Here is a 69,309-nt window from a genome sequence, read left to right on the forward strand (position 1 = left end):
ATCTTTTTTTAGTTAAGAAACCAAAGCGATACCAATTAAATAGTTAAGGGATCAAAAGAGCATTTAAGCCATATATTTTTTATCGTTACAAAATGAGGATTGTCTAAGTTTAATCTTCATTTGATTTTTATTACTTTTTTAGTCTCTACAAAAAAAAAATTGTACGTAATTTTGGTATATATGTTAAGACACAATTTGATTAATTATCTTAAAACTTTTAAAAGAAAAATTCAAACATATTTAGAACATTATAATGTAGCATATCAAATCGATTTTTGAATTAATTTTTTGGGGAGAATTTTTTTTATAATGTAGCATGATATATACTTTTTTTTTTTTATACAATAAAAAAAACGTATTTTTAACAATATTCGAGAATAGGTATAATATTTATAGCTTGGGGAAGAAGAAAGAGAGTTTCTAGTGGTCAACCTGTTTGTCAAAAGAGAGATGAGATTTTAAATATTCGAGTATAGGAATATTTTTATACGATGCTATATCTCCTACTTTCTATGATTTCAACAAAATAGAAAGAAATATGATTTTATTATTTTTCTTACAAAAACTTGTTTTTATTTTAAAATTTTAAATTTGACATCCAATAAAAAATATTATTTACTGATCGATCGATGATAGCATCAAAGTAGTTTTTTTTTGAAAGAAGCATCTATGTTATTAAAAAAAATTAAATTCAAATAATTAATCTATTATAGTGGAAGGAGTTTGAAAAGAATATTCAGAGTTTACATTTTAACTAACTAATTAAATTATTAGTCTATTCATGACCGATTTATAAATGTTACATTCTAGAATATGTAGTATTGCATTAATCATGACAATTATTCCAAAATTGTTGCTTAATAAATAGATAAAGGAGTCCCCACCCAATCATAAATTATATTCATTCATTCTCCATTCTTTGGTCATCTACCACACTCGCATAATCGCACCTTCTTTTTGCTCATTATATATATGATGATGATTTACATTACATAAGAGCGCAAGCAATACATACATGCGTCAAATATTTAAATATTCAAACATTCTCATGAACACAATGAATTTTGATATTTCTCTTGGTCTTGGTCTTGGTCTTGGTCTTGGTCTTGGCCTCCATGAACAAAGACATAAACAAAGCAAGAAGATTAAGGAGGAAGAGGAGGAGGATCCATGTAATAAGGTAGAGCCATATTCTCTTACGTTAGGAGTTGGATCAGCTGCTGATAATATTGATGAGAGAAATATTCATCATCAAGTAGCTACTACAACAAAGACTGAATCGGATGATTTTATTTATAATTTGCATCAACGTGCCTCTAATTCTACTAGCGTGATGTCTTCATTTTCCAACTCCTCTAATAGCATCAAGAGGGAGAGAAATGAAGTCCATGAGCCAGAGAAGATTTCATTTGTTGATGTTGATGATGTAAATGATAACCCCATTAGGAAGAAACTTAGGCTTACCAAAGAACAATCTGCAGTCTTGGAGGACACCTTCAAAGATCATTCTACTCTCAATCCGGTATATATCTTCAAATTCTTCATTAAATTAACTAATTACTTGGTTAGAATTAATTAGTTATAATTAAATTGAATTAAGTTTTTATATGGACTAAATTCAAAAGGTTGTAATTAACCCTACTACATAATAGAGAAATGTTTTTGTACAACCATTTTATGACAACTTTTGAAAAATTTTATCTCTCGTACTCATATTACCTTCTTACCCTCTATCTTCTTTTTTATTTCTCTAGACTAGTAGAAAAGAGAAAAAGATATTTGTCACCAAATAGGTGGATAAAAATATTCATTACTCAGTATATAAGTCATGAATGGTTTGATTTCTCATTTTCCTTTGACATATATGATCAGAAGCAAAAGCAAGAATTGGCAAGCAAGCTGAATCTTGGGACGAGACAAGTGGAGGTGTGGTTTCAGAACAGGAGGGCAAGGTTGTAATTCTATATTTACAATCATTATTCTCTGATCTCCATGTTTATTTTATTGATCATAAGATAATAATACTTATATTATTAATATTTTTATTGTTTAAATGCATGTTACACAACGTAGGTGCATACAAATAAAATTCTTATATGTAATAATCATGTTTAATTAAGATATAATATATGCAGGACAAAGGTGAAACAAACAGAAGTGGACTGTGAGGCACTGAAGCATTGTTATGAAACTCTAACAGAAGAGAACAGGAGGCTGGAAGAGGAGTTGAAAGAGCTTAAGTCCATGAAAACCGTAAATAATTACATGCAGCTTCCGGTTGCCAGTCTTACAGCTTGCCCTTCTTGTAAAAGAATTTGCACCGGCACCGGCACCGGCACCAGCGATGAGAATGGCTCCTCTCACACCACGGCTTTGATTCTATGCCCAAAGGCCCAAATTCACTTCTATGCAAATAATAATAACTATACGTTCACCCAATCTTCTGCAACTATTGCTAGCTAGCTAGCTAGAGAGGCTAGATGAATACAGTTTCATTTTCTTATGATTTTTGCATACACTACTCATTAATTGGATAGTAATATATAATGTAATTCATGATAGCCGATTGAATATAATGATCGGATTGATCAAGTTTTCTCATCACGTACGTGCTGCTTATGTGGTGTACTTCATATGATTATGTGAATCTCAATGTTTATAAATTGTAATTAGTTACTATTGTTACCGTCTACAAATTAAAATTGATCCTTGTGCCACTCATAAAGTATGGTAACAATTATGTTCTTGCAATTATTTTCATTTCGTGGATGTATTTTAAAATTTGTTTAAATATGCATTTAGGTTTTTTGCTTTTAACTCCTAAAAAAATACTTTTTTGTTATTCGCCTTTTCAAATATACTACATTTTGCTTTTGTTCCTTGCTGTTGTGGTTTAGTCCTTGCAACATTTAATTATAATGGAGTTGATCATTTGATGCATAGAATATTTGACTTTAGTCCTTTCATATAAAAGATGTAAACCATAGTAAATATTACAACAAATTTCAGGGACCAATTCCAACACGAACAAAGTTTGCATAGAATAAAACAACACAATAATAAGGACCAAATGCAAAATCAGATATAGTCTTAATGACTAAAATAAAATATAAAATTTTTAGTGACTAGTATAAAAATTAACATGGTTTGAGTAAAAAGGTGTGGTAATAATATATAGTTTTTTTTTAATGTAAAGTTTAACTTAATTGAAAATAGCAAGATTGTTAGACTAGATAAATCTTATGCTTGTTTTCGAATTCAAAATCTTTTTTTGTGCCTGTGGATTTTTAGATGGTTTTTGCCACTCTATTGACCGACAAAAATAGGATTCGGGGTTTCTTAAACGTATAATTATAAGTCCAACGTCGTATTGCCTCGTACAAGGTCAAATAGAACCGTCATCTTTTGTATGGACTAGAGAATGAACAAGATGCATCAACACCAAGTGCTAATTGTAAAAAAAAAAAAATCAACAACAAGTGCTAATTCAAAAATTCAATTTATTTTATACGAACTAAATTGCTCTTTTTCATCCTTTTTAATCAATAAACTTTCTTTTTATTGGTTTAGAAATAAACTAATTTGGAGATTCAACTATTTCCTTTAGTAATAATTTGAAGATTCAGTTTTTTTTTTTTGGTATAATATTTGAGAAAACAAACATAAAAGAAAAAAAAGTTATAGGGCTACTCGATCTCTTGAGAAAGCAACTCCTATTGTGTTTGAAGTGGACGAGTCCCAACCTTAATTAGTGCCGGATTTACATATGATGTTCAAGAAGGACACAAAGTGCGTGACACATGCATGCTTATGAGTTATGACATAACTAATGTTTCTAAGTGCAAAATCTAGTTCTATGTATCTAGTAAAAAAATGGTTCTTTAACTATTCCATGCGTTCATCAAGCATGCTTCTAGATTAGTTAGTTATCAATTATACGAATGAATTTTTAAAGATAAAAATATGTCATTGGAGGATCATAAATTAAAATGATTGAGCAAAAGTGACTAAACGTACAAAAGACAAATTTAAAATTAGCATCAAGATTTGTCCCAATTTTTGTTTTGTTTTTCGTACGCGTGGGATTGGAGTGGAAAACTTATGATTGATTTTAACAAAATATTGTCATTGATGATTATTCAGATATACTATAATATTAGTCTTAAATTCATGATCAATTTTATTTCAGGTCTTGTTAACCAGCATCGAACATTGGTTGAAAAATCTATAAATAAAATTTTATATTTTAAAAATATAAACTATCATTTTTTATTAAATAATAATTACACTATTTTTTAATAAAAATTTGTTTCATTTGGTGCATAACCAATGGTCCGTGGACTATTAACATTCTCCATTTCATAATCATGCATTCATCTTTTCATTATCGAATTTCTGATTTGCACCAATTGTTTGTATCTGGCGGCGGCATAGAGCCAATCACAGCTCTCTGAGGAAAATACTATACTTGGCAGTGATAATAATCAATCAAATTAAGTACTTACGCGTTCTTTCCATTGAACGCACCAAACAAGTTGATGCTTTTAAAGGATTATATGCTTGGTGACAATAAGAATTAGGTAAAGTTTTACACGTTTGCACACAAGCACGCTTACGTAAATAGTGATGACAATGGATGCCTATGGATACGATACTACAGTGTCTCTCCCCATACTCGCGTTTATTAAAAAAATACAGATATTCAAGTTCGAACTTCGTGGGAAATAATTTTAGTGCTCTTTCATCTGAGTGTCCATACACACACTCATTATCCGCACTTTGATTGTGAAAAGACAAAAAAAAAAAAAAAACATAATTGAATAGCGCGAATCGTATTGTATGCGGATTGTAGAGCTAGGCAATAAGATGTCCTTATCTACGCTCATACCCATTTAAATTTATGGTCAATTACTCAGACCCATGAATGTGAGGTTTTACCCTACTCATTGTAGATATATTTTGCGGGTACCCGAATTCGTTGTGAAAACCACACCAATAAAACTTGATGCGTGGAGCAAATTAATACAAGTAATCAAATCAAGTGGGTAGCAAATAATTCAAACAAAAGTAAACAGCAAGAGATAAAAGGAAGAATGAGAACACAAGAATTTGTTTACCCAGTTCGGTCTAATAATGACCTAGTCTGGAGGAGAGAGCAGCTCTCCGTTCCACTATAATGATATGAGTTTCTTTACAAAGAGATATTGAGTTACAAGAATCAGTCTTCAAACCTAATTCTACCCAAGTCCCAGCCTCTTCCCGTGACCAAGAGACTCAATCCTAATAGTGCTTTGTTCAAGGTGAATCAAAACAATCTCAACCCTAGTGTTGTTGCCAAGAGAAATTCTCTATAAACCCTAGTTTGTATGTTGGCTTCTAAACCCTGTTTTCTACACACTTTATCATCTGATACAAGGCTTATATTTATAGTGGAAAGTAACCCTTAAAATATGGAACAAATCTTCACTGAAAATCGTGCCACGTTACGATTCCATCGTGGCACGATTTTTCCAGTGACTTGCATCAGGATCTTGTTTCAACAATCGCGGCACGTTGCTTCTCCATCGTGGCACGTTTCTCCAGATTCCTGATTTTAAGTTAACTCTCACAATTCTCCACCTTGACTTCAAATCAGCGATGATGCCAATTTAACCATCAATCACTTTGCTGCTCTCTCCAACCTTCATCTATGCTTCAATGAAGTTAATCAAGTCCAAGCAATGCTTGAACCTTGATCTTGGTAATGATTTGGTGAACATGTGTGCTGGATTTTCTTCTGATGCCACTTTCTCCACCATGATCTCTTTTGTCTCAATCATGTCTCTAATGAAGTGCAAACGAATGTCAATGTGTTTTGTTCTTTCATGATATACCTGATGATTTACCAAATAAATGACACTTTAGCTATCACAATGTATCTTCACACACCCTTGACTAATCCCCATTTCTCCAATCATACCTTTCAACCATATGGCTTCCTTGACCCCTTCAACAAGGGTTATGTACTCAGCTTGAGTTGTTGAAAGAGCTACAACTGATTGTTGATTTGCCTTCCAAGTTACTGTTGTACCGAACAATGTAAACACAAATCCTGACAAAGATTTACTAGTGTCTACATTACCTGCATAGTCCGCATCCACATATCCCTCCAAAGCATCCCTTCCTGGTTGTGACCTTGTATACTTTAGACCACCTTTCAAAGACCCATTCAAATATCTCAGCCCACTTCAGAGCTTGCAAGTGCACTTGACCCGGATTTGTCATAAGCCGACTTATCACACTTATTGCATAGGATAAGTCTGGTCTACTACAAACCATACCATACACGATGCTTCCAATTCCACTTGCATAGGGAGTACCCTCCATCTTGCTTTTCTCTTCATCGGATTAAGGACACTGCTTTATTGACAACTTTGTGTGATGACCAAGATGAGTGCCAATGACTTTAGAATCTTTCATTCTTTCATTTTGAACCGCTCCACCACTTTCCTCAAGTACCCCTTTTGAGATAAGAACAACTCACCTTTGTTTCGGTTCCTCATGATATCCATACCAAGTATCCTCTTTGCATTACCAAGATCATTCATCTCAAATTCATCATTCAATCTTTTCTTGAGCTTCTGAATCTCTTGCCTGTCAGAACTTGCCATAAGAATATCATCTACATAAAGGAGAAGGTAGAGAATGACTTTCTCATTCCTTCTCATCATGTAAACACAACTATCATAGTTGCTTCTCACAAAACCAGCCTTTACTAGGAATTCATCAATCCGACGATACCACTGCCTTGGACTTTGCTTCAACCCATACAAAGATTTCTTCAACAAACACACTTTTGTATTATCTTCTACGAAACCTTTTGGTCGTTGCATATAGATAGTTTCTTCCAACTCTCCATGTAGAAATGCGGTCTTCACATCCATCTGTTCTAACTCAAGATCATACATATTAACAATCGCCATAAGTACCCTTATAGAATAATGTTTTACCATCGGTGAAAAGATTTCATTGTAATCAATCCATTCCACCTGAGTAAAACCCATTGCTACAAGTCTTGCCTTATACCTTGGTGCTTCGACCCCTGATATACCTTCTTTCTTCTTAAACACCCACTTGCTTCCCACTACCCTCTGATTCTTAGGTAATGAAACAAGTTTCCAAGTCTGATTCTTTTCCAATGAAAGTATTTCCTCATTCATTGCCTTCAGTCAGTCATTGTTTCATTGAAAACTAATGCTTCCCTGAAGTTCTTTGGTTCCGAGTCTTGCAATTCTTCAGCTGCACTCAAAGCATAACAAATAAGGTCAGCATAACCGTATCTTTCAGGTGGATTAATTTGTCTCCTCGTCCTATCTCTTGCTAGCTGATAGTCAGGACTAATTATTTCTTGGCCTTCACTCTCATCAGGTACTGGAGTCTGATCCTCCCATTCCCTTTCATCACTGGTAGGCTCCACCACAAACTGAATTTTCTCTACCCCAGTTTCTAAGCTTGTATCCAGGTCTTTATACTTCATCTTCATGCGGGTCTCATCAAAAGTAACATCCTTGCTTATAATAAATTTTGATCCTCCAGGTTCCATCTTCCATAGTCTGTAACCTTTCACACCTTCAGGATATCCCATGAAAATACACTTCACAGCTCTAGAATCAAGTTTGTCCTGTCTGACATAAGCAAATGCTAAAGCTCCAAAAACTTTCAAATTAGAGTAGTCTGCCGGTCTCCCACTCCAAACCTTCATAGGTGTCTTGAGATCTATCCCTATTGATGGACATATGTTAATCAAATATGCTGCAGTACTAACAGCTTCTCCCTAGAAACTCTTGGACAATCCAGCTCCCAACAACATACATCTCACACGCTCCAACAAGGTCCTATTCATTCTTTCAGCAAGACAATTTTGTTGAGGTGTGTATGCCACGATTCTATGCCTCTTTATACCTCTTTTCGTACAAAACTCATTAAACTGCTCTGAAACAAACTACAGGCCATTGTCGGTTCTCAACACTTTCAGTTTAGTTTCAATCTAATTTTCTACAAGTGTATGCCATTCTTTAAATTTTTCAAAAGCGTCACTTTTATTCTTCAGAATGTAAACCTATACTCTTCTAGAATAATCATCAATAATAGACATGAAATATGAACCTCCCCCATGAGTTTTAACTGATGCTGGACCCCAAAGATCCGAATTAACATACTCAAAAGGCCTACTAGATTTATGCATACCCACCACAAACTTCACCTTGTGTTGTTTGCCTAATGTGCAATTATCACAGAAATCTAGTTTGTTCAATTTTTCATGCCCTAGCAAACCTTGTTTGGCTAGCTCAACCAAACCCCTCTCACTGACATGACCTAACCTCAAATGCCACAGTTTATTTATGTCCAGAGTGTCTACACTAGCAACCGATGCATGAGCTATTACAGTGGAACCTTCTAAAATATATAAACCATGTATTTTAGACCCTTTAGTTATAACCAATGCACCATGAGAAATTCTCATCATACCACGTTCAATTCTAGTACAATATCCTAGACCATCAAACATGCTTATAGATATTAAATTTCTTTTAAGTTCAGGAATATACCTCGCATCCTTCAAAAGCAAATCAAGGTCATCAAACATTTTGAGACGGATAGTGCCCATACCTTGAATTTTACAAGTCTTATTATTGCCAAGGCGAACTACTCCACCTTCTTTTAGCTCTAATGTTTCAAAGTACTCCTTTCTCGGACAGATGTGATAAGAGCACCCAGAGTCCAAGACCCAACCCTTTTCAGGTTTCCAACTTGTCATAGTTAGTGCTCCAACACTCTCATAACCTTCCTCTTCACTTGCAAGCTGAACGGATGGATTACCACTTTCATTGCCTTTTCTCTCCGGACAATCCTTCTTGAAGTGACCTGGATTGTGACAAATAAAACATTTGTACTGTGTTTTATTACCACCACCCTTCGACCTAGACTTTGACCTGGAATTCTTGCCTTTCTCATTTCCTCTGTTTTGACTTCTTCCCCTTGAGACATTCAAGCCTTCTCCACTATCATCAACCTTCAACTCTTTGAACTTGGTCAACTCTTTGGTTCTCAAAGTTGCTTGAACTTCCTCCAAAGTGATAGTGCCCTCTTTGCCATAAAGCATAGTATCCTTGAAATTCTCAAAGGACCTGGGTAAAGCCCACAGTAGGTGTAAGGCTTTATCATCGTCTTCCAGATTAACATCTATGTTCTCCAAATCATCAATAATCTTATTGAACTCCGTCTGTTGCTCCATTATAGGTTTTGACTCCACCATTCGGTAAAAGTAGAGTTGTTGTTTCAGACATTGTCTATGTGCTAAGGACTTGGTCATGTACAATGAATCAAGTTTATTTCACATAGACACAACAGTAGTCTCCCTTGCTACCTCTCTCAACACCTTATCCCCAAGACACAAAATGATAGCACTGACCGCTTTATCATTCATCTTCGTCTTCTCAGCAGGTGTCAGATGCGCAGGCATCTGTGCTTCTCCCTTCAATGCTTCAACACACTTTTGTTGAATTAGAATTGCCCTCATCTTTACCTTCCACAACCCGAAGTCGTTACTACCGGTAAACTTTTCAATATCCCACTTCGAACCCATGATACCTGGTTATTGATTTGACCTTTGCCCCACGGTGGGCGCCAATTGTTGTGAATTCATTGTGAAAACCACACCAATAAAACTTGATGCGTGGAGCAAATTAATACCAATTAATCAAATCAAGTGGGTAGTAAATAATTCAAACAAAAGTAAACAGCAAGAGATAAAAGAAAGAAGGGAACACAAGAATTTGTTTACCCAGTTCGATCTAATGATGACTTAGTCTAGGGGAGAGAGCAGCTTTATGTTCCACTATAATGATATGAGTTTCTTTACAAAGAGATTTTGAGTTACAAGAATCAGTCTTCAAACCTAATTCTACCCAAGTCCCAGCCTCTTCCCGTGACCAAGAGACTCAATCCTAATAGTGTTTTGTTCAAGGTGAATCAAAACAATCCCAACCATAGTGTTGTTGCCAAGAGAAATTATCTATAAACCCTAGTTTGTATGTTGGCTTCTAAATCCTGTTTTCTACACACTTTATCATCTGATACAAGGCTTATATTTATAGTGGAAAGTAACCCTTAAAATATGGAACAAATCTTCACTGAAAATACGTTTATGTTATTTTCTTCAACGTACCATCGTGCCACGTTACAATTCCATTGTGGCACGAATTTTCCAGTGACTTGCATCAGGATCTTGTTTCAACAATCGTGACACGTTGCTTCTCCATCGTGGCACGTTTCTCCAAATTCCTGATTTTAAGTTAACTCTCACATCAATTTTAAGTCCAATTACCATCCCTATTCGTAAAGCATTTATCACCAGCGAAGGTTTTAGAATAATTTCATTCCAATTTTTAACTAGTTTTATATGAAAATACTAACAAATACCATACACAAATTAAGAAAATCAATATAATATTATTCTCTTAAAACAAATTATTCAACTTTTTTCAATGTTTAAAATTGTTGTTTTTAAAATAAAATAAAAAGTTTTTTTTGTCAGGAAAAAAGTTTTAACTTTTATATTTTCTTAGAAAGTGTTTTTAAGATACTTCTTAACATATAACCATTCATACAAAATGAGAGTAAAACCTCTTTGTATATGTTTAAATTTCAAGTTTCACACTTGGTTTGATCCGAGTGCTAAGAGAGTTAGACATTCTAAGTGGTCAATGGTTCAATCATCAACTTCAACTGAACAACACCACATGCACCCTCCTCTTCAGATCCATCGCAAGCTATTGATTTCATTTCCTCACTTTCTTACGTTTTTTATTTCTCCCTTCAGAGAAGATGCGTTACTATGGGGGTTTTAATTCTCTCATGACATGGATTTTGTAACCAAATTCCAGACATTTGTTTTGAAAAATAAATAACAGCAACAATGGGAGAAATAAGAGGAAGGGGAAGAGATAGGAGTTGTGATTGATGGTGGTGGACGGAAGTTGATGGTGGCGGCGGCGTTGAGAGAAAGTGGGCAAAGTGGTCGTGCGTACAGAGGAAGAGGGAACAAGAGGACATAATTTCTTTATTTATTAAATCTCAACCCTTAAATATTTTTTAGACCCTAAATGGAGTAAATGGAAAATAGGGTAAATGGAGCATATCCGGACTAATTTATACCACCTTTCATACCTTAAAATAAAAAAATTAGGTCACCTTTCATTTTTTTGAGATTCTACCTTTTAATATAGGCCGCTTATAAATATTTTAATTTGCAAGTACAAATACAAGACTGACTTAATTTGTTGACGTTGTGCCTATGGCTATTTGATATCAACGTCACCTTAACTCTTTCTTTTTTAATCAACCAAGTTCAAGGCATAGCTAATCCATTGCTAAAACTCGCCATGTACGTATGAAAAAATGGTCAAAACCAACAGCTTCTAAATGCTATGACAATAAGTAATACAAGTTAAATAAAAGTTGACCCAAAATAAGACATTAAAAGTTTTCTTGACGATAAAGAAAACATTTAAGGTAAAACATTTTTTTTTAGAGAATTTAAGGTAAAACATAAAAAGGTAATGATAGCATAATGACCAGCAAGTGAGCAACTGATTTATAAGTTATAACAAACCAACAAATATTATTTTATTTCTTTTCCAATAGGACAAAGTCCAGCAATCTTTTCATTACATTACGAAACTTAGTATTTTCATTAAGAAGAAAAAAAAAATTGAACATAAGCACAAATGCATGTCATTTCAACCATGTAATACAAGTTTCTGAGGCTTACAAATCGATTGATATCACCAATGAAGAGTTACCCTTATCAACAACGAATGTCTGACAAATTACCTTTTCAAAGGTAACAATTTCCACATTGTACAAACCACTGAATCCCCTGAAGTTGAATTCCCCTTGCTCATCAAGATGACCATGAGTGTGAGATAACCACTCTTCTTTAAGATCAATGAATCTTCTCCCAGCTTCATTGATTTCACCTTCTGCATTCACCAAATGTGCATTGTCGCGGCTCATAAACAACTCCCAAAATCCCCATAGCATTACACCATCAACAGCAGGGTGTGCCATAGCTTCGCGCAACATCACTTCCAAATCATCACCTCGAACATATTCATTAGTGGAAGACACATCAAGCTCGGTAAACCAAATTGGCTGACCAAGAGTAGCCAACTTATCGAGTGCAGCACAAACAATAGGCCCCACAGGACTATCAATGTGACCTTGAATTCCTATTCCCCCAACCGGTGCACCTTGATCTTGCAAATCAAGAATCTGTTGTGTGTATTTTTCTGGTGATGAATTCATGTCGTCTCCATCTTCAACATGATAATCATTCACAAATAGGGTTGCAGATGGATCTACCTGGTGTGCAATCTTGAACATGTTTGCCCTTATATCCTTACCTAGTCTGTCTTGATAAAATGAACCATGCAACATTTCATTGTTAACATCATAGTGCTTGAACTTGCCTTTGTAGCGAGACAATAAGCCAGTTAAGCGATTTTGGACAGCCGTCAGTAAATCATTTTTATTCAGTGATTTGACCCATTGTTGAACATTGCTGTCGACTTCCCAGAAGATACAATGTCCACGAATGTCTATCTTGTACTTCTGACACAAGTCCAACATATCATCAGCATCCTTATAGTTGAAATTCCCTTTCTGTGGCTCTGTCCAAAACCACTTCAACTCATTACCAAATACAGCCCAGTTAAAATGTTGCACAAAGAAGTCAACAAAATCTTCATTGTCAATATTTGTTCTATTGATGCACGATCCAATTGGAAAATCGTTCTGTATTTGTTTAACTTTCACAAAGGTATACTCGCTTGTGTCCACCCCAGAAAATTTTAAAGTAACATCACGCTTACGGATCTGCAGAGCATCAAGTCACAAATGTTTGAAATGAGAAACAGACAAAAAGTTACAATGTAAAATATTATGTTCATATATAAGAGATATTTAACTTGTAACCAAAAAATAAGAGATATTTAACTTTAGAACTGTGTATGATATATTTTTTCAAAAAAAGAATTGTGTATGATATATAATAAGAGAAAAGGGACAATCATAATCGATGTAAACTAGTTTACACCAACGTCCGATGAAAATTCAATAATTTGCGATTATTTTTTAATGGCAGTAGCAAAATAACGCTTATGTTGCAGTGCCATGAGTTCTCATTGAATGACGGTGTAAAACTAAATTATACTAACGGTGCATCTCCATTAATGTCATAGAATAAACATAGATTTTATCATGTTACCTTCTCTGTCTGCTCGCATAAATATCTAAACCTTGCCAGCCTATCGACAGGAAAAATTTGAAGTCCAGCAACCATTAAGTCAACACCAGAAACTGGACCTTGAATGTAAACAAAAACATTAGATGGCTGCTTTTCAATTCTAAACGAACCACTGATTTCATGCCATCTGCTGTCAGAAACTTGGGTCTGTCCTCCGTTGGCCCATTGGCCGTCAACACTAAAGGCAATACCAACATTCTGAGGGCCATGTGATCCAGAACCAATCCTGACCCAAGCAGATACTTGATATGTTAAATAGAGTTTCAATTTCTCAGTGATCGCCTGAGAAGGACCCATATATGTTTGTGTGCGATTGGTTACAAGAATGTAACGTCCGCTCAGGGGTTCATGAGGACCGAGAGAGTCTCTTGCCATTGGTGGAATAACACGGGGTGAACCTGTTCCGACGCTCAAAGTACAATTACCAAGAGGAGACCACCCGTTAGTGCCATTGTCCAGATTGCTGTTCTCGATTATATTAACACCAAAAGCAACATTCTGCAATACAATAACAATTTTCAAATGCTTGAAGCATACAGAATCGACCACACAACAAAAGGCATCATAGAAACAATTAAGTGTTTGAGTAACAATGAATGTGTAAAGAGAAATTAAAGTAATCTGCAGAAAATATGATGAAAGCCTAACCTCAAAATCCGGGGGTGTCGAAGGTGGTGATTTAGCTGCATGCTTTATAACAAAAGTATTTAGAAGAATGTCAGTGCCTCCAGGGGGGCCTTCCAAATAAACAACTACTTTTGAGGGGGAATCATTTAGAAGGAACTTTCCCTGCATTTGAGCCCAATCTTTATCTGTTGCCTGCACACTTTAGTAACGCAGACTCCATTCAGCAATTTAAAGATATGTTAAGAGAGTATTCTAATATCAATTATTTATGATTTTGAAATAACTCAATGAGAAAGTTCTGCACCAAATTTCTTTTTCTTTTATAAATATCACCAAGAAAACATCCACAAAGTCATATCATTATTCTATGTATACCTTGGTAAAGAAATAAATGAGATAGAGATACTAACTTGGCAATGCCTATATATTGCTCTCGAAGATCTGGTTTTTGAACATACAACGTAGCACGTACATCAGAAGTAGTGACATTGTTCCCAAATATCCGAACTAAAGCAGTGACCTCATAGGCAAGCTTGCGCTGCACTCGTCCAGTGATTTCTTGCTGAATTCCATTCCAGCTTTGTGTGCGTTCGGTTGCAGATGCAAAGAATTTCCCGGATTTCGGAAGGATTTTCCCATTTGCCATGGATTCATGTACTGCAATCTTGCAGCCTCTTCCAGTCCAATTATTCAAGCCATCCTCGAACTCAGGATTTAGTATGATGTTTTCGTCGTCAGTGGAAACACATTTTGTGTTTGTTGTCTTCTGAAATAAGGGGGAAATGCATCAAAAATTGTTATGTAAAAATTTTGAAGATATTTTGAAACAAAGAGAGAAATGGATATAGCAGTTGAAGAAGTGATAGCCACTACACTACACAAGTTATGATTTTGATGTTCATTAAATATATTAGACTTCAACAGGTTGTAGAATATCACCAAGCATCATTAATTGCATTATGCTCGTAATCATTTGAACCGGAGCAAGTGACTTTTACTGATTTTGTAAACCAAAAGAAGGTCCTTCCATATAAAATATAATCCGGTTAGGAATATTAGATAACAAAAATGACCCTTCCAATTTTTCCCAGCCTTTTGCACAAGAACTTCTATAGAAAACTATGTTTAATGTCTGAGGTAAGCATTTTCCTCACATCTATTGCTAGACCAGTTTAATATTTATATGCAAAGCAGACTAATTCCATCTTATATTTACAATCACTTCGGCTATTTTTTTTATTTAGATAAGAACAAGCACTTTAGCTAATAATTAAGCTCTACATGAACTATTTCCTACAATCAAATCCAATGCTTTATGTCCTACGATAGCCAAAGGGAACGGCTTAACAAAACGCAAACACGAATGGTACATAATTATTTCATTTTGGTTAATGCATGACCCTTGTTAACAAATTAAACACATAAACATATGAAAAGTAGTGTGGAATACTGAATAGTGGGTATTAGAAGTACATGCCTCAGGGAGGTTTCCAGCATTGATCATCTCCGAGCTTTCCATAGTTTCTCAAACACACTTCCAAAGCAAATACTACAATCAGCCAGAAGACCTTCAATTAGTATGATGAAAAAATCAGTTCATAATAAAACAATGATGACAAACAGAACATGCATTGTGAAGAGACTTTTCTTACAGTGCAAGAAATAAGCCAAACAATGTACGAGGTAGAGAATGTTTATGCTTCCGCTCAAAGTGAAAGTTGTAAACTCTGCTTGTTTGAAGGAAGGCCTAGAAACTCTTCAACATATATAGGCATTGGCTCAGCAAATTTGTGAAGTGAAGGCTAAGAAAAAATGTGGGGCCAAGGAGCCTAACCAATCAACAAGAGCACCATTGCTGAAAAGCCATTAGCTTTTCGTCCCAAAAGTTGTCTTTTGTCAGGATAAACTATCCAAAACATGATCAAATCAATTTCATACATTATAATTAAGACCCTTTTAAGTAATCTCAATAAAAAAGGGAAAAAAATAAAAATGAAATTGGTTCCTTCGTGTATTAGTTTATTTCCCATATTGCTTTGTATTGCAGAAAAGATAAGCAATGCTTGAATTGGAATGGAAGCCTAAGGCCTAAGGTTCACAAATTGAGGAAGAATGCTATTAAACCTTAATTTAACACTACCATACTTAGTTATTTCTATGAAGCTTGGATAACAAGTTTCACTAGAGTTAGGTGTATTAATTTCGGATGCATTTGGTAAATTGGCAAGATTACTATAAATTCAAATTTTCTTAGTACACACGAAATCAAATTAAAACCACCCAAATGCAGAACCAATGCCACTAGTATCATATGATTATGCGGTTTGCAAAACTCTTACGTAACTCGTAAATGTTACCACATTATCGTTATGTTTTTGACAGTTATACAAATAATCCATTTGAGGTAAATAAAAAAAGAATTACAAAGAGTTTCTTACAACCCCTCAAAAAAAGAATTTCTTACAAGTTAAGTTAACAAAATATTTCTTATCCAACACAAAACCAAACACTATGGTATAATGAGAGACATCAAAATAGGGAGAACAAAGAATATGGGGTTCCATGGTTTTCAACGGATTGTGGTTAAGAGGGAAGAAACCGAAACGTTTTTGTGTATTAAATTTTCTTGTACGATTCAGTGGCGGAGCCAGAATTATTGTAAAGTACGGGCAAAAAAATATTGCAAACGTTTATAGGGTTTACATTAGAAATTGTCAAGTAAATAATAAAAAAATTTAAAGAAATTGCCCAATTTATAGGAATTTATATAAGAAATTCATAGGAAAAAAAAATAAAAAAATTGGACGAGTATCCGGGGTCACCAGGCCATAGAACCGTCCATGCTCACATTGCTCTTTATTCTAATTTCTTCGTTTCATGTCGATGTTCTTGACATTCACTTGTTCTTCTTTGTCCTTTTCTTCTATATTTTTGGTTGAAACATTTGTTGCTTTTCTGTTTTAGAGGGAATGGATAGAACATGAGCAAGTCTTCCATACTCACAAAACTATGAGCACAAGTCTTAAACACTCAAATATAAAAGAAAAATATGAAATTAATTTTATATTATTTTTTAAATAGTTAAAAGAATAAAAAGTGTCATGTAAACACATTTCAGTTGTTAACGGCAAAGGCAATATTATACGGAAGTCGGTGTTTAAACTTCACAGTCTCCACTTCTCTATTGAACATGTAAGAACAACCCATGGGCTAATAAGCACAAACCGGTGATTGCTTAATTGTGCCCTTTATTTGTTAATTTATCGGGTCGCAATTTCCAATAGATTTTTTTTTTTTTTTTGCTTAAAAATGCATCGGGAGATAACACTCCCTATGATTATTTTTCAGGGGTCGTGAGCAATTGATGGGACTCAAGAGCAAATCACCAGATTCTGATATATAGAACAAGTTTGAGCTGTTTGTTGGCCCAAACTAAATGTGCATTTTAGGATATTGATATCCAACTACCTCTCCCCTTTTTACCTTCTCACCCTCATCCCAATTCTTTCTTAAACAATAATACTAACAATTGATAGATCATTTCACTTATAAACTTATATTCATACCATATATCATATAATGTGAGGTTTTTAGGGACCGTTTAATTACTATTCAAAAATATTTCTTGTTATTATTTTCTATTGTCATTTTCTAGAAACATTGAAAATATGATCTCTAAAAAAAATTATTATTTTTATGTCATTGTTTTTTATTTTATTTCTTATTTCCATTTCACAAATATCTTTAGCTCAAGCATTTTTATAAAAAAAATTGATGAATTTCTTTTATAGTTTAATAAAAATATGATTAGATTCGAGTGGCTAATGAATTCAAGTTAAATCTAATCCATCAAAGTATCTTTTTTTTTTTTTTTGAATCAGTCCATCAAAGTAGCTCAGTTTGATTTTGACTAAAACAATTTTTAATAAGATTTTATTTATCTATTGTTTGAACTCTCTAGATTATCATAATCAATTTCCTTTTGGAACAAAATGAGAATCCGTTATTATCACATTTCAACCAACTTTAATAAGTGGATCTTAAAATTAAGGTTAAATTATATTAGGGGTCTTTAATTTGAGGTTTGTAACAGATTGATCTTTTAAATTATTTTGGTCACACCTAAGTCATTTAAGTTTGAGGTTTGTACCAGATTGATCCTTTAAGTTATTTTGGTCGCATATTAGTCTTTTAAGTTTGTAAATGTTTTCGATTTAGTCATTTTGTCACATCATCGTTTTTGTAACGTTTGGTTAACATAAGGACTAAATTGAAAACGTTTACAAACTTAAAAGACTTATGTGTGACCAAAATAACTTAAAGGACCAATATGTTGCAAACCTCAAACTCAAAGGACTTATGTGTGATCAAAATAACTTAAAGGATCAATTTGTTACAAATTTCAAACTTAAAGGACCCTTGATGTAATTTAACCTAAAATTAATGATATGAAATGCCATAATAATAAAATGGCTAAATTATGTATTTGGTCCCTTAACAATTTAATTAGTATCGCTTTGGTCCCTTAATTAAAATTTGATTTATTTTGGTATCTTAACTTCTATTCGTTACACATTTTGGTCCTTTTTGTTAGTTTTAATTCAAAAACGTTAGGTTTTCTTCATTTTCTTATGGAAATTTTCTCGAATTTTTGTTGTTGAAGGTTGATGGAGATGATATGAAGATGAAGAAGAGGAGAAGAAGATGAAGAAAACCTAACGTTTTTGAATTAAAACTAACGGAAAGGACCAAAATGTGTAAGGAGAGAAAGTTAAGATGCCAAAATAAATTAAATTTTAATTAAGGGACCAAAGCAATACTAATTAAATAGTTAAAGGAACAAAAATGGAATTTAACCTAATAAATTTTATTGAATGTAAGTGTAATATTGATTTACACATATAACACATGCTCATTGATTTCAATATTTTAGTTTTAAAGAGTTGAGTTGTGAAATTTCATCACACACGAAATGTAGAGAACTGAGAAATTGTAGGTTCAAACCTATACCCCAACATATCAAATATCTTTACATTATTTTACCATATGATTCATATTTATTAAAATCTTTAATTTCAGTATTTGTAGAAGATAAAGACATATTTAATTTTTAATTAATTTTCAATCAGATAAGAAGCATAGTAAATAAAAAAAATAGTGAACAATCTATACATAAGACACGTTAAGAATCGTCCAAGAGATGTTTAATTTACCGGTAACAACTTGAATTTGTAACATCAAAAAACATGGTTCAAACTTTGCATAGGACAATTGTAAAATGACAATTAGTTTCCTTGTTTTTTTTTTTAAGGAACATGGTTCAACTTGAATTAGTTTCCTTGTTATTAATAATAATTTCCTTTTCCTCATTCATCTAAGGGAAACTATGGGCCTTATTGATAATAACAATAGTATAGTTTGAAAGATTTCAATCATCTTTAAATATTAGTCTACACGAGATTCCTTAATTTAAAGGAAATATATTACTCTTAAACTATAATTATTTCGTGTCCAAGATCTAGTTAACTTAGTGATGATGAAGAACTAATAGAATAACTTATCTCCAACACAAATTGCTTGTATTAATAATAACGCACAAGGGTTTATCCAAAACCAGATTAAACATATGACACGGATGGCGAAGCTGACAAGGCCGACCTTATCCTCAATATTTTGTTCCACTAAGAATCTTACTATATTTAATTATTCATTTGCTGCAACTTGTAGCTGGTAGTAGGCCCGTTTCTTTAATATATCATATTCACACAATAAAATAAATAATGTGGATAATATCCACTTATGTGAAAATCTTAAGAGATGGAAAATGACATGATGTGGTCAAGGGGCGGGGTACCCTTCGTAAAATTTGGTTGTTTGAAATTGAAGTAATGAGCAACAAAGATGGCTAAGAGGGGGGCATGGCTATATAATAGATGAACCGTAGACGACAAATTAGCATTAATTGCTAGAAAAGTACTATTTCCGTCTTATATTTTAGTATAATTTAGATTATCTAATCTACATTTTTTTAATAAAATTATTAAATGGATTAAGATAGTATCATATCAAGGTATTAGTAAAAAAAATGTGATTAAATTTTTTTAGTATTTTAAAATAACAAATAATTACATGAGATAATTATCTGTTTGAGGAAAAGCATACAGTACTACTTAAGATGAGAGAGATAGATTTAAATTAAACTTATATCGAATTGAAATGAAGACAAAATGGAGGGTGGTTTATCAATTCCATCAAAACAAAGTCGACAAATTGGATATTTAGGAGAAGTTTACAAGATTTGCATATATATTGATAAGTTTGGCATTTGCATTTTTAGCGAAATTCTCTAAAATATGTGATATGGCCTAGCACGTGTCTTAAGGTAGAAGCCAATAATTACCATTATAAAGCAAGCCAAGTAGACTTACTCAAACCACAGTTAAATTTTTCAAACCACATACATAGGCACATGATATTATTCATTTCTTTCTATATATAGCTAGCTACACGAGTCACACTGCAATCAATTACTCCTCTCAGTCACTCATACACCATTCCTTAATCCATCCGAAACCATGATCAAAATTCCAAACCTTAAAATCCCTGAGTGGAACACAACACAATACGAGGAAGTAACATTCTCCAACCATTTCATTTCAAACGACATAGACATACACACTTCATGCATGACTGAAGATTTCGACTTACCAATCCATGTTTTCTCAACTGACCAATTCCGAATGTTCGAATTCAAGGTTCGAAAATGCCAACGTGGTAGGTCCCATGACTGGACGGACTGTCCATACTCTCATCCCGGTGAAAAAGCTCGCCGGAGAGACCCTCAAAAATACAATTATTCCGGCAATCCTTGCCCGGAGTTTCGCAAATTAGGAAACTGCACCAAAGGTGATTCTTGCCACTTCGCTCATGGTGTTTTTGAATGCTGGCTTCATCCTTCTCGTTACAGAACTCAGCTTTGTAACGACGGAACCCTTTGCCGGAGACGAGTTTGTTTCTTTGCTCATACCATTGATCAACTCCGTGTCTCAAATAACGCTTCACCGGAATCATTTGTTTCATCTCCTACCTCAGTTCTTGATTCTTCTCCAAGAAAATCTCGATACGGTGTCCCACCGGTGAACGTGAGGGAATTAGTTGGCTTCATGAGGAGTGTTAGGGTTGATGAATGGAGTCCGGTGTCTAAGATGGGTTCTGTGTTTGGTTCTCCACGACCACGAGGTGGTTTTTTGAGTCTTCCATCAAACTATGAAGGGGTTGGTATGGAGAGGGTGGAATCAGGAAGAGATCTTAGAGCCAAAATCTATGAGAAATTTGGTAGGTTGAACTCAAACGATGGTGTTGTTTCGGTCCCTGTCCCTGATATTGGATGGGTTGCGGAACTTGTTAACTGAATCTGGATGGAAGAGTATGATTTTACTTTGTATAGTTGAATGATGCAAAAAGAAATAAAACAGCTCTCTGTGCATTGTTGAGGAGTATGGCATTTTGGTGTCTCTATATCTGTTTTCTTAATTCCTTTTGACATTTAGGTTTCTTCTTGTATTAAGGATTTGTTGAAGATTGGGTGGCATTTGATTTTGTTCATCAGTTCATTGTTTTGTTTTCTTCCATTAACTTTGTATTCTTGTCTCCATTTTCTGTTTTTTTTTTTTTTTTTTTTTTTTTTATGTCTATGGGTCACCGGAAGAACTTGAAGAATGATGTATAATGTATTTATGCGTTCTTTTTCTTTCAGAAATGAATATAATGCACATGGAAGCTGACAACTAGGGTACCCATGGAAGAATGGTGGATGATTTACCTCAACTAATATACATTAGTCACATAAGCACATTTTTAAGTGGTATCCATGAACTATCTTGACCCCACCAACAAATTGTTCATTTTCATTAGTTGGTAGGTAAATTATCCACCATTCTTTAAAGGTAATCTAAAAAAAACCATGAATATAATGCATTTTTTTAGTAGAACTAGAGGACCATTGTTCCTTTTCTAGGTCATAATGGAGAAGTAAACTAATACAAACTGGGATGGCATCCAAAACATATAAAGAGAAATCCACGTCCTCTCAGTAACGTTGAATTCAATGCATTTTTATATAAAATACTCTTTCCGTTTTAAATTGTATGTCGTTTTACAATATCAATGAATAATTAATGTTACTTTTTCTATTATATCCTTAACTATTTATTACTTCCTCCGTTTTAAAATGAGTGTCGCTTTAGCCAATTGCACACATATTAAGGAATGAAATAAAGTAGTCATATGTCATAGCAATTTTACCAAATTATCCTAATCAACTATTTGTTTGCTTTTCATTAAAGAAAAAATAATACTTTGGAAATAGTGTAACATAGTATTAATTGAAGGGTATAATTGAAAAGAAAAAGTTATTATTGCATTGGAAATTGAAAGTGACATTCATTTTGAAACAATTTTTTTTTTTTTGTTAAAATGACACTCATTTTGAAACAGAATGAGTACTTTCTCTCCTTCCAATTCATTCATTTATCTTTCTCATATCGTTTATTAATAAGGACAATTTTGTAAAGCAACTCATAATATATTTTCCTCATACAAAATTAATTACATTTCTTAATATGTGTGAAATGCACAAAACGTCATACAATTTGGGAGTATAATCAATCCCTTAATAATATATTATAGGATAAGGACTAAATGGATGCGTCCAATCGGGCAAAGAGCTATAAGTTGCGACCTAAGCACCCGAATGAATAGTAGTCTCATAAATGAGCAAAGTCTTGCATAAACACAACCCTAAATAAAATTTATTTGAACACACACATGATTGATAAAATTTAAAAGAGAAATGATATTAAGTGATGCGATTAAAAACCTATCGGCCCTAGTTTTCTAGTGAGAGAAACTCCAACTTCTCTCTAAACTTTCTTTCTCCTTCGTTCATCGAGGAGGGGTGGTTATAGATCATTTTTTGACCTAGAATCACCCCTCTACATCTTTTTTCTCTTTTTCTTTCAATCTAAATAAGTGGTTTTCACATATATCAAGTTTTTTCTTTTGTGTTTTTTGTGATTTCGTCGTCAAAGTGTGGCGTTGTGTTGTTCGTTGTCTTGTGCGGCGTTTGATTTCACGTCTTGTCGCGGTATTTGTTTAGTTCCTATTGAAAGATTTACATCAGTCAATTACAAATTCAACCAATGATTTGGGCGTAAATGTTGCATATCCGGAAGCATGAATATTTCGATAACTTAGGTTTTATCTTATTATTTGTAGCATTTTGTCGTTGTATGCTATTAACTTGAGTGTTGTGAGTTTGTTCGTAGATTCTCCCTTTAAGTTTTTAGGGATGTTTGTATTTAATGTACTCTATCAATTTGAATCAATGAATATCGTTTTGTTTTTGTCAAAAAAAGGATGCGATTAAATTATTTCTCTTTTAAATTTTATCATTCATTGGTGTGCCTTAATACTTTTTATTTAGAGTTGTGTCTAGCTAAGTATTTCTCCTCATAAATTCACCTGAGTTGGGTCGTTGGCATGAAACCTTAAAGCGTGCGCCTCTCAATATTTCAAATTCGATTTTTCTATTATCAATTTCGATAAGTTAGTTTGTCTTTTTCAAAAAAAATGAATATTAGCCTCGTAGTTGATCTCTATAATAGATAGAAGTTTGTAATAACACTTGGTAGAACACTCGATCACGTGCCAAATACACTTGGTAGAAAGAACACTCGGTCGCAACGTGCCAAATACACTGATTATGTTGGCTTCATGAAAATATTTTAGAATAAGGTAGGATGGGCCTCTCAAAAAAAAAGGTAGGGTTGGGCCCACCCATCCATTTTGTGATTAAACCACCTTGAGCTTTCTTTTAATACATATTAACTTGGAGTTGTGAGTTTCAATCATTTTGATTTTGGCTCTGTTTTGGTAAAAATAGTGGATAGCTGATAAGTTAGCTGATAGCTTTTAGTTGATAAGCTAACTGAAATGTTTGGTAAAAATAGCGGTTCAACTAGCTGATAAATGTAAAATGACATAAAGGATATTCTTAATTCATAATAAAAATTATATCATTAATTTAAGTATTTGTAATTTTGTAAACTAATTTTTCTTTAAAAAAATACTTTAAATTTATTAATTTAATATATCCTATGTATTATAAATTAAATTAAATTTTATTCACTAAAATTTTATCTTATATTTATTATCATTTAAGTGTTTCCACTTTATAAAAAAAATAACATTTACCTCAAAAACAAAAAAAAAAGGTAGCACTAATAGAGTAATACTAACAACAGAGAATAAAGAAAATAACACTTACCTCAAAAAAAAAAAAAGTAACACTAATAGAATAATAGTATTTTGTTTCGTAAAAAAAAAAAAACGAAGGTATATATTTTTTCAAAAAAAAAAAAAAAAAAAAGTCAGCTGATATATATACAAAAATTGGAATAAAGGGATAGTAGTCTTTATTACATAGTTTATTATAAAAATTATAATGGATAAAAATACAATTTAAATGAAATAATAAGGGTAAAATTGGAAGAAAAAAAAAGTGAGAAGCTATAAGCTATAAGCTCAAACGCTACTTGGAATAGCTTCTGAAAAATAGCTTATAAGCTCGTGAAATAAGCTATAAGCTCATGGTGAAAAAGTGTTACTAAACAGAGCTTTTTTTGTCAAATGAGTTTATAAGCTATAAACTAAAAGGTAAAAGCTCTTTTTTGCGGTTAACCAAACATACCCTTTATGATTTATTAGGTTGTGCCTATGGAGATTAGGAGGAAGACTTGTCTGATCACAAGTCTAAATCTAAAAAAAACATATTATTAAAAAAAATGTCTAAATCTTAATTATTTAGACACACTCATACATGTAAAAAAAAATATAGAAAGAGAACAAATAATTTTTTATTTTAATTAAAGTATTTAAATGATGTATATTTTTTATGTGTGTGCATCTAAGTGATTTAGATGTCCTCCTGAGCTTAACTCAGTTGATAAGAACAACGAATAATATATGTAAAATTTCAGATTCAAATCCTAACACCACCAAAACAAAACAAAAAAAACATCTTAAGTGATTTAGATTTATGCCTCTAACCAGGTAAGAATTATCCGGAGACTAGTGCATTGCGCACGACCTTGATCGACCAATAGGGAGCAAATTAGCAATAATAAACTCATATGTGTATATGCACTATTAAGACTTCATTATTTGCTTTAACTATAGATCATTGTCTTCCACTCATCTCTTTCAATCCTTACCTGTTCCTTCCTCACATATAAACCCACATATGGGACTGGGAAACAGGGTGTCGTGTTAATAAGGACAAACATGTAAATATATTTTTGTGAATTTTAATTGTAATATTAAGGCTTCAATTAAGATTTCTTCATGTCAACCTTCTTCCAACCTCACCAATGCCAATTTGCCACACGCCAATGAACAGTCTATTTTTTTTTTTAAAGAGAGTTGGGGCTTGAGCTTGATCCGATATTCCGATTTCAATATAGCTGAAAGTCTTCATAATTTTGCATGCATTTGCGCGTTACTTATATTTACAAACTTTAGTACTAATAAAGAGAAATAGCTAGTCCTCTCAAACAAAAATTAAAAAGAATAAGAAGAGAAATAACTAGTTCATACCTTCAGTTTGCATTCCCTGCTAATAAGAAGGAACTAATTGAAACTGTGCATTGAAGAACGAGATTGTTCTGGATCTCCAGTTACGATCTTCCGGAGCAATAAAAGAGATATAAATTATAGATAAAATATTTAAAAGAAAAAAATCAAAATTAATTCTCTACTAGTTTAAAATAGTAGAAAATGAGTTTTTAATTAAAATCAAGTAGGTGTTGGTTGCTAAATTATCCCTTTATGATTTTAGCCGGTGTAAATTAACAATTTTATATGCAAAATATCAAAATAAAATTTAGTAATAATTAAAAAAACCTAGGAACAAACCAATTTTATTTAATAAATTCAATATTTTTTATAATTAGAATTTTTTTTTGTCAAAGTCAATCCCAAACAAGAATAAAAGAGAGGGTTGTATTAGACATAGACAATCAACGTTGAAAATGCGAAATAATATGATAATAAAATATTGTGATGTAATTTGATCTTTGTAGCTAACCTCACTTAATGAGATAATGTTTATCGTTGATGTTGTATGTATGGTTAGAAAGAAAGAAAGAAGAAAATAAAAAACCTGCTTATTTTTCTTATATATGGAAGGGTGATAATGCATTTAAAATTCCTTAGATCATAGTATTCCGTTACAGTTAATACTTAATACAGTGTGTGACTGTCGTTGACTCGAGTCTGGAAAGACAGGATTGAATTTCCAACCAATGGGAAGAGATGAGAAAATTGCATTGGTGGTTCATGCTTCCTTTTGCCACTGTTGTTGTGGCACAAAACAGATTACAAAATCTAAGTGACGATTTCATCGAATCTGCTTTATATGGTGCTTTTCACATTCTATCATTTTAATATCTCCTTTGTTTTTTTCGGAACTAAAAGGAAACATTGAGAATGACACACAACAATCACAGCCTAACACGTGAGTTTCATAATACTGTACTCGATTATATTTTTTCTGATAAAAAAAATTGTGCATACAATTCGTTAAAAAAACACCTTTACTGCATTAGGTTTTTTAGGGGACTTGACTGCATTAGTAAAGTGACAAACTCGGTCCAAGTCAAATTAATTTTAAACTAAAAGCAAATGATTTTCCTCTGGTAAAAGCAATTGATAAACCATTGGTTCATTTTTCCTTTAAAAAAAACATTGATTCATTTAAAAAGATTTTGGTCCTCTACTTCTTAGTATAAATTTAAAAATATCTTTGATAGAATTCACTCTGATAGTTCAGACGATGTTGACTTAAAACCAGCATATGTACTCCTTTTAAGATCTCATATGTACTTTTTTTATGTATCTTGATGTTGATGAACCTCGAGGTCATGCTCATCTAAGCTTTAATCCACCCAAAAAAAGCAATTGAATTATTTGTGATTATCAAAAAAAAAATTATTAGCTTTTAAATGATCAAAATTATTTGTTAGCTTTAAAATTCAATTGTTACATGTACATGTACTAAAAAAATTAAAATATTATTTTATACCTTCCTTTCAACTATAACAGGGACATTTAATATAATAAAGCACGAGGTTTGAACACGCGATCTTACTTCCTCCGTTTCAAAATATAAGTAAATTTTACTTTTTAGGTTCATTGAATTAATTATGTATGTGGTCCATAATATGAACCACATACATCATTAAATGAATGAACCTAAAAAATAGAATTTGCTTATATTTTGAAACGGATGGAGTATGCTTCTCTACGCTTAAAGTGTGTTGATTCCATTTGCAAACTCTTTGGAAAATTATGTGATCATGTGGAAAAACCACAAGTCCTACCTAAAATAGATAAATAATAACATTCATTTGCAAGTTGATAGTGTGAGGATTCGTTAGATTCAATGTACAAAATTTGATACGATATGAAAACTTTTCCATTCAAGACCATCTACCATTCATATCCACACACCTAACATATAATAGTGTTAAATGTGGGAGGGAAAAGTCAAGCCCCCGTTGAATAAAGTATGATTAAAGTTTATAAAGAGTGATTCTTTTCATCTTAAAAGTGGATTTTGTGAGGATAAGTTAAACCTATGAAAACCTAATGCATATTAAAAGATGAATGCACAACACCTTAACTATAAATGTTGATTGAACATTAAAAAAAAAAAAAAAAAGAGTAAATACCCAATTTCATCTATGAAAAACTTAAAATGTTATCAACTTATGACTTGTTTGGGATGGTTATAAGTTTTTGGTCTTGAAAGTTATATTTAAAATAAGATATAATCGGATAGAATATGGTTGAATTAAATTTTTTTCCACTTAATTTGAAAATAACTTTCATGTAAATATCAAAACTACAAAATATGTTTTACAAATCTTGTTTATGTTTTAGGCTATATTTAAATTTATGGAAATGGAATAGAATGGAACATAAATTCTCTTTCAATGTTTGAGTATTTTACAATTAAGTAGAACATTTTTCATTTCATTGTTTAAAAAGTTAACGGAATGGAATAAAGTATACTTTTTAATTTCATTTTTACCCTTTTAAAATAAATAGTGCAACTATCACATCAAATGGAAATCATTTTATCAAGCATGAAATTAACATCGTGACATTATTTTAATCCCTTTTTTTAGGGAATTATTTTAATCCCTTGTTTGATAAAATCAGTTTCCCGAAAACGAACTTTACCATTGGTACATTTTTTTAACACAAAATGATAAAAACTGTGTTCAAAATAATGGCCAAAGTCTAAAAAGTCTAAAAATCCAATTAATGTTTTGAACGGGAATAAAATTGTTTCCAAACTGCGTTACAACCTCAAAATCATTGAGATTTTCATTCTGAGATTCTACTAAAATAAATTTTAAAAAGAGAAACAACGGAAGCACCGAGCACGTATGTGAGCAGAAGAATAAACAAGGTAATAGGATAAAAGGGTAATTATCTAGTTACCAAGTTTTATTCTATTGCATACCTTTTAAATTGGGGGAAATGAAAAATAGAAGAAGATGATGGAATGGGACGAGGATTCAATCATATTCCATACAACTTCATTCACTTTTTAGAAATTCAAACAATGAAATGTAATCAAATATCATTTTATTTCATCAATCCAAACAAAGCTTTGGTATTAAAAAAGAAAGGTTAAAATATGGTTTTAGTCTCTGGAAATATGCATCGTTTTGGTTTTAGTCCCGTAAAAAAAACTTTTGTTTCTGGTCCTTGAATTTCTTTTTTGTTTTTGAAAATAGTCCCTGACTCCACTTTTGTGATGATTTGCATACGTGGCACATTATAACTGAACCAGTCCCTGCAAAATATTTTATTTTTAAAAAAGGTCCCTGCAAATTTTTTTGTTTTTGAAAATAGTCCCTGGAGGGACTATTTTCAAAAACAAAAAATTTTACAGGGACCAAAAACATTTTTTTTTAACAGGGACTAAAACCAAAACAATGCATATTTGCGGGGACTAAAACTATATTTTAGCCAAAAAGAAAAACGACTTGGACGGTTTTTTTTGAAATACGAAAATTTAAATAAGTTGAACTCCAAAAATTTCATAAGATTCGAGCATGACTCTAGACTCAAATAACACTTACAAAAGTTTTAATAGATCCTTAAAAAAAAATTAATAGACCACTCACCAAAAAAGTCCTCACATTAACAATATTTTCAAATAATCGTTAATTTTATAAATTATTATCTTGTTTCGCTTTTGACAATCTATAACAATACTAAATTACTAATATCACAGGTTAATTTTTGAAGTTATTAATTTCAGAGATATATTTGTTTTTTTAGGCAAGAGATCTATTTTTGTTAACAAAGTTCAACATACAAACAAATCAATCAATATTTTATAATCTTGTTGATGATTTTAGAAAATTAATAATATGAAAGATTGAAGTTAACAATTTTTATTTAATTTTTAATTTCTTTTAGGGATTTATTTATTTTTTAATAGAAAGTATAGATGATTTGACTTTGAAAGTTCACTAAAGTCAAAGTAGATCTTAAAACTCAACGAATGCTAATAATATACTCATAAAAAATTCGTAAAAAAAGTTCATTATATTATCAACACTGAGTTAAACTGACAACTTTGTATATGAGTCTATCTATAAAAAAAAAAAAAAGACAAAAATGATTCATCTTATAGTTTGAGTGTTGAAATTAGATATTTATTCAAAATAAACGAGTGTTGTGTTGTTTTTTTTAGAGGAGTGTTGTGTTGTTGTGATGTCAAATTTTGGCCTAGTTTTGAATAAACTTGAATAGAAAAATGGGAAATTTTCTTAGCTGCAACCGTAAGTTGTTGGATAATCTTTCACAGGATCATAATTTGGCACCCTCATAATATTATAGTAAAAAGAAATTTAAAAGTGCTGATTTATATTAGTATAAAATAAAATCTTTAAAAAAATAATACTATAAAATAAAAAAGCACCGTGATTGCAAGTACCATTAATGATAAACAAAGTGCAATTATCTGAAACAAAAAGGCAAAAGAGTAGATTAGGACAAGAAAATCCAGTTAAAAAAACAATTTAGTTGCAATAAAAGAACTTCTATTTCTATCCAAATGGACCCCACAAGATTGCACTTTTCTCTTACCCTTTTCTCTCTGACGATATTTTCTTCTGAACAAAGAATCCCTAAACACCCTTTCTCTCTAATCCCTAATTTTTCTCCTATCTTTCTCTTACAATTTGATTTCCTTCCCATCATAACCCCTTTTTTGCTCCGAATTTCTCGGTTTTTTGTTTAAACCAATTTCCTCCATCGATTTTGATAAATTTTTTTAATACTACAAACTATAAGCAAGATCAAGTATGAATTTTATGTTTTTCTGATACCCAGTTGGGAAAAGTTTAGATTTTGTGAATTAGTTGTGTTAATTAGTGATTAGTATAGTTCTGTGTATATGCTATAATCACTTTTTATTTTTTGGAGTTCAGGATTATAAACTGATTCTGTTCTTTGAGTGTAATTATTGATTTGGTTGATCCATAGCTGTATTAGGAAGGTTAAGGATGAAGAGAGGGAATGATGATGAGAAAGTGATGGGGCCGTTATTCCCTAGGTTACATGTTGGTGATACAGAGAAGGGAGGGCCAAGAGCACCTCCTAGGAATAAAATGGCTCTCTATGAGCAATTTAGTATTCCATCTCAAAGGTTCAACTTGCCACCCCACCACCCAAATACTTCTATCAATACAGTTCCCCCTTCGTCTTCGAGCCAGGTAGTTTTTAGAATCTGTTGTTTTGTTTATCCTAATTATTATCATTACTATTTTGTAGCATTAGAAATTTCAAGTAGTTTGATTTGGTAATTAGGGTCTGTTTGGATTGACTTATTTGAGTTTATCCTCTGATATAAGCTCCTGTGACACTGTTTGGGAGAACTTATGAAAACAGCTTATGAATCAGCTTATTTCCGTAAGCTCTTCACGATAGCTTATGAAAACCACTTATAGATTATATGAAAATAGCTTGATTTCATTTTATGTTGCGTTATAGAAATAGCTTATTCATAAGTGGCTGAACGCTTATGCTATAAGCTGTTTATCTTAACAGGCCTCAGGGTGTGTGTGTGTGTACTAGTTTTATGGTTGTTTGGGAAATAGCTGTTTTTTCTTTTCCTGAATGTTTGGATTTTATATTGCAGGGGGCTGTCCATGAGAGAAATTATGTCTTCCCTGGTCATTTAACTCCTGAAACACTTACTCGTCAATCAGAAGGGAAAAATTTGAATGCTTCTCTGTCACAACTTGAACAGAGAAAGAAGATTGATGAGGATGACTTTAGGGTTCCTGTATATATTCGCTCAAAGATTGGTCAATCTAATGATAAAAGTCACGAGAGTTTTGATGGGAAAAATCTCACTTCTGCAGGCTCTAGGAATTTTGGTTTTTTCAAAGCAGGGAGAATTAATCGGGAAAGGGATCTAAATAATCCGCGGACAGACGTGAGAAATGAGATTGATGGTCCTCCGCAAGTAAGTCCAAATAAGGAGCAGCCATTTACTTCTGCCAGAGATACATCAAATGGAGAAAGTAGTAACACCTCAGTAAGACAAGCTAAGGTGATTCAAAATCAAGAGTTTCAAGATCGTGCTGTGTTCAAACTTAGCAGCTCACGTCAAGGTGATGGGTGCTTACATCAAGACTGTCGAGCTGAGTCTCAATCCAATGGAACTGGACAACGTGATGCTTCCGTTGAATCTACAAGGGAGATAGGCAAGAGTAATGACCCTATAGCAAACCAAACTAGTCCAACCGAGGCTATCAATGGCACTGAATATCATGATACTGGGACTGGCAGTCCTATACATAGTGGAAATTTAAACAAAAATGACAACATTTCAAAGATCTCCAGGGTAGAAGATCTGTCAACCCTGAAAATTTCTCCTGATGATGTTGTTGCAATAATAGGTCAAAAACAATTCTGGAAAGCCAGAAAAGCAATTGCCAAGTAAGTCTTGTTACTTGTCAATAGCATCGGTTCTTTTTTAATTTTAAATAGGAATCTTTGAAAGGCAATCTGATTTATAAATATTAAATTGTGAACTCTATTAATTGCATGGAACTGAAGGTATCTTGATTGTTGAATTATATGAATGTTAGAATTTTGGCCAAAAACAGAAGCCTTAATTTGTTTACAGGGAAATGCATGAAGGTTTAGAACATAAAAAGCAAAATTACTACTTTTGATGGAAGTTTGATAAACCGCTGATTTGATTATCTTTGTTATGATGGTTTGTTGGCATTTTTTCCTACCTTCTTTCGTATATTTCCTGCATCTTTCATTAGCCTGTGGTTGGGTTTGCAAATTTGTAACAAAAATTCCCTTAGAGAGAAGAAATGTAGGACCAGAGAACATGACTGTAAGGAAAGCTCCCTTCTGATAGTGCAATTTTTATTTTTTCCTTTTAAAGCATCTTTTATGCATCCTTAACTAAATACCAGGGATGTGAGTTGGATAATTACATTTCAATCAAGGAGTTGTATATGGCTTTGAGGAAAGGAGATTTAATAGTCCTGGGATCCCTTCTAATTTGGTTTTTTTATTTTTATTTATGCTTTCGAAGTCCTTACTAATGTTTTAATGGTGGGTAATGGTTACAACAGGGCAGTGAGCTTTAATATTATACCATGTTGGAGTGGATCCTTGTGACAGCAGATCATCTCATAATTTACTGTCTTCTAGCGACTGGATTTTTAATGTATTCCTGTCTTGGTTTCCTCTTACTTGGTTCTCCATGTCGCGACTGGGGCATGTTTCCTTTCACTGCACTGAAGGACTTGAGCTAAGAAGGGGACCAAGTTATGCAGGATGATCCTTGGATGTATGGTAGGGACACTTGGACAGTGTATGAACCCTCAGCAGATGTTTTATGATAGTTATCAGATTTCCCCAACTTATGTAGTGTCTTGGTTTTCTGTGTTTTGAAACATTTTGGGTAAAAGATTTTATTTTATAATAAACAATGACACTGGCTAGTTGAGGTGCCCTGCAGATTTCACATCATCAATATTTTGTGTGATTTTGACTTAATGTGCTTTGAATATTCTAAATCCTCTTACTCCTAATTCCTAGTAATCTTCCCATTTAATGTAGTATTTAATGTTTTTGTTTTCAAATGCATTGATTGTTTTTCATTTAAAAGCAATGGAAAATATTATAATGAGACTCGGTGAAATTGATTCTATTGCGCATGATGAGTTTTAGTGTTCCCCCTATTGGTTGTATCTCGCAATGCTTCTAATATAGTATCCCAAACCTCTGACAAAGAAACTGTGCAAATTCTTTGAATTCTATATGTTTTCTGCTATAAGCCATATTTTAATGGTATTCCATGAGTTTTCTTCCTTAAAGTTTAAACCCTCTGATGAAGCATATATTTGACCAAATATTAATCATGTTATCTTGATATGAAATATGATTATGAAATTTATGTCTAGCTAATTATCACATTGAGCTTCAAATCCTTTATTTTTGATTTTATTTTGATTGTATGTGTCTTAAGCCCTCTTTTGATCCCTATGATATTTATGTAGATTGGAAAATAGCCTGTTGAACCAGTTACCTGCTGTGATCGAAGATCCTTCGATTTTTGTAGTTTGTTGTTTATAAATTGGTGCTTCCAACATTATCTTTTTTAGTTCCAAATGCTTTATTTTCCATTTTATTTTGATTGTCTGTCTTAAGAATTTTTTTATCTAACTCTGTTCCTCTCTACAGTCAACAGAGAGTGTTTGCAGTCCAAGTGTTTGAGTTGCATAGACTGATAAAGGTAAATTTTCTATGACACTGTTCAGTAGCTTGTACTAGTAGTCCAAAATGAGGAATGTTCTCATGCACCGTTAAGTCTGTCTGTAATGATTAATTATATTTTATTTAAGCAGGTCCAACAACTGATTGCTGGATCACCAGATCTATTGTTTGAAGATGGTGCTTTTCTGGGAAAGTCTCTTCCGGATGGATCTACTCCTAAAAAACTCGCACTGGAATATGTTGTAAAACCTCGGCTGCAAAATCTTAAGCGCAAAGTTGATTCTGAAAACGTAAATCAAAACATGGAATGTTCTGCAGAGAATGCTGTTGGTAAAACATCTATTTCGTCAGTGAAAAATGGGAGCCACCTTTCTAGTTCCACACCTTTTGCTGGAAATCCACACCATGGAAATATGGCTGCTGAAAATGGCATGGGTCCCTGGGGTTTCAATCAGTCACCTGGGCATCAGTGGTTAATTCCTGTGATGTCACCTTCTGAAGGGCTAGTCTATAAGCCATATCCTGGGCCTGGATTTACAGGAACAAATTATGGAGGATCTGGGCCCTTTGGGGCTCCTCCTTCGTGTGGTACTTTCATGAATCCTTCCTATGGAATGCCACCTCCACCAGAGACTCCTCCAGGTAGCCATGCTTACTATCCTCCCTATGGCAGCATGCCATTTATGAAAGCAGCAGCTTCAGAGTCAGTTGTCGAACATGTGAACCAGTTCTCTGCACGCGTGCAAAGTCGTCATTTATCTGAAGGGGAAGCCGATTGTAACAAACATAATCAAAGCTCATGCAATTTACCAGTTCAGAGAAATGGAGCAACAACGCACGTTATGCATCATCAGAGATCCAAGGAGTTTGAGTTGCAGATGAGTACAGCAAGTAGTCCTAGTGAAATGACACAAGGAATGAGCACAGGACAAGTTGCTGAAGAAAGAGATGCACTTCCTCTTTTCCCTATGGTTCCAGTTGAACCAGAGGGAGTAGCTCAGTCTATTGAAACAGGACAACAAACCCGAGTTATCAAAGTGGTGCCTCATAACCGAAGATCGGCAACTGAATCTGCAGCTAGAATTTTCCAATCAATTCAAGAAGAGAGAAAACAATATGACACACTCTAGTGCTGTTTATTCTCATGGAGGATCCATTCAAGTGTAAGGTGTCTAGTTCCTGTACTTTCTGCACGTGTGGCATCGTGTAAAGGTATATTATATTATATATATTTTTTGTTTTGACCTTCTTATTTTCAGCACAGTGGTATGTAGATATGTCTGGCATATCAAAATTGGTCAAAACATGATCTATTGTACGTTATCCTCTTAAGTACTTGTACGTTTCTCACAGGAATCGAATCACAGGAAAAAGTTAGTAGTTCTCAGCTCCGCTCCCTTTGCTTGGGAGGAGGTTTTTGATCCTATGTACTACTTGGCTTTAAAATTGGTGATTGTCAGTGTTGGGTTTTATTCTAGTTCTATTTTTGTTATTTAATGTATGACAAATTCTATCTTAAACAATTTCGTAGCTTGTGAGGGGGTGTTAAAGTCTTACAAGGAAGAGGCATTGTTAGTTATTGGTCGAGTCAGGAACTTGTGACCAACAATTAGTTATCATCATTATTATTTATAATTATAATCATTCTTTTTTTTTTTTTTTTGAGCAAAATTATAATCATTCTTAAAAAATAGAAATTTAAATCATCATTTCATTTATAAATTATAATCCCACACGTTCATTCCTAACAAATTTTTCCCCAAAACTCTAATTCTATTAATTAATCATTTAATTAAGAAAATAGAAATTAAAATTAAAAAATAAAAAAGTTACTTACGTATCCCCACTAACTAAACGACATTTACACATTCCACTCTATTATTAGCTAGCTATTTGCATAAGTGTAGTGTTTGCAGACTTGGCTGCAACACATTTTGCAGGTTCAGTTTGTATCCATTTTCTTATAACTAATAGAATTTTCTCTTATCGGAAAACAAACAAAAATTTAAGAGGTGAAAAGAAATACATAGATCTTTATTATTTATCAAACATGTTTATGCATCCAATATGCAATACAATTAACCATATATATTAACATGCTGCAAGTTCAAGGACAATAACGAGGTTGTCGTCCGGCCCCTCCAAAGAAGAACACAGGGTCTTTTCCATATGGAGCAATATTTAGGGCACTGTAACACTCAGGCTCTCCAGCATGTGTGGTTACGAATTGTGGGTACTTAAGAGCTTGTGAGTAATCTTTAATTCTCACTGCGCCCATATAGCATGCGTGCTTATATTTATTATATGCTTCTTCTCCACTCCCCATTTGTGTTCCTGTGTGAGGAGGTTTTGTTTTAACCGCATAACTAAATACTTGTCCACCCCATTGAACCGTCGTTGCACTGTGTTTCAAATTACCAAATAACTCAGCTGGCCAATAACCTACTGGTATATTATTCTTAATTTTAAGCCACCAGTTTTGGTTATTATCCTAAATCAAACAAACATATTAAGAGAAATTAAAATTACAATTATATATCATGTAGTATAATATTAGTGAGAGCATGCATATTTGTGTCATATTATTACCTGAAATATTCCAACGTTTATTTCATATTGTTGTCCAAAAGGGATTGAAATAGGTGCTAAGATAGCACCAAGCGCTACATCCTTATTTGTTTGCACAAAACCCTTGCAAGTAAGATCAAAGCAACCTGTTGACTTGTATGTATCTTTCTGCACCACAATCAATAAATCAAAAATCAATGTTGTTTCTCTTAGAGTTTGTGGTTATAAAAAAATCTATAAGATTTGAAACGACCAACAATAACTTACAGTCCAATAGACGAAAAAACGGGTCTTGTGGTCACCATATAACTTAGGATTCACCTAAACCATATACCATATGTAGAGCATTAATCATCTACTCTATCTAGACTCAAATATATGCAAAATATATCTATTTTCACACTTATTAAAGATAATAGTTAAGTGTATTAAGTTTTTTGGTTTCATGTGAAAAACAACACTTTACTAATATACCGGTCATCTCCTCATAACATTAAATAATTAATTTAAGGATGATTTTTTTTTTAATAATAACATTAAATATGTATAAGTTAGTTGAATGTACCTATAATTTGAGTTCTGAGGGAGTATATAACTTGGAATTAAGTAGGAAAAATTAGGTGTGCATGGCTAACGTTCTAGACTTTGAAGTAGATCACTAACCGTCCATCCTGCTTCAACACTTTCTAAATTATCTCCATTGGTAGCCTTAAGCCACATTTGAGCAGTAGTGAAATCTTCTGGTTTTTCAACCTTTGGATTCCATACGTTAATATTCGCTTGGGCGCCTATAAAATTGAATGCGTATGCCATAAGTAATGCATCCTGCACAATCACACCACCATATTCAATTGTATACAAAAAATATTAATCATATATACATTCTTGCATGATGACACCACACTATACATATGCATGATTCTTCAAAAAAAATATATTATATCCATGAATACAATTAATATAAGTTATAACATGTACCGCGCGATTTTTCAAATTAACAAAACCATCGAGGTTGTGGAAATTAAGGTTTGTGTTATATGTTGAATTCACAAATAGTTCCAAAGGTTTTTGTCCGAAGCGGTCAAGTGAAACAGCTCTCAGCAAGTCCTCTTTTCTAATTCTTCTTATTGGAACAGTTTCTTCTGGACAACTTCCACTTTTCGTCCATGTTTGAAACACATCAGAGCTTGAGTTTGAAGTAACTCCAGTGCTTGAACTTTGGGATTCAAGAAGAAAATCGGGTACCATCTGCACAATTTGTTAGTTAAAAATGGATGATTATAATAGGTTGTTTTGTGCTGACTTTTCTGTTTTCAATCATGCCCTTACAAAAATGTGACCATAAGAATTCTATTTTTTTTTTTTGTCATTCAAAAAGATAAGAATCTATACCTATTGTAATTAAAATCAAAATTTAGAACATATCTGATTGAGACATTTTAGGTTTTTTTTTCTAGATTATCCTCTCTTATTTAGAGGGTAATTTACCCTCTCATGATATCAACCAATCAAAATGTAATATACATTGGCAGCATTAAATGTCATAAATGAGTCAATTTTTTTCTAAAAAAAGAATCAATTATAATCTTAAGGTAACTTTTAATTTTCATTTAATTATAGACATAATTACATTAGAGATCATTTATCTTATTTATTTGATACACTTTGGTCCTTTATCTTTATTTTTTTCCGCTTAGGTCTTTTATCTCTTATAAAAGCACATATACATCCTTTTTATCATTTTTTTAATTAAAAAAAATACATAATTTTATTTTTTAAAATATCTTTTTATTAAAAATGAAACAAATCCAGAAATATGATGAAGATGTTCATCATCTTCATCTTCTTCCTTTGAATCTTCATCATCTTCATTGAATAAAAAAAAATTCTACATAAATATATCTCCATATATCATGAATTAATGTTATATTCACCTCAAATATTCTTTTAAACACAAAAATCAAACCCCTATAGAGAAAGAGATTTAGTTTCATCACAAAAAAAAATTAGTTATATAAATTGTCACGCTGTATATTATTATTATTATTATTATTATTATTATTATTATTATTATTATTATTATTATTATTATTATTTTCTAACTCAATATTCAAGCTCGACATAAAAATAACCCGAAAATTGATAGCAGCTTTGCACATCAATTTTGTTGTTTCCAGAACAATCTTAACTTTCGTAAAGCCTAACCCTTCTGCCAGTGACTAAGCCTACACCATCCGCCTTGCAGCATACACTTGTGAAATTAAGGTTTTGATTTTTGTGTTTAAAATAAGATTTGAGGTGAATATAACATTAATTCACGATATTTGGAGATATATTTTACTAGAATTTTTTTTATTTAAAGAAGATGATGAAGATTCAAAGGAAGAAGATGAAGATGATGAACATCTTCATCATATTTTTGGATTTTTTTTTCAGTTTTAATAAAAATATATTTTTAAAAATAAAATTATGTATTTTTTAATTAAAAAAAATGCGAAAAAAGATGTATATGTGCTTTTAAGAGAGATAAAGGACCTAAACGGAAAAAAATAAAGACAACTGACCAAAGTGTTACAAACAAATAAGATAAAGGACCCATAATGTAATATTGACTGGCTTAGAATAATTAAAATTTCACATCAAATTTCTTTCATCTGAATGTCCTTAAATTTATCAGTTATATTCATAAGATTTATTTCTCCCATTTTGATTGTTCAATTTTGTCGTTCTCAACCGCCGCATTTTTCAATTTTTGTGAGAATCGTCATGATTTCAAATATTGTGAGAATTGTCGTTATTTCCAGTACAACGTCAGGTATGATGACTTGATTTTTCTTGGTTGTGAGATAGTTACTTATAACAATTGAGTAAATCATCCGTTGTACTTTGAGGGCTGCTAGCAGGTGTTACCGCTGTGATGTTGTGGGAGTTTGCTAGCATTTTTTTGGTTGCTGCTGAAATGGTTATGTGATGAGGCTTTTGTTCTTTTATTTGGACTTAAAGGCTTTTGCTGATAGTGAGACAAGTCTATGTGTGTTAACAGATTTTATTAGGTTGGCTGCTTAAATAAAAAAAATAAGTCACAATACCTGACGCGGTTTTAGAAACAACGACAATTCTCACGATAATTGGAAGTTGCGGCAATTTGGAACGACAAAATTGAACAATCAAAATGGGAAGAAGAATGAAAAAGAAACAAAAATTGATCAATATGGAAGAATAAAGAAGAAGAAATTTGAAAGAATGAGATGTTTTTGTTCTCACGTTCGGGGTTCTGGAATGGAAGAAATTTTATGAATGTAAATGATGAATTTAAGGAAATCCAGATGAAAGAAATTTGATGTAAAATTTTATTTGTTATAAGTCTTGTAGTGTAAATTAATTAAGATTGAACACCTTAATATAAAAAATAAAAATAAAAATTAAATCATTTGTTGTTTCAAAAAAAAAATTAAATAAAAATTAAAAGTATTAAAAGTTACCTTATGATTAAGATTAACTCTCCTTAAAAAAAATAAAATTAAGATTAACTCTTTTATTTTAGAAAAAATCTACTCATTTATTTGACAATTAATGTTACCTATGTATATTATATTTTGATTGGTTGATATCTTGAGAGAGTAAATTACCCTCTAAAAAAGAGAGGGTAAAGTAGAACTTACCACATTTTTTAGAGTTTCTCAATTAGATTTCTAGTAAAAAGTTGAATATAATAACGATATGGAAATTAAACTACACCCCACAAAAAGAGAGTTAAATTTTACGTATAATTCAAAATAGGAGACTTCTCGTTCAATTTATTTTAATACTTGATTTATAAACTCTAAGCAAACGTTTATTTATTTTAATTTATCCCTAAAATAAATAAATAAACAACAACACATCCTAACTGTAGTAAAAATAGAACCTACTCGGTAGTAATTAATAACGCACCCGAATACTGTGATTCTTTAAGGCAGGATGATCTAAACTAGGTTGATTATAGATGCTAACACAATCAATAATGTCTCCATCTTCGCTCTGCAATAAAAGTACAATCTTAGATTTTGCATTCATATTCAAGCACATTAATTCTAAATTCATCAAAGTTCTATAGATTTTTATGGGTTAAATATGTTTTTAACCTCTTTATAAGTATCAATTTTCATCGTTCCTCTAAAAAAAAAAAGTTATAGTTGGGATGTCAGGGAGTTATGGAATTGCATACCCTGATGGATTTCACTGCAGGCTTGTTTAAGAGCTTCAATTTGGCTTCGATTTCTCTTTCTAAAGGTGAATATGTTCTTGCATCAACTTTCAATTCTAGTATGGTGCACAAGTTAAAGAACACACAAAGCAACAATATTGGAACCTTGTATTTCCCCATTCCAACTTGTTGATATCTTGATCTCTTCTTTTGACTTGCTGACATTCAACGTAAATAGCACAAATATTTATACAAGATGATCGTGCAGAAAAATGACTATATTAATTGTTGTTATTAATGTCATTTATTTTCTTTGGATATTGACAAAAACTGTTATTAAGACTTTACTTATTGTGCCTCAAAAAAAAATTATTTATTGTGAAATGGTTTTGAGATCACTCTCGATTTCATTTTTACAAAAAACATATGTGAGAGTAAAGATCCTCTCCATTTATAAAAATAAATAGAAGATGTAATTTAGAGAGTGATATAGACATAAAATAGGTAGTAGATCCTATTATTAAGTGAGTCCCACCATCATTAATTACTTTTTACGTTTTTTTTTTTGACAAAATAAAAGATATTCATTAATTCAAATGAAAAGAGTACATCGATGTAATGCAAATTCGCTAAAAACAAAAAGGATGAATCTGTGAACAGCCTGACAACATCCATGTTAATAGCATAAAATGACAAAGTACAAATGTCTACACACATGACTATGTTTAAATCTCCGAAACAACCATGTTTAAGGATCTGCAACGTGGATGACGCCAAAGTCATTGATTGGATCTGCACTGAATCGAAGCTGATATAACAATCTGAACTAATCAAATACCTGAGAGAAAACAAGAAAAACAAACAACGTCGGACAAAGACGACAAACAACCAACGTCGCACGAAGACGACGAAATCACAAAATAAAAAACGAAATAGATGTGAAAATCACTTTTTTCAATAAAATGGAAAGAAAAAACGAGTTAGAGGGGTGATTTTATTGACCCTAAATCACCCCTCTTTGGTGGATGAAGGAGAAGAAATTAGGATTTCTGTGACGGCTCACAAAAGAGAGAAAGGAAAAATTTATTGCAGATAACATAGAAAGTCATACAAAGTGTATCCTTCAAAAATAAATTTTGTCATATATGTCCATTGATATTGAATAAATTTAATTTTTTTAAACCCCAAAAACTCAATCTATAAATCATATTTTGAGCTCTTTTAAGTAGGAAAATATCAAAGAGTGTCCTCGAGATGCTCCCTGAGCATCCAAAATGGTAAGAATATATGAAAGTTTATGCATTAATTACTTTGAAAATTGAAGTTTTTACTTTTTTAAAGAATAATTTCTTTATTATGAATGCTTAAAGATTATTTTGGGAGCAGTTGTTAACAAGACTTTTTTTTAAGGATGAGAAACATATTTAATTATTTTGCTTATATTTGAAATATTTTTTTTTTGGAAGGAGCTTATATTTGAAATAGTTAATTTTATAATTTTTATTGTTTATATTTAAGTGAGAAAAGAAAATCTATTATTTCCTCCGTTGTCAATTACTCTTCATTCAATTAATGATATATGTGGTTCATTTTTTTGAAGGAAAGATATATGTGACTCATAGTAACATAAATCATATACATTATTAATTTAATAAATTTAAAAAGTCAAAATTTTTTTATAATTTAATAACGAAGGGAGTGATTTTTTTTTCTCCTCATTTTAAAATGAAAATTGTTTCACCCTTCACTTCTACCACTTCAATAACTACGCATTCAAGAATTCATAAAAAAAATAAAAATAAATGCATTCAAGAATGAATATCGCCAAAATTCATAAAAGACTTTCGCCCGTAAAAAGGGGACAATATTAATTGGTTTTTATGAATGTCTTTGACTGTAGAAGAAATCAAATATTTGACTTATTTTGACACAAGGGTTGTTATGACTGGTTTTATTTTGTTGACTAATCAACACTGCTATTGACCGCGAAAGAAAACATGTCGAGAACATCTGAATGATTCTGAACCGTTAGATCTAGGCCTTTACATGGGTAGTTGGAAATAAAGTGGTGTAGAAATATATTAAAATTGTACGATCCGGATGTTCTCGTGAAAAGAATTATCTGGATACGTTGTCGGTCTCAAATTGTATGATGTTTTTTATATTTCACATATATTGAGAAATATAATTAATTTTGTGTGAAAAATATATATTATTAGTTGTTTTATAAAATTATCCTTAATAAATTGTATGAGAAAGATAAATTAAATAATTGAAAGAAAAGAGAGTAATAAATAGTTAAGGATATAATAGAAAAAATAACATTAATATTTCATTGGTATTATAAAACGACATATAATTTAAGCCAATTTTTTCTTCTTCAAAACGACATATAATTTGGGACGGAGTAAGTAATATTTTCCGTTGACTAATAGTGATATTCATTCATAGTAGAACATTGCGAAAAATATATACTCCTTTATTATCAGTCTCTTCAACTAATTTCATATATATTGAGAAAAGTTGATAGTGTAATTAATATGTTTAGTTTGTGTATGAATTTGACTAAATTATCATTAGTTTGTATGTGTATTTAATTCGATTTTTTTATTTCAATACAAGTTAGTAATACTACATTAAGTAGGAGTATATTTAAGAAAAATAATAATAAATGCATCTATAACCTTCATCTCCATCTTCGTACAACCTTCATCAATCTTTAACTTTTTTTTTCTTTAAAAAATCTATCATTTCAACTTCAACAAATACAACATAATCAAACCCTTAACATCAAAGATTATTTCCCAAAATAAAAAAAATTCAACCTATTCATTAAAAATAACTAATTATCCAAGTTCATTACAATTACAATTACAATGATGAATCATATAAGCAGCACCAAAAACGATGAATAAGAGAGAATGAAGAGAGAGAAAGTGAGTAACTGGTTTGAAGCTTTTTGTGAAGCTTGTTGATTTTAGAGAGAACATCTTCATGAACTTTCCTTAACTGATCCAATTCCTTCGAATTTTCCAAATTTGAAACAATGTTTGGCGATTCAATTCACACAACCAAGCAGAAAAATTCATGATGCAAAATCCACACACCCCATTTCGCGCGTGGGACATGCTCATTCATGGTTTATGCTGCCTCTACGTGCCAAAACCCAGAAAGGATTATCTCTACTCTACAACATTGTGTGGTAAGTCGAAATGTTTTCATCTCCAAATCTGTTTTTGTTGCGTGATTCATAGATTTTGCAATGTGGGTCATGTGGGTAAGGCTATTGAGGTTGTTGAATTGATGAATGAGTATAGAAAGGATTACCCTTTTGATGATTTTGTTTGTAGCTCTGTGATTTCCTCGTTTTGTAGAATTGGAAAACCTGAACTTTCATTGAGGCTCATTACGAAGCATTACGAAGGAAGAAGAAGAGGAAATTAGAGGAAAAAGAACAAGAGTAGGTGATAACCATGATGTGGGTGAAAGATTGCTTCTTTTTCTTACTATTTGAGAAAGGGAAAATTGGGATATCTCAAGGATTTTGATTAGATTCAAAAATGGAATGAAAGAGATATACGGGGTACATATCACACGTGAAGAAGGAATTGGGATATCTCAAGGATTTTTTATTTTGACATTTTTTATTTCATTTTCTAAATTTTTTCTGAATTTGTTTGATGAAATAGGAAGTTGTTGATGAAGATGAAGAAGAGGTGAAAGGAAGAAGATGAAGATAGGAGAAAAAAGTTAGGTGTTGAATTGAATATGGGTTTTTTTTAATTTTATTTTATGAAGATGGAGATGAAGATGATGGAAGAAGAAGAGGAAAGTAAATAAATTCGGTGTTGGTAATACACTATAAAATCTGATAAACCTCCGTAATCCAACAATCTTTATTTTTAGGGGATTAAAATTATTAAAATTAGATCAAATTGAATAAAAGAAATAAGTTAGGGACGTGTTTGAGAAAACTAAGATTTATGAGACCAAATTAAATAAAAGAAATAAGTTAAGAGGTCGGCAGATCAATAACGTTTTCCTATGGCTTTATAATATTATTTAACTAGAAACTTACCTGCGGATTTATCTGTAAGATATTACATTTCCCAAGAATTTACCAAGATCTTTACAAGATAACTATAAGGTTTCTTCGGGAGTTATCTGCGGCATGTATGTTTCTTGCGAAATTAACTTAGATATTTATAGGGATTTTCTGCAAATTTTGTTGATGCAATGTTTCATGCGGATTGTTTAGGTATGTGCTCAGGCAAATTCTGAAGGAAAGTTTCATGCGGATCCAAAAATCCTCACGAAAGAGTAACCCACAAGGTTTTATCTAGACACCTAAATTCTTAAAAAAAAAAAATCCGCAGGAAATCTGCAAATTTCTAGTAGTGAAGGAAAAGATGAAGTGAAATTGTAAGATGGAGAAACATAATATGTATCTTTATTAATCATCAAACACATTTTAGCGTCCAATATAGAAATCAACCACATCCACAATACATATATGGGTTCAAGGACAATGAGGAGGCCTTCGTCCAGCACCTCCAAAATAGAATACAGGATCTTTTCCATATGGAGCATCATTGAAGGCACTGTAACAATATGGTTCTATAGCATGTGTACTTACAAATGATGGGTACTTAAGTGCTTGCGAATTATCTTTGATTCTCACACCACCCATGTAACATGCAACCCCAAATTTATTATATGCTTCTTCTCCACTACCCATTTGTGTTCCAGTGTGAGGAGTTTTTTTGACCTCATAACTAAACACTTGTCCACCCCATTGAACCAATGATGCAGAACTTTGTAGGTTACTCACTAACTCTTTTGGCCAATAACCTACAGGAATGTTATTCTTCACTTTAAGCCACCAGTTTCCAGAATTATCCTAAATGATGTCCATAAATTAACAAAAATCAAATTGACATATACTAGTATTTTGAACATCAGTGAAACGACAAACTCTTATTTGTAGAAATTAATGTAACTATAAAGGTAACATACATAAATCTGATAAGTAGGTACTTGTTAATACAATATTTTGATTTTTTTTTTGAGGAAATATTTTGATATGTTATGCAGCACAAAAACTTTTTTATAGGGTACATATTTTACAAAATGGATTGTTGGAGTATAGACCATCTGTATACAAATTTAAGTTCATAAGAAATTATTTTATATGTCATTGATGAGCATTGAGATTAATTTCTTGGGTGCTTTTATCAAAACAATGTTAATCTTAATACTTCTTAACGACATATCAAACAATTCCATATTTACTAAAAGTTTATAGAGAAGAAGATCTATAAACTTTCAATTCAAGAGTCAATTTAATAAAATATATATTCTAAAAAAAAAAAAAAGAGCTGTGTAATACAAGTCAAGTATTATATTAGTGTAATTTTATCCCTTCTTTATAAATAAATAAATGATTTGCAAATTTTCACCCGCCTATTTTTTAGAAGGCCTAAGTTAACACCCTTCATATTTTTAATTTGGAATAAATACCCGACCCTTTCATTTAAAAACTACATTTTCCTTGACCAAATGTAACTATGAGTGATTAAGATTGTCAATTGAAATATGTGAATAAGAACACACATGCATGTTATCATTACCCGAAATATTCCAACGTTGATTTCATATTGTTGGTGAGAAGGGACTGAAACAGGTCCTAGGGTAGCACCAAGCGCTATATCCTTGTTTGTTTGCACAAAACCCTTGCAAGTAAGATCAAAACATCCTGTTGACTTGTATGTATCTTTCTGCATCATAATCAAGAAACAAAAAATCAATGCTTATTTCTCCTTAGACTTGCGGAAATAAAAAAAATAATGTTACCAAGTGCCCCTAAGATATTTGTTAAGAAAGAAAATATAGTAAAAATGTATTGAAACTATTGTGATCAATTTTAAAAGTGTGTTTTTCGATACAAAATTGGTTAGCAAACAGTGTTAGAAGGATTATAGGAAATGGCGAAAGCATTCTCTTTTGGGAAGATATATGGCTGGGAAAGCAAGCTATCTGTCACGAGTTCACTGCACATTATGAATCATAGCTTACGATAAATATATACACGTAGACCAGAATATTATGGCATAGAATGTTAATAATTCTGATGCAGAAACTTCAAGACGTGCATTTATAAGCAGAGAAGGAAGTTGGTTTTGAATGAAAGCAAAATAATAGTACCAACAGTTTTTCGGTCAAAGGCTGTTATCAGGAGCAGATAAATTCTAAACTCGCAATAGTTACGAAGATGAATTCATCTCGGCGAAGCAGAGGATGTGGAAAACTACAGTACCATCTAAAATAATAATGTTCGGATGAAGATTACTTCAAGACAAATTATCAACTCGGCTGAAATTATGGAAAATAATTCAAGATATGCACCAACAATGTTGTGTATTGTGTTTTAGAAAAATCGTAACTGCCAATCATTTACTGCAAGCTGCTCAGTACTTGGATGGGAACACAACGAAGTAGGGAGACAAATTGATTGATAATTTTCTACTTTTTAATGAGGTATGTAAAGGGAAGAATGTTAGGAAAGTGTCTCATCTAATTTGACTATCTCCGGCGTGGTGCATTTGGTTGGAAAGCAATGACATTATAATGGGAAAGTAGTGAAGATCACGGAAATGGTTGATAGAATTAAGCTGATGCCATGGTCTTGACTCTTGATTCCTTAATAGAGAAAGAAAAAAGTAGGAATATTGTTTACTCTAATTGGTGGATTAATCCACTTTCTTGCTTTCTATGTATTTAATCTGACTTATTGTATTGGGTTTAAGTACCGCTTAAGTTAATAACTCACATTGCTCATAAAAAATAAAATAAAAATTATAAGTTTGAAAAGACCAAACAAAAAAGACAAATCTTTCAATAAATGAGAACTTACAGTCCAATAGACGAAGAAACGGGTATTATGGTCACCATACAACTTTGGATTAACCTGAACCATAACATATACAGAGCATTAAGAATATGAACTCCGATAGATGAACAAACTTAGCATTAATCATGTATATAACTAAGAAAAAAACTAGAACAATCAAGTGTCTAACTAACCGTCCAGCCTGCTTCGATGCTTTCAAAATTATCAGGACCATTGGCAGCCTTAAGCCATATTTGAGCAGTAGTAAAATCTTCTGGTTTTTCAACTTTTGGATTCCACACATTAATATTCGCTTGTGCCCCTATAAATTGGAATGCATATGCCACAAGAAGTGCATCCTGCACGATCACACCCCCATATATCCATTTATATATAATACAATATTAATCTCACTCTCACACACACAAATACACACATATATATAACTAATATTGCTTATGATATGTACCGAGCGATTTTTCAGATCAACTACACCATCATTGGCGTTTAGATTGGAGAAATTAAGGTTTGTGGGGTTTATTGAATTCACAAATACTTCAGGAGGTTTTTGTCCGAAGCGAGCAAGTGAAACAGCTCTCAACAAGTCTTCTTTCCGAATTCTTCGAATAGGGACAGTTTCTTCTGGACAACTTCCACTTTTCTGCCATGTCTGGTAAACATCTGAGCTGACGTTGAAACCATCTCCTGTCCTTGAGATTTGTGATTCAAGAAGAAAATTGGGCACCCTCTGCACATAAAATAATTAACATGGAATCCATCTAATAGTTTAATTTTAACTACGCACATGTAAGATTAACCATTTTTTGAGAGGTCTGTATTATATGCACATCTAACATTAACATGGAGTCCATCTACTAGTTTAATGGCTTATTGATGTGTTTAACCCTTGCAATTAGGCGGCATTTAAAAATTCGTCCCTGTAATTGTTAATCTTGGCATTTTAACCCTGCAATTGTTAATCGTTTAAAATTTGGTCCTTGGACCAAATTAATCACTGCCACTAATTGAGAGGTCTGTATTATATGCACATCTAACATTAACATGGAGTCCATCTACTAGTTTAATTAATTATGCACCTGAATACTATGATTTTTTAAGGCAGGATGATCAAAAGCCGGTTGTTCGTAGATGTTGACGCAGTCAATAATATCTCCATCTTGACTCTGCAATAAATAATCACAAATTTTGTATCAAACACTGATATAAAATACTTAAGTAATTATAATTGGGATGGAGGAGTTATGAAATTGCATACCCTGATTGATTTCACTGCAGGCTTGTTTAAGAGCTTCAATTTGGCTTCGATTTCTCTTTCTAAAGGTGAATATGTTCTTGCATTATGGTGCAAGTTAAAGAACACACAAAGCAACAATATTGGAACCTTGTATTTCCCCATTCCAACTTGTTGATATCTTGATCTCTTCTTTTCTCCTTCAATTGACTTGTTGACATTCAACATAAATAGCACAAATATTTATACAAAATGTTTGCGCGGAAAAAGGACTGTATTAATGTCATTTATTTTTTTGGCTTAATTGCATTTTTGGCCTCCTATTTTTCTAAAAGTTGTGATTTTGGCCCCTTAACTAATTAAAATACAAAACAACCTCCTATGTATTGAATCTTTGGCTCCCAAGACCACTTTTGACCCTTATCTTTCCACTTTTGGCCCCCTATCTTTCCACTTTGGGGCCAAAACTGTCAAAGATCCAATACATAGGGGGCTGTTTTGTATTTTAATTAGTTAAGGGGCTAAAATCGCAACTTTTGAAAAGATAGGGGTTAAAAGTGCAATTAAACCAATTTTTTCTTTTTTACAAAAAAGTGTTGCTAAGTCTTTACTCCCATAATAACCGTTTTTTTTTTCTTTTTCATTTCCAACATATTAAGAAAAATTATATATGTGAAAGAGAGAAAAAAAAAATGGTTTTAATATTAATTAGAGTTCTAATTCAAAAATAAAATCACGTTCTCAAACAGCAAGCTCAAAACAAGAGCAATATACAGCATTCACCAAAGAACGTCTCTAAAGGGAAAATTGGTGGAGAAAGAATTGATGCATCCACCCCTCATTACTCATAAGGAACTTGTTCCACTGGCAAGATAGAGGGAAGTGTTCTGTTACGGCATCAGGTTGATAGTAGTTGTAAATGTGTCATAAACTAGTGCACCTTAACAAGCAAGCGGTTCATACTAGATACTTTTTGGTACTTTTCCCATCAATAATCACTCTCGATTCATTAGTGACCGAAAAAAAGTAAAGAGAAAAAAAACAAGCCAAGACAGTCATAGTCATAATCAAGCTTAACAAAAAAGCATAAAACAAGATAGGCATCTGTTTGAGAGACATATTGCCTTTACTAGCAAACTAAAAAGCATACGATCTAATAGAAGTTAAACTAAAAGCAAAATCATAGTTCTTTGATTAGCAAACCAATAAGCATATAATCTGATAATAGACCTCTAGCAATCAACCCACGAACGAACAATCAAGTTCCTTTGTTACATCCTTATTTCCCTCCATATCGTAGGGAGTTGTTCAGCAAGATGTAGCAGAGTAATGTGGTTCTGTGAGGGAAGCAGGGGCGGTTTTACCACCCAGCTAGCTTGGGCACACGCCCGGGCTCTGTCCCAGATCTCGTAGGAGACCCATAGGTGCCACAACAGTCCTCAACGTACCTATAATTATCATATTATCCATAACATATCATATGTTATGTTGTTTATTGGCTTCAAATTTGTGGTTTGAAAAAACAGAGAAATCGTGACAAAATTTCATCAACGTGCCTGGAAATAAGAACAGAGAAATCGTGACAAAATTTCATCAACGTGTCACGATGTCCAGGCAGTGAGCATGGTTTGCAGGGTGCTCAATCGTGTCACATTTTTGGGAAAACGTGACACGATTTTCAAACTTGCTGGGTACGTTTTTCAGGATAAGGTTGGTCGTACCTTGGGTTGTACGCATCAATCGTGTCACGATTTGGACAAACGTGACACGATTTTGACAACTGAAGAGTGCTATATAAGTGTTCTTGTGCAGATTTTGAAGGAGAGCTTGAAGAGAGAGAAACTTGGATTACAAAGGAGGTAACTTTAGGATTGAGTGTCTTTGTAGTGAGAATCTCTTGGGTTGGGAAACATTGTAAACACCTTGGGTAGTGAGATTTCACCATTGGAAGGATCAAAAAGCTTCCTTTTGTGTTTTCTCGTAGGATTCATTATTGAGAGTGTGGATGACACAAAATGGGTATAAATTAGGTTTTGCTCTTTGTGTAAACTTTTAAGCTAATTTCTTGTAACTCTTTTGTAGCACTTTCATCATAGTAGATTGAAGGGCTGCTCTCTCCCCTAGATTAGGTCATATTGGATCGAACTGGGTCAACAATCTTGGTGTGTTTGTTCATGCTTGTGGTGTTGCTCTACACTTAGATCTAGGTCTGTTTTTGTTGTTGCTTGGAGACACTTTATCCATTGATTACCACTTCCTTTACTCCACACATCTTTGTTATTCATTGGTGTGATTTAGTACCGAATTCACAACATGTTGCATTGGGGCGCGGTTATGGTGCATAAGGAAATATTCCTTATGCACCCTGCATAAATCCAGAAATGGTTTCTGTGAGTTGTACTTCAATACCATTAGATGTACTTAATGGTTTCCAGCACTCTGCATAAGGATTTCCAGCACCCTGCATAAAATTATGCCAAAACCATTTTGCTGTGGAAATGGTTTCTGTGAGTTGTACTGCAAAATCATTTCTTGATTTATGCAGGGTGCATAAGGATTTCCTTATGCACCATAACTACACCTGTTACATTGTGTTGCAGTGGTTAGGCGCGCTACCTGACCCCGCTAAGGCGTGGGTTCGATCTGTGGTAACACTCCATGTTAGTTTCAACAAAACATACCACTGCACCAATTCACAATTTTGCTATTATTTTAAAATTGTTTAATATATATTCTGAAAATATTTTGCCCAGACTCTGCAAAATTTCTAGCTCCGCCACTGGAGGGAAGGTCTGTCAAGTAGCAAAGTTGGGAGCATTTGTGCAATCTTATTAACTTTTCCATCACCTCTGTATAGTTGATCAATCACTGAGTGATAACTGGCAACATTAGGTTTGACACCGCATTTTACCATCACAGCCACTACAGTTTTAGCATCTTTAACCTCTCCTTCAGTAACTAAAGTAGGGACAACAATAGCAGATGGAAATATTTTGTTTGGTGATGCATCCAATTCTCTAAGCAAGGCAATCGCTTGTTTAAATTCACCGATGATGCAATAGCCATTGATTAGATAATGATATGTGAGACAACAACGGGGTATGTTCTTAACAATCATTTCAGAATAGAAGTCATAGGCTTGATTTACTAGTCTATCTTTGCAGAGGGTGAGTATGATTGAGTTATAGAAGTCTGTGAGAGCAATAGTATTGCAGTTAATGTTGATCTTAACCTGTCTGAACAAGTGTATGGCTCTTTGAGCTTCTCCAATACGACATAAGCCATTGACTAGAAGATAATAGGTAATATCGTTCAACTGAAAACCGCTCTTTAATGTTATGTAATTGTAAATGTGGCCTCGGATACAAAGAGATCGGAAAAGATCATTCAAAATGGAAGTAGAGGGACGATGGTCAGTTTCGATGATTTCACGGAAAAGAAAGAAAGCCGAAGAGAAGTTACCTGATCTAGCATGACATGTGAAGAGAATTAAGCAAGTATCAATATCTGGTACAACATAATGACTGTCAGGGGGTTGAGATTCAAATTTTTTAGCAAGTTTAAGAATGGTTCTGTGTTGATGGATGTCCGGGAGAGAATAAAATAGGGAGTTGAAATCGGATATGGGATAGTAACCTAGCATGCTATTAAAACGATTAGTAGCTAAATTAACAGCTTTCACTGAAGCCATGATACCATCGTCACCTTCACGGAAACGAGGAGTGTGTAGCGGCTTCATCTTCTTCTTCATCTTCTTGTCGTCGGGGTATGATTTCAAAGAAACATAAGGAGCAGGAGGAGGATGAAAAAACTTGTTGTTGCTGGGAATAATAGTAGAAATAGAAACACGTCTTCTTCTTAGCATTGACAACATAATTGTGTTGTGTTGCGAAGTGGGAGAATTCTTCTTCGTCGATCCGCAGCCGAATTAGGATTACTTTACTCATTCGATCCAGCAAGCCAGTAACCACATGGGTACAGATAATGACGATTTGGTTCAATTTTGACTGAATGAATGAGTTCGTTAATTAAAAAAGAATGGGGGTGTGGTTAATATTTACCAGCATTGATACAATTCTTTATTTTATGCCAATCTTTATTTTTAGCCTAGCTACCATGTGACTGCCGACACTCAGATGCTCATATATATATACTCATAGACCAGAAAATTATGGCAGTAGGTGGAATTGATGATTGGAAGTTGGAACTGGCATCGGATGAGATCTTTAAACATCGAGGAGCATAGCAAGTTAAAAATTCTGATGCAGAAACTTGAAGGCGTACATTTACAAACAGAGAATGAAAGCATAATAATAGCAACAGTTTTTTGGTCAATGACTGTTATCAAGAGCATATAAATTCTCAAACTCGCAATGGTTATGACGATGAATTCATCTCAGCGAAGCAGAGGATCTGGAAAACTACAGTACCATCTAAAATAATTTCAGATGGAGATTACTTGAAGACAGATTATAAACTCGGGTGAAAGTATGGAAAAGATGTGTAATTCAAGATATGCACTAACAATGTTGTGTATTGTGTTTCAGTGCCAACTGAGTAGGTATGTAAAGGGAAGAATGGTTGGAACACAATTACATTCTTTTTAATGGGTAAGTAGTGACTAGAAAAAGAAAAATATTGTTTACTCTAATTGGTGGATCAATCCACTTTCCTGCTTTCAATGTATTTAATCTGAATTACACCAATGGAACCCAAAATAATACCAAAGCTTAATCATAACCCAAAATAATAGTGGCTAATAAAATATATTTTTGTATTTTGTTATTTCGGCATTTGGTTTAAGTGATTAATAAAATATGTACATAACAGAGCGGAAAAGCAGATTGATTCTCAACGTGGTAATAAGTTTGCCGGTCAAAGGACTAGTTCCAATTATATTTTGGTCGGAAGTTGTAAATTGAAGTGTTTCTGTTTTGAAGAGAAACTTGATTTGTGTACTTCAATACAGGGCCACCAAAAAGGCTTGTAGCTCAAGAAAACATGTGGTAGACTACTCTAGACTCCTTTTTTGCATTGCTTATGCTCTCACATATACAATATGAGAAAAGGAAAAAACTTGATGCAAAAACTGAAAAAAATGCATCTTTCTTGGTGGAAGTAATGTTTCAAATGCATATAAACTAATTAATCCACCAACAAAAGTGCATCTCCTAGGCTTGCATTCCCACATTTTCGGACAAAGTTTTTTAGTTTATTAAAAGAAAAATAAAAGACAAGAAAAACAGACTAAGAAATCATTTGACTAAACACCCCAGAGATGTCTACAGAATAAATTTTATCGGTGCGGGAGGAGACACCCACATTTTCAAATAATCAACATTAGTAACATTAAATTTAGCCAACCAATCAACACATTTGTTACCTTCTCTCAAGGTATGAGTAAAGAGACTATCCAAGGAAGAGAAGAGAGCTTCCTAATAAAGGAAAGTAAGTTTGCATGGGGATACAAATCATTCTCCTTAGTATCAACAACCTGATCCAAAGCTGACTGGGAGTTAGATTCAACGATGATAAATCGCTATCCAAAATTCCAAACCAATTGAAGGCCCCTCCAAATAGCCGAAAGTTCTGACCAAAGTGTTTGCAGATTAAGCTTCTTTACTCTCTCTGATTGTGGCCTCCTTGAAATAGGAATTTGGTGCTTGTTTTAAGCTGAAATCCCATTTTCAACATTAAAATGACTTTCCCTATTCATCTGATTTGGCTATCCTTGATTCAGCTCACCCTTAATTCATTTGTAGTTAGGCCAAATTCGAGTAATGCTTAGCTTAGAATGTTTTGTTATGTAAACAACATCAAAGTTAAAATAAAATGTTTTTATATGCTCATAATAGAGATTAAATTTGTAACAATATCTTCGTAAAGGGAGATGTATATTAAATTGGCATCTCTCTTATATGTCATTTAACTATTGACAATACAGTCTCGCAGCTTATAAGATATGTGCCAAGGAGAAAGACAAAAGCTGGGAGAAGAAAACGAAAACAATAAGAAAGTAAAAGAAAAAATATGATGAATTGAATGATTTGATAAGAAACAACAAGAAAGTAAACTTGCAAGAAACATATTTATTGTTCATCAAACACATTATATATTATATAGTTAATCAATATCTGATTTCAAGCACATAAAGGAGGGTTTCTTCCAGCTCCTCCAAAGTAGAATACAGGATCTTTTCCATATGGAGCGTCATTGAGGGCACTGTAACAATATGGTTCTGCAGCATGTGTACTTACAAATGATGGATACTTAAGAGCTTGTGAATAATCTTTAATTCTCACACTACCCATGTAACATGCGGCCCCAAATCGACCACTTGCTGCATCTCCACTACCCATCTGTGTTCCTGTGTGAGGAGGTTTTGTTTTGACCTCATAACTAAACACTTGTCCACCCCATTGAATCAATGTTGCACTGTGTCTTAAATTACCTAATAACTCTGCTGGCCAATAACCTACAGGGATGTTATTCTTCACTTTAAACCACCAGTTTTGGGCATTATCCTAAATCAAGCCAACATATTAAGAGAAATTAAAATAACAATCATTTTGTACTACAATTAGCGCTTCTACTTTGTAATTATTACCTGAAATATTCCAACATTGATTTCATATTGTTGTTGATGAGGGGATGAAACAGGTCCTAGGGTAGCACCAAGGGCTATACCCTTGTTTGTTTGCACAAAACCATGACATGTAAGATCAAAGCAGCCTGTTGACTTGTATGTATCTTTCTGCATGCACCACAATCAAGAAACCAAAAATCAATGTTTATTTCTCTTAGGGTTTGTGGTTATAAAATAACTATAAGATTTGAAAAGACCAACAAAAGGGAAAAAATTTCAATAAATAAATAACTTACAGTCCAATAGGTGAACAAGCGGGTGTTGTGGTCACCATACAACTTTGGATTAACCTAAACCATATTTAGAGCGCATTAGCCATACATGCATGGACTCAACTATAAGCAAAATATCTACTTTCTCATAGTTAAGTGTATTTAGTTTTCTTTATATATTTCGTGTAAAATAAGAAATAATTTACTAATCCACACCCATAATATAACAATCGTCTCCTCATTGCATTTAAGAATTAATTTATGGGTATTTTGGAATAATAACATTAAATATGGATAAATCAGCTAACATTTGCTTATAGTTGAGTTAAATGGGATTATATAACTATGAAACAACTAGAAAAAAATTATGTATGTATGTATGTATGGTAACTGGACTTTGAAGTAGCGTGAAAACTAACCGTCCAGCCTGCTTCAATGCTTTCGAAATTATTTCCATTATCAGCCTTAAGCCACATTTGAGCGGTAGTGAAATCTTCTGGTTTGTCAACCTTTGGATTCCAAACGTTGATATTTGCTTGTGCGCCTATATAATTATATCCGTATGTCACAAGATGAGCATCCTGCATGATCACACCACTCTCTTATTGCATGTTAGTCATATTACATTCATTTATACTCCAATAAATTGGCTAAAAAATCAAAATGAGATCACTTGTGTGGCACATGCATATGTATAAACAGAGGAGGAATACTAATATAAGTTATGATATGTACCGAGCGATTTTTCAGATTAACAAAACCACCGGTTGGATCACGGACACGGTTGTGAAAATTTAGGTTTGTGTTGTATGTTGTATTCACAAATAGTTCTAAAGGTTTTTGTCCGAAGCGGTCAAGTGAAACAGCTCTGAGCAAGTCCTCTTTTCGAATTCTTCGTATAGGAACAGTTTCTTCTGGACAACTTCCACTTTTCGTCCATGTTTGAAACACATCAGAGCTCGTGTTTGAAGTAACTCCCATGCTTGAACTTTGTGATTCAAGAAGAAAATCGGGTATCCTCTGCAGAGTTTGTTAGTTAAAAAAGGATATGAGAATATATAATATTGATAATAAATCAAAATATGAATTTCAGAGTTTCTCAATTGAATTTCTACTCAAAAGTTGAATATAAATCAAGTCTCATACCAAATAGGTGAGGTCAACCTTCATGTTTTTATGTTTATATTAGTTGATCGGATGGAGTATTTGCCTGGTAGATGATAGGCTCCAAATACATGATTGCTTCTTTGACATTTGTGGAGGAGACTCAAACCTCCATTTCTCCCAATGTAATGAATATTTTATTATGTTTTAATCCTTGATTTTTAAACTCTAACTAGACATTTATTTATTACAAAGAATCTTGCTAACGAATGTCTTCAATTCGGACACTCTTTCAGAATTTTAATTTAAAAAAAATCTTAAAAAGTTAAATATTTTAATTTTCAATACATTAAATACACAAATTTTCATAAAAATTTACCAATCAAATCCCTTAAAAAGTGTTTCGATGACACTCGTTGGTATTTCTCGTTTACAAAAAATACAATTTGGTTTTCTAAAAAAGATATATACCATTTGATTTGTGAATCAATTTGTTTAATTTACAAATGCTCTCAAATAATTGCAACATAAAATAGGGGCTTTTACGGTGAAGTCAGAAAATTGACTTTTTTGAAAAAAAATTATTTTGTTTAGCTAATAGTATAACTGCCGATGTCATATCAGTTAGTGTCCTGTTAGTGGACCACTCTAAAACTAAGCTTTACTTTATTACAAATCAGTCATTATACAAAATATTAAGGGGAATTTCAATCTTAGTGCACAAATGAGAATCTATGTTTAATTTTGATTTAATGAGGGACACAATTGCAATAAGTAAAGGAATAATGACACGTCTTAGGGACAAAGGTGCAATACACCATATAATCGATATAACATGGATTAAATACACAAATGTTCAATGATTGGTCATTTAACTTCACCAGAAAAATCATTTTCATGACTTCACCATAGAATTTTCCCATGAAATATACCTCATAGTAGTAATTAATAACGCACCTGAATAATGTGATTTTTTAAAGCAGGATGATCTAAAGCAAGTTGTTTATAGATGTTAACACAATCAATAATGTCTCCATCTTTGCTCTGAAAACAAAAAGTACAATATCAGATTATATTCATTCTAACGCAATAATTAAAAATCATTTTTTTTAGTTTTTGAAGGAAAGAAAAAGCAGCAAAATATTAGTCATCCCTACTAATTAAGTTGTCATCACTAATCTAAATTGAAAAACCACAAGCCCCAACATTACTCTTAAACAAAAGAAGTGCAAGATTAATTGATATTAGATTGAATTAAGCATAAGTGGTACTACACCACCCATAGTAATAAGTAGTAGTCAATCAATCCTCCCAAAAAATCTTTAAAAAACAAAGAGGAGACAATCATTTTCCCCTTTGTATGTAATGCAATGGAAAAGAAAAAAAGAGAAAGCCAACTTTTTTAGAGCACTGCAATATGCCAAGAAAGAAAAAGATCTTCTAAAATAATATTCATAAAGTTATATTTAGGATGGGGGATTTATGAAATTGCATACCCTGATGGATTTCACTGCAGGCTTGTTTAAGAGCTTCAATTTGGCTTCTATTTCTCTTTCTAAAGGTGAGGATGCTTTTGCTTCAACTTTGAATTCTAGTGTACACAAAGCAAAGAACACCCAAAGCAACAACATTCCAGCCTTGTATCTCCCCATTTCGCATTCAATAAACTTGTACACATTCAAGATAAATAGCACAAATATTATATAAGATGTTTGCGCGGAAAAAGGGACTATATTCATGGCCGTTATTAATGTTATTTATTTCCTTTTGACAAAAGGATTTATTATTTATAGTGAAAATGTCTGTTTTCAATTTTATTTTATGGAAAATGCTAACGAATACCTCAAATCATTGACTAAGGAAATAAATATAGTACCCTTCAAAAAAAAAATACTCCTTCCGTTTCTAGTTATAAATAAATTTGATGTTTTAGGTTCATTCAATTATGATATATGTGGTTCATATTATGGACTACATACATCATTAATTGAATAAACCTAAAAAATTAAATTTGCTTATAATTGGCAATGGAGGGAGTAGTATTGTGTTGGAACTTATGTAATCAATTCTTCAAAAGGGTAAAAAGTGTTGTTTCTACTTAAACCTTATTTTTTGTGACTTCTTTAACCATGGGTGGCCCGGAGCATGGGCCGAGGGGGCGGTAGCCCAGGGCATCATAATTTTTGGGCATCAAAATTTAATTTTTTTTTTTACCTATATATATATATATTAAAGGAGAATTTTATACTATTTAAATTATGTAAAATACTTACTAACAAAGTTATATGGGTATTAAAAAGCCAAAATTCATAAATAGGTGTAATAAGGTTTCTACTTAAACCTTATTTTTTGTAACTTCTTTAACTAGTGTCCTAGGGACATTGGTTAGCATGATAGAAGGTGTATGTAATATTGCATTGGATAGACAAAATGTAAAAAAAAATCATTAATGTGTGGAAATTTATAAATGATGTTATATTATATGGGACAAGAAAAAGAGAATGAGTAAAAAATGTTGATAATTAAGGGTCATGTTAACTAGTGCCTTCATAGTACTAGTTAAGAAAAACAAAAGTAGCATATTTTATATTAAAAAGAGTATTATTTACACTTCTAAGAGTTTGACTACACAAATTTCAATTTTGTTTTAATATATTAGTCTCCTTAGCATTTTTCTATAATTAAAATTCATGTATTCGAATAGGACACATCTTAAGAATCTACATATAACAATTTTGTCTTAAAAAAATCATGAATTCAAATTTTTAAAAGTACAAATATTTTTTTCAATGCAAATTTTTTATTTTTTAGGTATAATTTCAAGACATAAGTTAGCAAGACAGGTTAAATCTGATAGACATTCAAAATGAATGAATAGAACCAAAGTTTATAGTAAAAGATTTTCTTTTTTTTTTGACAAAAGTTTATAGAAAAAGGGCAATCTTAACGAGGTCTATTAATGTATTTGACTTCCTTTAAAAAAAATAGTGTTATTAATGACATTATATTCATTGTCAAATACTCTCTCATGTCCTTAAGAAAATGTTCATTCTACATCACAACTTTTAAGATAGATTTATAGCTTTGTCCAAAAATATATATATTTATGGCTCAAAAGACTTTGCTGACTCTTATTTAACATTAGTCATTTTAATAGGTTAAATTGGTCATTTAGTCTTTTAAATAATTTTTTGATTTTCTTTTGGTCGCATAATTAGTCAAACTTATGTTTTGGTTACCCAAAAATGTTTTCGTCAGTTAGTTTGATCTCTTACGGTTAACTTTAACCACAAATGATTAAGGTGGACCAATATTGTAGATGGCAATCTTATTCAATTTTTTTAATTTAAAATGTTTAATCATTTTAAAAAATGATTGGATTATGGAGGTCAACTTTATCTTACCGTGAACCAACAACAACTTATTTTATTTCCCTTTCTTCATCTTCTTCCTTCCTCTTCTTCAATATTCAACGTCACCTTCATCACCACTCATAAACAACCTAGAGGAAGAAAAATTACAGGGTTTGAATCATGTATTTTTCTGATGGTCATTACTTCGCGTATATTCTGTAGGATCAGTTTGAAAAATTGACCTTTTTTCCGAAAATTCCAAGGGAATGAAACCAAGTGGCCATTGCCTCCATGAGATGATCTGCTTCTTCGTTGAACAAGTCTAAGATAGAATCGTCTAGGCAATCAAGTTGACTATCAAATTCACCTTATTTTAATGATGTGAGGTCAGGACATGAGAAGCTATAATATATTATAGTTCGGAAGTGCCTCAAGTTCTTGCATACCAATTGTTTCAAATTCTTTCACATTCCTACCCTTTGTTCATTACACTGTATCATCAATAGTGAAAGCCTTACATAGAGTTTTCAGCACTGTTGGCGACCTTAACTCTTTTTCACCCTAAGACTACACTCTAGCACTGATTTAGTGTGTTTGTAAAATATTTTGAACGGAAAAGCTCCTCTGTTACCTTTGTTTATGGTTTCTTGTCAGTGAGCCCGCCATTGGATTCTTCTCTTTTGCCTTCTAATTAACCATTTGTTGCCCTTCTAGAACATCGGTTGAGGGTTTCGTCATTGTTAGTGCTACTACCTCGCCAATACCCCTGACAGTTATTTTCGAATATACCAGCTTTGATGCAATGGTAAAGTTGTTGTCACGTAACTAAAAAGGTATTTAAGTCTTGAGAACACCCTCTGGTGTAAACATCACGGAAGCAGCGCACAATATACCAATTGATTGGACCCCCTTCCTAGAACGGCTCATTTACTAGAATGGCTCTCTGATTATGTTCCCAACTTTGGAGTGAGACTCTTCTACATGTTTTGGGTACTTATTTGGAATGTAGTGGTTTACCATTGGCATTTCCTATGTGAGTTGTCCTATATTTGGAGGTTTGCCTTAATTTGTACTACATTTGAAATGTAGTGGTTTACCATTGGGTTTTTATCTTTAAGCAGATAGTTGAATATTTAGTCAATTTTCTAAATGTTATAGGTGTATGCAACTTTACCCTTTGGTGCACTAAAGGTAGGACACAAGTAGTTCTTCCCCTTGGGATCTTAGATGTTAAGATGTCTAACATAGATTCGGTTAACATAGATCTTGGAAGTTCATATAGAGGTGTCTTATGTTTGAGTGGGAGGAATGTACTATGCGTACTTTCATGAAGGGGCTCTCGAAGGTGGTGTTGTCAAATTTTGAGGATGAGTGGACTTGCTTGGCGATCGCTAAAGGAGTTTCTTGGGTAAAATCAATTTATATCTTCTTGAGTCAGTTTGTTCACCCTTCCTTGGAGGTGATAGGTTGGCTCTCCTTCGGTAGAGTTATGCTTCGTCGATGGTGATTATTTTCTCTTGGAAAATGCTTCTACGCTGCCTACTAACGAGGAGGAATTTGTTCAAGAGACAAGTTTTTGGAAGGATTGAAGAACCTCATTGTGTGAGATGTCATGGTGTACTTAGTGAGACGGAAGACCATTTGTTTATTACTTGTACTTTTGCCGGTGCTATTTGGAACATGGTTATTACTTGGATAGGTTTGTCTCAGGTGCTCCATGGGACGTTTCCCCGTTATTGGAGTTGCTTGCTCGATGTGGCCAAAGCGGTAGATCAGGAAAGGCTTGTTGTTGATTTGGCGCACTACGCTTTGGTCCATTTTAAAGGCTAAGAATGATCTTAATTTCGCTTCGATGTGCTCCAAGGCGGCGGATGTGGTGGAGTGGAATCAATTAAGTGTTTGTCGTGGAATCGGTATATGGGGAAAGGGGTGAGCTATCCATGTTTGTATTATTTGACTGGCACATTAACTCTTTGAAATGTATTGGTAGGTAGTTTTTGGTGGTTTGCTTTGTTCGTTTTTTGCATAGTAGAGTACTATTGGTGCTTCATCTGTTGTTTTAGTTAGACTACCACTTGTACTCTTTTTTTTGTCCGATTTTAATAAAAAAAAATAAAAATTGATAAAAAAAAAAAGAAAAAACATGTAAAACAAGTGAAATTGCAAGTTCCAGAAATATTAGTGCATTTAGTTTTATTGTTCGTCAAAAACATTCTAGCATCCAATATATAAAACATAAATGTGAGTATTTAATATGTGGGTTCAAGGACAATAATTATTTCTTCCCTCCCCTCCAAAATAAAATACAGGATCTTGTCCATATGGAGCTTCATTGAGGGCACTGTAACAATATGGTTCTGCAGCATAAGTAGTTACATATGCTGGATATTTGAGAGCTTTTGAATAATCCTTAATTCTAACATTGCTTATGTAACATGCGAACCCAAATCGACCACTTGCTTCTTCTCCACTACCCATCTGTGTTCCTGTGTGAGGAGGGGTAGTTTTGACCTGATAACTAAACACTTGTCCTCCCCATTGAACCAATGTTGCACTGTGTCTTAAATTACCCAATAATTCCGCTGGCCAATAACCTACCATGATGGTATCCTTCACTCTAAGCCACCAGTTTCCATCCTCATCCTAAATCAAGCAAACAAATTACAAATCAAGAGACGAGAAATAATATTTGTTATGCACATTGTATGTAGTGCCCGCCTAAAAAGAAAATCATTTTACTAGAAACATTGCAGCTACGTACTAAATGTTTTTCTGAATTTTACTGATCGAATACCAGATATTGAGTGATTAAAATAGTTCAATAAAAATATGTGAATAATCTAAAAGACACGTTATTATTGTTAACATAGACAATCTAGCAGCATAGCATTAGGAGGAAGAAGAGAAAGAGCACTGACAGAGAAGAAGAACCCGTAAGAAGGCTAGGGTTCATTAACAATTGTGAACAAAAACTAACCTGTACATAGTTATACAACATATATATACTATAGAATGGGAATTGTCTAAAGTACCCTTACTACTAACTAATAATAATTATATCTAACATTTCCCTTCAAACTCATGACGCGTCAACAGGGAGCATCGAGAGTTTGTCAACTAAAAAACGAAAACGTTTAATAGAGTGCATCTTTGTGAACAAATCAGCAATCTGTAGAGAGGAGGAGATAAATGGTAGAGTGACAGTTCCATGCTGAAGGTGATGACGAGTAAGATGACAATCAATCTCAATATGCTTGGTACGTTCATGGAATACTGAATTATGAGCAATTTGAATAGCACTCTTGTTATCACAATGCATCGGAGTTGGTTCCGAAAGAGAGATGCCCATATCTAACAAGAGCCAACGTAACCAAATAATTTCAGTAGTAGTGGATGCCATAGCACGATACTCAGCTTCTGTGGAGGAGCGAGAGACAATGTCTTGTTTCTTACTCTTCCAAGAAATAAGAGAGTCTCCAAGAAATATACAAAACCCTGTAGTGGACTTACGATCTGTCGGATCACCAGCCCAATCTGCATCTGAATAGGCACGCAACTCCAATGAAGACGATGAGGGAAAAAGAAGACTTTGAAATTGAGATCCCCGAAGATAACGAAGAATACGAAGAACAGCTGCCCAATGAATTGTAGTGGGACAGACAACAAACTGACTCATAACATGAACAGCATAAGCAATATCAGGCCTAGTAATCGTAAGATACACTAGACTACCAACCAAAGTGCGGTACAAAGTGGGATCTGGTAGAGGAACACCATCACCGAGAGCATATTTTACATTCAACTCAAGAGGAGTATCCGCTGATCTAGAATCAGAAAGGTGAGCTTGTTCAAGAATGTTGGCGATGTACTTGGATTGAGAGAGAAGGTAGCCTCTAGGAGAGTAGGCAACTTCAATCCCCAAGAAATAGCGAAGAGTTCCCAAGTCTTTCATCTCAAATTGCTTAGCTAACTGTAATTTTAACTCATCAATTCCACTAACATCATCACCTGTAATAATCATGTCATCAACATACAAGGAAAGTATAATGCGACCATGATTAGTGGACCTGATAAACAACGCAGAATCATGTTCGCTAGATTTAAAACCAAGAGATATGATTATAGTGGAGAATTTCTCAAACCAAGCTCGAGGAGCCTGTTTAAGACCATATAGAGCCTTTTTCAACTTACACACTTCCCCATGATTATGAGAAACACCTGGAGGAGGAATCATATAAACTTCTTCATGAAGCTCACCGTTCAGAAAAGCATTTTTGACATCCATTTGTGAAATATGCCACTGACGTATAGATGCAACAGCAATAAGAGTGCGGATAGTGGTCATTTTTGCAACGGGAGCAAATGTTTCTTCATAATCCATACCATACTGTTGAGCGAATCCCTTAGCAACAAGACGAGCTTTGTAGCGTTCAACTGACCCATCAGACTTAGTTTTGATCTTGTATACCCAACGAGACCCAATAGCACGTTTTCCAAAAGGAAGTGGTACTAATTCCCAAGTATTTGTTTTGTGCAATGCAGAAAGCTCTTCAGTCATGGCATGCTGCCAGAGAGGATCGAGAATAGCCTCTTTGTAGGAAGAGGGCTCAGACAAACTGTGAATAGTAGTTAAGAAAGAAGCAAATGAAGCAGAGTACATAGAATAAATAAATTCAGGTAACTGAGTGGACGTACGTTGACGAGTTGGATAACGAGGAGATGGAGTAGGAGGATCAACAGTCATAGGAGGTGATTGGACAGCCGGGGGGACATTATCATCTTGGGGAATAGAGTTTATCCTGCAACTCTCAATATTACTATCACTTGAAACGTTATCATTAGAACCAAACGGATCAATATGAATTAGTGGTGAACTTATAGTAGACTGGGAGTGAGAGGAAAATGAGTAAAATGGGATGTGCTCAAGAAAAACAACATGACGAGAAACATAGAGTTTTCTTGTATGAGGTTCATAACAACGATAACCCTTTTGACCATCTCCATAACCCAAAAAGACACACATAGCAGAGCGAGAAGACAATTTACTACGTTCAACTTGCGGACGAAGAACAAAACAAGTTGAACCAAAGACTTTCAGAGAGGAATAATCAGGTATAGAGGCATACAATTTTTCAAAAGGAGACAAACCTGATATAACTGACGAAGGGATTCTATTAATAGCATGAACAGCGGTAAGCACTGCTTCACCCCAAAACTCACTAGGAACTGAAGCAGACAACAAAAGGGAACGAGCAGTTTCAATAATATGACGATGTTTCCTTTCAGCAACCCCATTCTGTTGAGGAGTATCAGTACAAGATGTTTGATGAATTGTGCCATCAGAAGCAAGTAATTCAGAAAATTTATTTGAGGTATATTCACCACCTAAGTCACAACGAAAGCACTTTATAACAGCATTATGTTGAGTTTTTACCAAAGCACGAAACATATGATAAATTTCAAAAAATTCAGAGCGGTTTTTCATAAGATAAACCCAACAATAACGAGTATAATCATCAATGAACGAGACATAATATCTAGATCCACCTTTAGTAAAAACTGGTGATGGACCCCAAACATCTGAATGAACTAAATCAAAAGGTGAGTACGAAACAGAGACACTTTTAGTAAATGGTAAAGCTGAAAATTTTGCAAGTTTACAACCACAACAATCTGAAATATCACTGGTTTGTAACTTTCCTAAAGCTCCAGTAGAAGCCAAATACTTTAATCTAGAAGCAGAAACATGTCCAAGACGAGAATGCCACAAATAAAAACTAGAAGAAGAAGAATTTAAACGAAAACTAGATAATAACTCAGTAGTGGATGTTGCGGCTGCAGTGTCAAAAGCTCTCAAGTGATCCAAAACATAAAGTCCCCCTTGTCTATGGCCTATCCCAATCAGCCTCCCGGAATGTGGATCCTGTACACAACAAGAATTGGAAGAAAATATAATTGAATAACCGAAATCACACAATTGACTAACAGAAGCAAGGCTCAAAGTAAGCTTAGGAATATGATAAACATTAGAGAGAGACAAGTTAGAGGTAGAGACCGAACCAATGCCTGCCAATGGCATAGGGGTGCCATCAGCAGTCATAACAGACATAGATGAGACAGGATTCATAGACACAAAAGATTTATCATCATATGACATATGGTGTGATGCTCCAGAATCAAGAATCCATATGGAAGGAGAATTACCTGACACACTTGAAGAGTTCAAACCTTTAGGAGAAGAGGCAGACATGGCATGTGACTGAGTGGAAAGAAACTTCTGAAGTTGCTCTGTAATATCAGATAGTTGAGAAGCTGTATCAGATGAGTATGCATAACCAGAACTAGATCCAACAGTAGAAGAAGCAGAAGGAGCAACAGCAACAACATTTGATGACGGACCCCTGAAATTCTTTCTATTTGCTCTCCCTAATTTCGGACATTGTGCTTTCCAATGACCTTTTTCTTTGCAAAAAGCACATTCATCATTACCGATCCCAACCCTCCCTTGAGGTTTTCCTCTTTGAACAGGAGCAGCAGCAAAAACAGATGAAGGAGTGGAGAGAATACCCTTATCTGACATAGTGGAATGAGTCTTGAGTCGAATTTCTTCTGCCAACAATTCACTAACTACTGATTCAACATTAGGAAGAGGTGTACGATGCAGAATACCCCCACGAAGCCCCTCAAAATCATCACGAAGAGCCATCAGAAACCATACTAGACGTTGTTCTTCCCTTTGATCAATGTAAGCTTTCACTGCTTTCAACTGATTAGATTCCATAAGAGCCAACTGATCCCACAAATTTGTCATGGCCGAATAGAATTCTTGAATGGTCATATTGTTCTGCTTGAGGGCCCTAATATCACTTTCGAGTTGATATCGTTTTGCAAAGTTTGATTGAACGTATAATCGTTTCAGATGATCCCAAATCTCTTTAGCAGTGTCATATTTTGCTAGTTGCACACCTATGGACTGATCAACAGAGTTATTAATCCAAGTAATAATTTTTGAATTACTTTTCATCCATGTTTTCAAAGCTTGAGCATATTTATCAGCATCCTTTTTGTCAGTGGGTTTAACAACAGTTTCATCAATATAACCCCACATATCTTTTCCTATCAGAAAATTTTTCATCACATAACTCCAATAAGAATAGTTCTGTCCTATAAGATGAACACTAACAGCTTGAAGCGAATCATCCTTATCACTAGCCATACCAAACAATCACAAAAAAAATCCAACACACACAATCACAGAAAACAATAACAGAAAATTAGGGATAACCTGTCAGTCACGAACAGAACAAATCCACCAACGGAATAACACCTGAACCAGAGAGAAGAATTGCGCCGGAAAGTTCCGCCGGAAACAGAGGTGGTGTGTCGGAGATGAAAACGAAGGGAGGAAACCAAATCAAAAAAGAAATCAAAACCAAATTGCAAGATCAACCACAGCTCTGATACCATGTTAACATAGACAATCTAGCAGCATAGCATTAGGAGGAAGAAGAGAAAGAGCACTGACAGAGAAGAAGAACCCGTAAGAAGGCTAGGGTTCATTAACAATTGTGAACAAAAACTAACCTGTACATAGTTATACAACATATATATACTATAGAATGGGAATTGTCTAAAGTACCCTTACTACTAACTAATAATAATTATATCTAACAATTATGAGTAGTGATACATGCACACCTATTGGTGGCATACACACTTAAACCTCCACACAAACATGTGACATGTGGCCTAGACCCCACAAACACTTTGTCTCTCTTCCTTTTCATCCATCTCTCTCCTCTCAAATATATGGGGGTGTATGGGTGGTATGAAATTATGAGTGGTCTACCATATTGTTGGTTAAACCTGGCTGAATAAGGTTCCACTGTAGAACCAAGTGCAAACTCTGTGGCTATTTGCACAAAACCACTACAGGTAAGATCAAAGCAACCTGTTGACTGGTATGAATCTTTCTGCACCGCAATCAAGAAACCAAAAATCAACGTTGCTCTCTCTAGATTCGTGGAATCATACAAAACAACTTGGTATAAGATAAGAAAATACCCAACAACAACAAAAATTGAAGGGAAGAAAGTGGAAAGACAAAATATATAAATAAATATAAAAGAACTTACAGTCCAAGCGGTAAACAATCGGGAGTTGTGGTCACCATACAACTTCGGATTAACCTAACCATAACATATAGAGAGAGCATTAGGCATGTGTACTCGTATCCATAAAATCAGAGGTTGTATATATTTAATCATATACTATATTATACTATATAGCTAAGAAACAACTAGAAAAGTATGTGTTAATTAATGGTTGATCTTGACTTTGAGGGAGGGTGATCGATCACTAACCGCCCAACCTGCTTCGATGGTTTCAATTTCAAGACCATTGGCAGCCTTAAGCCATATTTGAGCAGTAGTGAAATCTTCTGGTCGTTCAACCTTTGGATTCCATATATTAATATTTCCTAGGGCGCCTATAAAATTGTATCCAAATGTCGCAAGATGTGCATCCTGCATGATCACACCACAAACTTATAATTCATATACATTCATTATACTGCAATAAATTAGCTAAGAAATTAAAATGATCAGTTGTGTGTGCACATGTATAAAACTAATATCAGGTGTGATATTTTACCGAGCGATTTATCGTTATAGACGATACATCATCGGTAGCACTGAGGTTGGAGAAATTAAGGTTTGTGGTATTTGTTGAATTCACATAAGGTTCCGGGGGTTTTTGTCCAAATCGATCAAGTGAAACAGCTCTCAACAAGTCATCCTTTTGAATTCTACGAATAGGTACGGTTCCTTTTGGACAACTTCCGCTTTTCGTCCATGTTTGAAACACATTAGAGCTTGCATTTGAAGTAACTTTTGTGCTTGAACTTTGGGATCCAAGAAGAAAAGCAGGTATCCTCTACACAATTTGTTAGGTTAAGATACACAATTCATTAGTTTGATAACGATGAGAGGAATCAAAGTTGAAATGAAAATTACAGGTAGTAGTAATTAATAACGTACCTTAATAGTGTGATTTTTTAAGGCAGGATGGTCAAAAGCGGGTTGTTTGTAAATATCGACACAATCAATAATGTCACCATCTTCACTCTGCATAAAATATGAAGTCAAATTTGTCTGTCGACACAACAATTCAAAATCTTCTAAGGCATAATATTCTTAGCGTGTATTAATAATATTTTCGCCGTTTCAAAAA

The 69,309-nt window shown here is 33.2% G+C and overlaps 10 protein-coding genes across 14 annotated transcripts in view; 3 read left to right on the plus strand and 7 right to left on the minus strand.

Moving 5' to 3' along the window:
- The first annotated feature begins 888 nt into the window (after positions 1-888).
- LOC25490007 (homeobox-leucine zipper protein HAT9) lies at positions 889-2,717 on the plus strand. Its single transcript, XM_013606377.3, has 3 exons — positions 889-1,522; positions 1,873-1,952; positions 2,136-2,717. The coding sequence occupies exons 1-3, from the start codon at positions 1,016-1,018 to the stop codon at positions 2,461-2,463; spliced, it is 915 nt and encodes a 304-aa protein (XP_013461831.1). The 5' UTR covers positions 889-1,015; the 3' UTR covers positions 2,464-2,717.
- Positions 2,718-11,642: 8,925 nt separating this feature from the next.
- On the minus strand, positions 11,643-15,782 carry LOC25490008 (endo-1,4-beta-xylanase 1). Of its 2 annotated transcripts, none has more exons than XM_024779743.2 (6): positions 15,628-15,782; positions 15,453-15,524; positions 14,386-14,741; positions 13,997-14,174; positions 13,310-13,846; positions 11,643-12,918 (listed from the first exon to the last, which is right to left on the minus strand). In XM_024779743.2, exons 2-6 carry the CDS (start codon positions 15,492-15,494, stop codon positions 11,809-11,811), a joined length of 2,223 nt encoding a protein of 740 aa, XP_024635511.1. In that variant the 5' UTR covers positions 15,495-15,524; positions 15,628-15,782; the 3' UTR covers positions 11,643-11,808. The 2 variants fall into 2 exon arrangements, with proteins under 2 accessions (XP_024635511.1, XP_013461832.1); XM_013606378.3 differs by having other exon boundaries at positions 15,453-15,543; positions 15,628-15,725.
- Positions 15,783-20,415: 4,633 nt separating this feature from the next.
- LOC11430634 (zinc finger CCCH domain-containing protein 20) lies at positions 20,416-21,789 on the plus strand. The gene has a single exon (XM_003603059.4). The coding sequence runs from the start codon at positions 20,551-20,553 to the stop codon at positions 21,385-21,387; it is 837 nt and encodes a 278-aa protein (XP_003603107.1). The 5' UTR covers positions 20,416-20,550; the 3' UTR covers positions 21,388-21,789.
- Positions 21,790-30,171: 8,382 nt separating this feature from the next.
- LOC11431402 (protein EARLY FLOWERING 3) lies at positions 30,172-35,509 on the plus strand. Its single transcript, XM_003603060.4, has 4 exons — positions 30,172-30,834; positions 31,260-32,065; positions 33,836-33,887; positions 34,000-35,509. The coding sequence occupies exons 1-4, from the start codon at positions 30,625-30,627 to the stop codon at positions 34,996-34,998; spliced, it is 2,067 nt and encodes a 688-aa protein (XP_003603108.1). The 5' UTR covers positions 30,172-30,624; the 3' UTR covers positions 34,999-35,509.
- Positions 35,510-35,872: 363 nt separating this feature from the next.
- Positions 35,873-40,853, minus strand: LOC11431834 (uncharacterized). 2 transcript variants are annotated; one of them, XM_039831804.1, is made up of 7 exons: positions 40,644-40,853; positions 40,370-40,456; positions 37,415-37,684; positions 37,100-37,261; positions 36,704-36,757; positions 36,458-36,604; positions 35,873-36,359 (listed from the first exon to the last, which is right to left on the minus strand). In XM_039831804.1, exons 1-7 carry the CDS (start codon positions 40,845-40,847, stop codon positions 35,976-35,978), a joined length of 1,308 nt encoding a protein of 435 aa, XP_039687738.1. In that variant the 5' UTR covers positions 40,848-40,853; the 3' UTR covers positions 35,873-35,975. The 2 variants fall into 2 exon arrangements, with proteins under 2 accessions (XP_039687738.1, XP_024633633.2); XM_024777865.2 differs by lacking the exon at positions 40,370-40,456.
- Positions 40,854-45,052: 4,199 nt separating this feature from the next.
- LOC11420919 (uncharacterized) lies at positions 45,053-48,992 on the minus strand. Its single transcript, XM_003603063.4, has 7 exons — positions 48,788-48,992; positions 48,609-48,695; positions 47,981-48,259; positions 47,706-47,870; positions 47,536-47,589; positions 46,253-46,399; positions 45,053-45,522 (listed from the first exon to the last, which is right to left on the minus strand). Exons 1-7 carry the CDS (start codon positions 48,989-48,991, stop codon positions 45,142-45,144), a joined length of 1,317 nt encoding a protein of 438 aa, XP_003603111.3. The 5' UTR covers position 48,992; the 3' UTR covers positions 45,053-45,141.
- Positions 48,993-51,530: 2,538 nt separating this feature from the next.
- On the minus strand, positions 51,531-52,628 carry LOC11432329 (pentatricopeptide repeat-containing protein At1g12775, mitochondrial). Its single transcript, XM_024779055.1, has one exon. It carries the CDS (start codon positions 52,626-52,628, stop codon positions 51,531-51,533), a length of 1,098 nt encoding a protein of 365 aa, XP_024634823.1.
- A 2,144-nt stretch (positions 52,629-54,772) lies between these two features.
- Positions 54,773-58,412, minus strand: LOC11420920 (uncharacterized). Of its 2 annotated transcripts, XM_039831805.1 has the most exons (7): positions 58,222-58,412; positions 57,683-57,769; positions 56,357-56,641; positions 56,041-56,202; positions 55,646-55,699; positions 55,371-55,517; positions 54,773-55,287 (listed from the first exon to the last, which is right to left on the minus strand). In XM_039831805.1, exons 1-7 carry the CDS (start codon positions 58,375-58,377, stop codon positions 54,904-54,906), a joined length of 1,275 nt encoding a protein of 424 aa, XP_039687739.1. In that variant the 5' UTR covers positions 58,378-58,412; the 3' UTR covers positions 54,773-54,903. The 2 variants fall into 2 exon arrangements, with proteins under 2 accessions (XP_039687739.1, XP_013461833.1); XM_013606379.3 differs by lacking the exons at positions 57,683-57,769; positions 58,222-58,412 and adding an exon at positions 56,768-56,920.
- Positions 58,413-65,579: 7,167 nt separating this feature from the next.
- On the minus strand, positions 65,580-67,691 carry LOC112420333 (uncharacterized). 2 transcript variants are annotated; one of them, XM_024779198.2, is made up of 3 exons: positions 67,364-67,691; positions 66,283-67,194; positions 65,580-66,001 (listed from the first exon to the last, which is right to left on the minus strand). In XM_024779198.2, exons 2-3 carry the CDS (start codon positions 67,184-67,186, stop codon positions 65,964-65,966), a joined length of 942 nt encoding a protein of 313 aa, XP_024634966.1. In that variant the 5' UTR covers positions 67,187-67,194; positions 67,364-67,691; the 3' UTR covers positions 65,580-65,963. The 2 variants fall into 2 exon arrangements, with proteins under 2 accessions (XP_024634966.1, XP_024634964.1); XM_024779196.2 differs by lacking the exon at positions 67,364-67,691 and having other exon boundaries at positions 66,283-67,357.
- Positions 67,692-67,745: 54 nt separating this feature from the next.
- LOC112420276 (uncharacterized) overlaps positions 67,746-69,309 on the minus strand; it is a 1,873-nt gene continuing 309 nt past the window's right edge. The window contains exons 2-6 of the mRNA XM_024779056.2: positions 69,117-69,203; positions 68,731-69,012; positions 68,442-68,603; positions 68,214-68,267; positions 67,746-68,051 (exon numbers count right to left, since the gene is read on the minus strand). Coding sequence (XP_024634824.1) covers positions 67,746-68,051; positions 68,214-68,267; positions 68,442-68,603; positions 68,731-69,012; positions 69,117-69,203 — 891 coding nt within the window. The remainder of the gene's footprint in view (positions 68,052-68,213; positions 68,268-68,441; positions 68,604-68,730; positions 69,013-69,116; positions 69,204-69,309) is intronic.

Source organism: Medicago truncatula, chromosome 3 (genome assembly GCF_003473485.1).
Source record: "Medicago truncatula cultivar Jemalong A17 chromosome 3, MtrunA17r5.0-ANR, whole genome shotgun sequence".
Classification (NCBI taxonomy): Eukaryota; Viridiplantae; Streptophyta; class Magnoliopsida; order Fabales; family Fabaceae; genus Medicago; species Medicago truncatula.

What these genes read in the sequence shown, in the direction of transcription:
- LOC25490007 (XM_013606377.3), top strand. Translation starts at nt 1,016, where the DNA reads ATGCGTCAAATATTTAAATATTCAAACATTCTCATGAACACAATGAAT. An exon ending in ATCATTCTACTCTCAATCCG is followed by an intron (nt 1,523 to 1,872) that starts GTATATATCTTC and finishes ATATATGATCAG; the next exon opens with AAGCAAAAGCAAGAATTGGC. An exon ending in TTTCAGAACAGGAGGGCAAG is followed by an intron (nt 1,953 to 2,135) that starts GTTGTAATTCTA and finishes TAATATATGCAG; the next exon opens with GACAAAGGTGAAACAAACAG.
- LOC25490008 (XM_024779743.2), bottom strand. Translation starts at nt 15,494, where the DNA reads ATGGAAAGCTCGGAGATGATCAATGCTGGAAACCTCCCTGAG. An exon ending in ATGCTGGAAACCTCCCTGAG is followed by an intron (nt 14,742 to 15,452) that starts GCATGTACTTCT and finishes CCCTTATTTCAG; the next exon opens with AAGACAACAAACACAAAATG. An exon ending in CGACACCCCCGGATTTTGAG is followed by an intron (nt 13,847 to 13,996) that starts GTTAGGCTTTCA and finishes ATTGTATTGCAG; the next exon opens with AATGTTGCTTTTGGTGTTAA.
- LOC11430634 (XM_003603059.4), top strand. Translation starts at nt 20,551, where the DNA reads ATGATCAAAATTCCAAACCTTAAAATCCCTGAGTGGAACACAACACAA.
- LOC11431402 (XM_003603060.4), top strand. Translation starts at nt 30,625, where the DNA reads ATGAAGAGAGGGAATGATGATGAGAAAGTGATGGGGCCGTTATTCCCT. An exon ending in GCCAGAAAAGCAATTGCCAA is followed by an intron (nt 32,066 to 33,835) that starts GTAAGTCTTGTT and finishes TCCTCTCTACAG; the next exon opens with TCAACAGAGAGTGTTTGCAG. An exon ending in AGTTGCATAGACTGATAAAG is followed by an intron (nt 33,888 to 33,999) that starts GTAAATTTTCTA and finishes TTATTTAAGCAG; the next exon opens with GTCCAACAACTGATTGCTGG.
- LOC11431834 (XM_039831804.1), bottom strand. Translation starts at nt 40,847, where the DNA reads ATGTCAGCAAGTCAAAAGAAGAGATCAAGATATCAACAAGTTGGAATG. An exon ending in CTGCAGTGAAATCCATCAGG is followed by an intron (nt 40,457 to 40,643) that starts GTATGCAATTCC and finishes CTTTTATTGCAG; the next exon opens with AGCGAAGATGGAGACATTAT. An exon ending in GTGTTGAAGCAGGATGGACG is followed by an intron (nt 36,758 to 37,099) that starts GTTAGTGATCTA and finishes TATATGGTTTAG; the next exon opens with GTGAATCCTAAGTTATATGG.
- LOC11420919 (XM_003603063.4), bottom strand. Translation starts at nt 48,991, where the DNA reads ATGTTGAATGTCAACAAGTCAATTGAAGGAGAAAAGAAGAGATCAAGA. An exon ending in GCATCGAAGCAGGCTGGACG is followed by an intron (nt 47,590 to 47,705) that starts GTTAGTTAGACA and finishes GTTATGGTTCAG; the next exon opens with GTTAATCCAAAGTTGTATGG. An exon ending in TCAACGTTGGAATATTTCGG is followed by an intron (nt 45,523 to 46,252) that starts GTAATGATAACA and finishes GACATCATTTAG; the next exon opens with GATAATTCTGGAAACTGGTG.
- LOC11432329 (XM_024779055.1), bottom strand. Translation starts at nt 52,628, where the DNA reads ATGCTAAGAAGAAGACGTGTTTCTATTTCTACTATTATTCCCAGCAAC.
- LOC11420920 (XM_039831805.1), bottom strand. Translation starts at nt 58,377, where the DNA reads ATGGGGAGATACAAGGCTGGAATGTTGTTGCTTTGGGTGTTCTTTGCT. An exon ending in TTAATCTGAAAAATCGCTCG is followed by an intron (nt 56,203 to 56,356) that starts GTACATATCATA and finishes GTGATCATGCAG; the next exon opens with GATGCTCATCTTGTGACATA. An exon ending in GCATTGAAGCAGGCTGGACG is followed by an intron (nt 55,700 to 56,040) that starts GTTAGTTTTCAC and finishes AATATGGTTTAG; the next exon opens with GTTAATCCAAAGTTGTATGG.
- LOC112420333 (XM_024779196.2), bottom strand. Translation starts at nt 67,294, where the DNA reads ATGGCTAGTGATAAGGATGATTCGCTTCAAGCTGTTAGTGTTCATCTT. An exon ending in GAACTCTTCAAGTGTGTCAG is followed by an intron (nt 66,002 to 66,282) that starts GTAATTCTCCTT and finishes TGTTGTGTACAG; the next exon opens with GATCCACATTCCGGGAGGCT.